Source organism: Notamacropus eugenii, chromosome 5 (genome assembly GCF_028372415.1).
Source record: "Notamacropus eugenii isolate mMacEug1 chromosome 5, mMacEug1.pri_v2, whole genome shotgun sequence".
In the NCBI taxonomy this organism is placed as follows: domain Eukaryota; kingdom Metazoa; phylum Chordata; class Mammalia; order Diprotodontia; family Macropodidae; genus Notamacropus; species Notamacropus eugenii.
This window is the reverse complement of record NC_092876.1, coordinates 89,149,534-89,221,622: the sequence shown is the minus strand read 5'-3', so window position 1 is coordinate 89,221,622 and position 72,089 is coordinate 89,149,534. Positions and strand designations below refer to the sequence as shown.

General features: G+C 43.1%; 2 protein-coding genes across 10 annotated transcripts; one reads left to right on the top strand and one right to left on the bottom strand.

Moving 5' to 3' along the window:
• The first annotated feature begins 26,284 nt into the window (after positions 1–26,284).
• Positions 26,285–32,837, top strand: SMPD1 (sphingomyelin phosphodiesterase 1). Its single transcript, XM_072610147.1, has 6 exons — positions 26,285–27,035; positions 28,069–28,841; positions 29,960–30,131; positions 30,525–30,601; positions 31,621–31,766; positions 31,913–32,837. The coding sequence occupies exons 1-6, from the start codon at positions 26,736–26,738 to the stop codon at positions 32,320–32,322; spliced, it is 1,878 nt and encodes a 625-aa protein (XP_072466248.1). The 5' UTR covers positions 26,285–26,735; the 3' UTR covers positions 32,323–32,837.
• Positions 32,838–33,261: 424 nt separating this feature from the next.
• Positions 33,262–63,047, bottom strand: APBB1 (amyloid beta precursor protein binding family B member 1). Of its 9 annotated transcripts, none has more exons than XM_072610138.1 (15): positions 53,485–53,653; positions 51,622–51,685; positions 47,631–48,381; positions 42,631–42,806; positions 42,074–42,130; positions 41,880–41,965; positions 41,615–41,675; positions 41,235–41,384; positions 40,797–40,924; positions 40,272–40,386; positions 40,017–40,101; positions 39,450–39,533; positions 35,949–36,064; positions 34,100–34,276; positions 33,262–33,934 (listed from the first exon to the last, which is right to left on the bottom strand). In XM_072610138.1, the coding sequence occupies exons 3-15, from the start codon at positions 48,361–48,363 to the stop codon at positions 33,767–33,769; spliced, it is 2,136 nt and encodes a 711-aa protein (XP_072466239.1). In that variant the 5' UTR covers positions 48,364–48,381; positions 51,622–51,685; positions 53,485–53,653; the 3' UTR covers positions 33,262–33,766. The 9 variants fall into 9 exon arrangements, with proteins under 9 accessions (XP_072466239.1, XP_072466240.1, XP_072466241.1 ...); XM_072610139.1 differs by having other exon boundaries at positions 53,481–53,636; XM_072610140.1 differs by lacking the exon at positions 53,485–53,653 and adding an exon at positions 52,997–53,015.
• Positions 63,048–72,089: the final 9,042 nt, after the last annotated feature.

Genomic DNA, 72,089 nt, shown 5'->3' with positions numbered 1-72,089 from the left:
GAAATAAGCAGAACCAAAATGATTTATCCAATGACTGGAACACTGTAAGGAAGATCATTTAGAAAGGCATAAAAATTCTGATCAATGCAATGACCAATGAGAAAAATAACAGTGAATCATGTTTTCTACCTCTTAGAAGAGAGGAGATGAACTCGAGATGCAGGAGGAAGCAGAGTTTCAGATACAACCAGAGCTTAGATTTATTTTGTTTGACTATGGTTATTTCTGGCTATTTTTTTTACAAGAGAGAGCTTTGGTGGGGGGAGAGGTAGAATTATGAGAGTGTGGGAAGTAGCAACGATGCCCAAAAAAAGAAGAAAAGGAAAAAAAGAATGTCAATAAAACATTTTAAAAATACACAGAAGGAAGCAGAAGGAAGTTCAGAAGAGGACACAGTCAAGCAGGGCAGGGTTAGAACTACCCTATTTAATGTGAAAGAGTAAGTTGTACATAACAGAAACTCATGGTTTCTTACACATTTCTTTTTTTCTGTTATTTACATGTGGTAGTGCTCTTGTTTGTTGATATTTACCAAATTAATAATCAAGAAATTAAATTTGAAATAAGAAAATATGTTTATTTTTTCAACAAAATGCTTGTTGCAATTGACCATGGAGAGAGCATTGCCTCAGGAGCCAAAATTCCACTGCCCATATTAACTACCTGTACAACTTTGGGCAAATCTCCTAACCTCCTAAGGCCTCAGTTTCCTGATCTATTTAGATGGCCCCTGAGATCTCTTCCAATGCTAAATCTATGATCCTATTGTAAGGGAGAAGTGTTTGTTTCCCCAATCTCCATCTTCCCCCTCCCCAAGCCATGCTGATGTCCCAAGGTCCCTGTCTCCTATAATGAACTAAGGGTACTTTTGATATCTCTTGACCAAAGTATTAAAAAATGACTAATTTTAGATCAAATCATTATACTCTTGAAGCACCACAAGGGATCAGCTAACTGGAATCTTCGGGACTCTACTCTGCCACCAAAAGAAAGCTGACCCTTCAATCCAATCTTGGGTCCCAATTCTCCACTTTTCAAAATCTTTTCCTTTGTCTTATACTGTCATTTGTGAGTCTCATTAAGCAACTAGCATAACAACAACACTCTCATCCCTTTAACACTTTACAGATTGTTATAATCAAAACAGCCCCCTGGGCCCAGTATTGAGAGTATCATCATCCCTGTATTACATATGAGGAAATAGGCTCAGAAAGATTAAGTGACTTGCTCATGGTCACACAATTAGCAGATGCCAGAGGCAGGATTTAAGCCCAGGTATCTTCTGATTTCAGATCCAGGGCTTTTTAGTCTACACTATATAAACCCCTCCAGGATACAATGCACTGAAAAATTTTTCTCTCTTTTATGATTGTAGCAATGCTCCTTGGTATTGGGAATGTGTTTTTTTTCTTGGCAACAAAACTGTATAATGCTGCTTGGCTTCAGTGCCTAGGAATGGTGAAGATGGCCTGGGACAGTATGTAGCTTGACATGAACCCTTATATAGATTTTAGAAATTATCTTGCATGAAAGGGTCGACACCAGTGTAGAAGCACCTAATCTTAAATGTTTTATTCTACCTGAAAACAAATTTCATTATGACAAATGTTTCCAGTTTTTGAAAAAAAAGCTGCACATAATTAAATTCAGTATTGTTTTTCTGATCTCCATATGCAAGCGTTTGTGTTTGTTGCTATTTTTCAAATTCAGAAAAAGGAAATTTTTTTAATTCTAAAAATGAAGCATTCCAATTTTTCAAAAGGAATTAGGCAAAAAAAAAATCCTTAGGAGAATAGGCCCTTTCTCCTAACATGTTTGAGATTTGAGTGGACACTGAATAAATGCTTGTTGATTGAGTGATTACTTGATTAAGAATATGGAATTTGAGAGTAGGATTTAAATTTCTGGCTAGGGAGGAAGTGCATCTAAAGGACAATCACTTAACATCCCTGTGACTCAATTTCCTGATCTGTAAAAGGAAATGATTGTACTGTGTGAGTTCAAGTCACTTCCCTGATTTGCATTTCAGCTTTGATACTTACCTTTCTGACCTCACACAATTGACTTCTTGTATCTTTTTCCTCATTGGAAGATGAAAAGTTTGGATTGCATGGTCTCTGAAGTCCCTTACTTTGCAAGATTATGATCCCATGATTCAATGCTCTTATAAAAGGGGACAACCAATTATAGTATGATATACATTCTCTATTTTGAAATAACTGATTTCAGAATTCAAAGGAAGGATAAGGGATAGTCTCAGTATTTGGGTATAGGTTAAGGAATATTATTTATGTTAAGAAGTTAATGTTAAGATATTGATGGAAGTATTTTGCAAGGTGAATGCAGGTGTCCAAATGAAAACAACGAGAAACCAAAGAGGAGGCAAACTCAGGCATCCAACCTAAATCAGCTGTACGTGTACTCTAATTCTTCTGGCATACCACATATGTCCATAATCTATGGACTTCCAGATCAAGTTTCCCTCTGACCTGTTATAGCCTAGTGTGAGAGTAAAACTCTAAACAATTATTTTGCCATAATCATGACTTGTCCAGGATTACACAACTAACAACTGTCAAATCCATGTCTTGTCAGTTCTTCTGACATCAATACGACTGTTCTCTACACTGTACTCTGCCATCTTTCTTTAAAAAAAAAAAAACAGTTATAGCGTCTAGAGTCAAAAAAGAGGGTCAGTTCACTTTTCTGGTCAGACAAAATCTGTTTAGTTCTGGGAACCAGATTCTTGGGAGGCCATTAACCACTTGGAGAGGGTCTAAAAGGAGGTGTATTAAAAGGACTGGAGGTCATGCCATGTATAGATGAGTTCAAGGAATTGGTGATGTTTGACCTGGATGAAAGACCAGAGATGACAAGATAGCACTTGAAAGATCATCATAGGAAAGAGATATTAGACTTGTTTGAATTACGTATTTAGAAAGGCCAGCCAAGGCCATCCTGTATAATTCTCTCATTATACAAATGCAAAAACTGAGGATTGGAGAGGTAGTGAGTTACCTGAGGCTGTAAAAATCTGTGACAGAGGGCAAAGCTAAGAGCTGTGTAAGTAAGTTAGAAATGGAAGAGACTTTGGCTAACTTGAGCAATTATGGTTATTCAAATGGACAATGAATTGCCTTAAGAGGCAAGAAATTACCCATCACTGGATGTCAGATAGAGCACCCCTTAGGCTTATTCAACTAACATCTACAAGAACTAGCATATTGGGTTCCCAGAGGGCAATGACTAATCCTCTTCCCAGGATTCTAGAGATAACCCTGAAGGATTATGACTTCTAATTCCATTTCTCATAAGTCCCTTCCAAAATGTTCCTCCTAGTGTCAATCAACTAGTTGGCATCAATTCATTTTTGAAAAGGGATATTTATTGAGTAGTTATAACAGTAAAGAAATTACAGAAATATTCACATACATACCCACGCCCCCAACCAGGAGGTGCACTCTCCGCTTGCACATACAAAGTCCCTGGGGAAAGTGGTGCCAATTTATATCAGAAAGGCATTGAGGCACATTTGTAGGGAACACATGAGGATAAGTAGCTTTCCACTTGTGGTCTTGTGAATCTTTTCCTCCCTTCACAGAGTACCCGCCCAGTTTGCTTTGGGATAAGGTACTCCCATGTTCAGCTAGGCTGGCTCTCAGTAGGATGAGGTATCTCAGCTAAGAGGCCAGTCCTTTCCTAGGCTGGGCCAGGTCATTTGAAGGCTGTGCCGTTCCTCATAGGACTCAGCTAATGCTGTCACTGGTGCTGGTCCTCTCTGCTACTGACTCGTTTCAGAGAGGACCTCCATGATGGCTCTCACAATCTTTTGAAGCTCACAGGGTTATAACTGGCTAATTTCCATGTTGAGACACTCAATCACTTAAGATCAGAAAAGAACAAACACAAAACATGTACACGCACACACACACACACACACACACACACACACACACACACACACACCCCTGAACCACCATGCATTCACAGACACATGACAGCTAAATAGGATATAGCGCTTGCTGACTCTCCTCCAACCCAGAAGCTCACAATAGCCTTTCCCACTCAAAAATTTCCAAGGAAGAAAGAACAAGATGTGCACTTTTAGAATGCACATTAAATTCCTATGTCATCAGTCCTAATTCATCAACCAATCAGAAGACTCTGTTACTCTACAATTCTAGCCCCAGTCACAATCATCCATAGCCAGAAGAAGGCTCACCCAGCCTCCATGTATTATATGAAAACCAAGCAGGGAATATTGTACATGCTATGTATAACCCACTAGGAAGGTCAAATCAACACATGTTCCATGGTCTGGACCTTCATTGTAGAGTATTCCCATTACACAAAATGGGATGAATATCTGTCAGGAATATAGTAGGGGAGAAACATTCCATCCAGGTTCAAGTTGGAATAAACAGCCTGGAAGTTCCCTCATTGGTAAATCATAAATCTGGTTAAAAACAACAATAACAATAATAGCCAGTTGTGTCATGGAACAACATTATCCTTAAAAAACAAATATGAAGAATTTTTAAAATATGAGGGGAAGCAAAGTGATACAGAGAAAGTAAAGTTGAATTAGAACAACAAACAGTGGACTACAATTAGGTTTTCTAAAAAGCAATTGCAAAAAAAATTTTTTAAGTGCACAGAAAAGGTGAGACAACAAGCGAATATTTTATTGATATAAAGTACACATATATTTATATCACTAATGTATGTGTATGTGTGTATAAAACAAATGGACTCCTGTGGTTTCCATGAAGTCTGGCTCTGGAATTTCTTGCTAATTTTTCAAGACATAGTGTGGCTATTTTGATTAATCAGTTACTCAAATTATGACGTGAGATTATATTGATAGATAATGTTCTCTATTGCCAGATCATGTAAGAGATATAAATACCATAGTAAAAGCATCTAATTAAGATTTTTAAAATGCAAAAAATAAGAAAGAATCAATCATTTGGGGCCACAAGCGTGTCTGGAATCCTTATTTCAAAAGGTCAGTTGCATGGAATTATCTTCATTGAGGGATATTGATTGCTTGGTACTCTGTGCCTACATGGGGTGATGAGAGTTAGAGAAAAAAGAAGTCTTCTGGCTTCCAGCCTTAAAAAAGGCCATCAGTCCCAGAATTTCTTCAGTTCTCTGAAGGGAAAGAAAGATTCTGGGAAGAAGGCAACATCTTGAGAAGCCAGAAATCTCTATGATGTCCCTATCGCCAGCTTGCTACACTAAAGACTTCAGAGAAGTGGGTGACAGATCTGAGGCTCTCTCTCTTGGCTGAGGCTATCCCAGTACTGATGACAGACCTCATTCACTCTGTACTGTCTGTTATGTACTCTTATATATATGTATATATTCTTATGTCTAACAAATTCTCTGATTTGTTTTTCTATTGTCTTGAGTAAATGAATTTATTGTTAATTGCTGAACTGACATTTAATGAGAAAGGAATCAAGCATCAGATATATAACTTAGGGTACTCCTCCTCTGTTAAGGGATAATGATCAGGAATTCAGCTTGGCCCTAACAACAGTTTCTCCTAAACAAAAAATATTTAAAGGAGCAAATAGATGTAATCACAGCACAGAACCTTCTTCTGTGAGGAGAGCAATGGTCAGCCTGTGACCCCAAACTTTTGCTTCCACTTCTCTCAGGAATCAGTCTCCCTTGGAAAAAAGTTGAAGGGAGAGGAGACTCTAGAGATATCTATTCTTGCCTACCTTTGAGCTACATCTAGACAGCCCCTAGGGGACAAACTTAACCTAATAGGCAAAAAACTGCCCCCCTACACATGCTTCCTACTTGTGCAACCCCCTAACTCACAGGTAGTGGTGGTAGTATGATCTGATTACAACTATTTTCCCAAGTATAGCAAGAGATAAACTGTTTCAGAATTTATGACCCCAATAGTAAAAGCTAAGGGTCCAGTGTTATCTACCTCAGAGAGTTCTGGGAGAATCTCTCTGAGAAGGCTGGACACATATAGAACCTCTCATCTTAGCTGTGGGGACATCAATATCTTTCCAAGATTTCTAGGTTCTCTGTAGTTCCATGCAATTAGCCTTTTGAAATGAAGGTTCCAGATACACTTATGGAAGAAAATGATTAATCCCTTCTTGCTCTTTGCACTTTTCAAATCTTAATTAGATGCTTTTACTATGGTACCAATATTGCTTACATGGTCCGGTAGAATATTGTATTGATATAGTCAAAGGTCATAGATTGCATAATTAATTGGTCAAAATAGCTACACTATACACCTTGAAAAATTAACAAGGAGTTCCAGAGCCAGAATTCACAGAGACTACAGGAGTTTGTTTGTTTTATACACACATTAGTGCTCTTTACCAAATTAATATTAATAAAATATTGGCTTGTTGTATCTCACCTTTTCTATGTACTTTTAAATTTTTGTTTCTGTTGCTTTTTTTAAAAAAGCCTTGATAACCTTGATATCATGGCATCCTCCTACTCCAGCCCTAGTCCCCAAACTTGCTTTTCTAACTCACCACTGCTGTTCTGGCAGCCCTGCCTGTTTAAACCTTATACCTCTCCAAAAGCTCCCCAATCAGCTTTTGTTTGATAATGTCACCGTTCTGTGACTGGACAAAAGCCTTCTGAGAAATGTAATTCTGGGAATGTCTCACTATAAGCAATGTTCTCTGGGTTCCTGAGTATCTTAGGAAATGACTCTCTCTAGCAATTCCTCCTTCCTCATGCTTCACACACACACACACACACACACACACACACACACACACACACACACACACACACAGAGTACAGGTTGTTTGTGCATTTCACAGATATCCCAGATGATGCCTGAGGTATTTCGTAGCAACTTACACCAACTTGCGTCCTTCCTTCTGTAAGGGTACAGAATAACAGGTTATCACTTTACCATAAACCAGCAAGGGAGCATATTGATCATTTTACCCCCCAGGTGGTATGCTACTCTAGTCACCAGCCCAGCTGTTTGCAGTTATTAAAAAGACAGGCTCTCTTGTGACCTTAGAAGCCAAGCATGGTTAATACTTGAATGAAACTCCACCTGGGGATATTGGGGGGCTGCAGGCATTTGCTTTTCTGGTTTATGTTAAGGTTTATACCACCCCAGGCACCCTCACACATACCTACTTCCCCTCCCCCATCACTTATCCACTTCTGTCTGGGCAAAGGGAGCTTCAAGGTTAGAACTGGTACCTTGACCCATATGGGAACTAGGTGGTAGTGGATAGAGTGCTGGACCTTAAGTCAGGAAAACTCATCTTTCTGAGTTCAAATCTGGCCTCGGACACTTGCTAGCTCTATGACCCTGAGCAAGCCACTTAACCTTGTTTGCCTCAGTTTCCACATCTGTAAAATGGGCTGGAGAAGGAAATAGCAAACCATTCCAGTGTCTTTGCCAAGAAAAAGTCACAAAGAGTTGGACATAACTGAACAACAATAATAAACTTGACCCACATTATGACATTTGAAGAGGCAGCCTGGTAGAGTGGATAGGGCACTAGAATTGGAGTCAGAAAACCCTGAGTTCAAATCCTGCCTGAGACACTGAGTAGTTATGTGATCTGAGACAAGTTACTTAATCACTCTATTCCTCAACTTTTTCATCTGCACAATGAGGGTGGAGGGAAATGGAACTCAACCTCTAAAGTCCCTTCCAGCTCTAAATCACACCCCAGTTACACACAGAGATGCCTTACCCTTCATCTTGCCATCACCCACACATTTCACTCTATATTAGTGAACTCCCACAGTCCCTTATCTGATCATAATCTGTTCAGTTTCATAATCTGAACCAGTTCAACTCTATGCTGTCATCTTCTCTCAGGTCCCTTGGTACTTCTCCTGTCACCAACCACACCCTACCAAGCCTCAGCCTGGGATTACTCCTACCATGCTCCCACCTTTGCTCTTACTCACATATGACTAGGTGAAGATGGAGAAAATGATGAAACTGTGCTGATTATACTCTAAGGAGTATAAGTGAATAGGGAGGACATTCTAAGGATAGGGAAGAACTTGTACAAAGGCATGAAGGTGAGAGATGGGATGCTGTATATGGAGAATGGCAGATCAGCTTCCAGCAACAACCCAGGCCTCTCCAACCTCCAAGGCCCAACTCTCACATCCCAAGACATGATGGCATCAGAGGTCTCTTCAGCACCCAACATGAGGTGGGAGATCACAAAACTAAACCCTTTATCCTAGGCCCATGCCATTCCAATTATAGATTCTTCTCTCACTCCCAGGCTTATATCTCCTCCTGCCCCTGCTTACTTTAAGACTGACCTCTAAGACAAGACACAAAGCACCTCTTGCTGTCTTATTACCATCCTCCTTGATCCTACCCTTTAGAGTCCATAACTGACAAATTTCTTTTCATTTTAAATCACTTCCTTTCTCACTCTTTCTTTCTTCTGGCACTAAATGAGACTTAGTTCTCTCCTTATGACGCTGCATCCCTAGTTACCCTCTCCAGCAATGCCAACTCTTTCTCCGACCCGCTCCCTACCTCCAACTCATTGGTTCAGGTGGAGGAGTCAGAATGTTTCTCACTCCTCTCCGCTCCTTCCACACTCTCCCTCTACCACGATCCTTTAGTAACATCTCCTCCTTTGCTGTTTGAGCTCTCAATTTATCATACAACCCAGATCCTATTGGCTGTTATCTACTGACCCCTAGAGTCAGTAGTGTTCAGCGTAAGACTTCAACTTTATCTCTCTACCCTAATTCCTGCCCTCAAGCAAAGGGTGCCAACATACATTTGTCCTCATTCTCGTCTGTTCCTATTATCTATTCCTATACTCCCCTTATGAGATGATCATATTGGTCTAGACATCACCCACAAATGTTCACTTCTATGTTCATGAACTTCCAAATTCCTTTATCTGACAATATTTTATCATTCTCCCTTTCTCTGGGATCTCATAACACTCAAAACTGTTCTACAACCTTATCATGGCTCCAAATCTGTCCATCCCCCAATGTTTTTCTAGGTCATTGCATCCATAATAAGCACACTCTCCTCCCTTACTAGTCTTGGGCTCTTGGTAAACCTGTTCAACACTACATTATTCTGTATCACGGAATCCCTTGCTTCAATTACACCTTGTCAAACCCCAGTACTGGGCTAGTCCCAGCATTTTTCTCCTCATGTCCTAGAGGAAGTTACAAAACCATGCTGACTAGGTTTACCACAATTTTGTTATCTAATCTCAACTGGGCTCTGACTACAAGGTCATCTTTTTACTCCTCCCTAAATGGTTCCCTATCCCACTCACTACAAAGGCTATCCCAAATCCTGTCTCCACTCAGCCATTTCATGGCATCAGTTTCCTATTCTCTATCCCCCCCATTCCCACTTACCTCAGTATCTTGCTTCATATTTCACAGAAAAAAAAAATTAATGCCATTTGCTGAGAGCTCCCTCTTCTCTCTTCATCTCACATCTCTCAAATTGCTTCTCTCACAATTGTGTCCTTTACTTCTGTCTCTCACAGAATTGGCCCTTCTCCTTGCTAAGCCCAAGTTCTTTATATGCTTTATATGCCATCCTCTCCTGTCTTCTTCAATACTTTTCTCTCATTGATACTCTTTAGCTAATCTTCAATCTTTCCCCAGCTGTCTATAAACACACCAGCAACTCCCTCATCCTTAAAGAAAACTCACTAGTTCCTACTGTCTCCAAAAACCTTTGTCTTGCACAGGGGCGGGGAACCTATGACCTCAAAGTCACTCTAGGTCCTCAGGTGCAGCCACTTGACTGAATTCAAACTTCACAGAACTAATCCCCTTAATAAAAGGATTTGTTCTGTAAAACTTGGACTCAGTCAAAAGGCTGAACCCAAGGATCTAGAAGGTCACATGTGGTCTCAAGGTCACAGGTTCCCCATCCCTGGTCTAGCGTCTCTCCTCTTCTTCTCAGCTGAACTTCTTGAAAAAACCAACTACATTGAATGCTTCTACTTCCTTTCCTCTCATTCTCTTCTAAGCCCTCTGCATTCTGGCTCCCAACTTCATCATTTAACTAAAACTACTTTCTCCAAAGTTGCTGGTGATCTCTTAGTAGTCATTTCTAATGAACTTTTCTCAATCCTCATCCTTGACCTCTCTGAAGTCTTGACACTGGTCTTTTCCTTTTGGATACTTTCTCCACTCTGGATTTTTTTTGTTTGTTAAATAGTATTTTATTTTTTTCAATTACAGGTAAAGACAATTTTTACAATTCATTTTTAAAGATTTTGAGTTCCAAATTTTTCTCCCCTCCTCCCTACCCAAAGACAGCAAGCAATTTAATATAGGTTATACATGTATAATATATTGCATATATATGCATGTACTATATATAGTATAACATATATATTATATATAGTAAAAAATATATGGTTGGTTGGTTGGTTGTCGTCCATGTTCAAAGAGGACCAAAATGGCATCACCATGATAAAGTGAAGTTTCAGTGTGACCCACTGTGGCTGATCAGACCAATATGAGCTCAGAATGCTCTACTACAGGTTGGGCACAAATAGTCCAAGTAAATATTTGGGGTGGATACTCCACATTTGCACATCCTACGTTTACTTTGTGCTGTCTCAATTCTGCTCTGCTCATAGAGCACAGTACCCCTTGAGCAGTCCTGTACCAGTGTCTCTCATGTTGCACAGTCAAATCCAAAGTTCTTGAGAGAGACCTTGAGAGTGTCCACCATGTCATTGCCTGCCCCATGTGACTTCTCCATAAAATAGTCCTTTTGTCAAGTATATATTTCCATTTGAACAACATGGCCAACCCATTGGAGTTGCACTCTCTGAAGCATAGTTTGAATGCTTGGTAGTTCAGGAGCAAGGACTTCAGTGTGTCTGGTACCTTATCCTGCCAGGCGATCCTCAGAATCCTCCTAAGACAGCTCAGATGGAAGTGATTCAGTTTCCTGGCACGCCACTGGTAGACTGTCCATGTTTCACAGGCATACAACAATGAGGTCAGCACAATGACTCTGCAGACCTTTAATTTGGTAATCAGTCTAATACCTCTTCTCTCCCAAACTTTTCTTTGGAGCCTCCCAAGCACTGAGCTAGCTCTGGAAATACATGCATCAACCTTACTGTCAATGTGCACCTCCCTGGAATGCAAGCGAATTTATTCACAGCATTCAAAACTTCTCCATTTGTTGTAACTGATGGTTTCATGTATGGATTGTGTGGTGGTGGCTGATGGAGAACCTGTGTTTTCTTGGTGTAATTATTAGACCAAAATTAGCACAGGCAGCAGAGAATAGATCCATACTTTGTTGCATCTCAACTTCAGAGGCTGCATTGAGTGCACAATCATCTGCAAACAGAAAATCATGCACCAACACTCCCTCCACTTTAGTCTTGGCTTGTAGCTTTTTCAAATTGAAGAACTTACCATCAGTATGGTAGTTGACCTTGATGGCATGTTCATCCTCATTGAAAGCATTTGTCAACATGACTGAAAACAACATGCTAAAAAGCATGGGAGCAAGCATACAGCCCTGTTTCTCTGCCTTGGTGAGGAAGGCATGAAAGCATTATCCACTATCCAGAATCTGGGCAAACATGCCATTATGAAATTGATGTACGATCCTGATGAACTTCTCTGGGCAACCAAATTTTGACATAATTTTCCATAAGCCCTCATGACTAACAGTGTCAAAGACCTTGGACAGACCTACAAGCATTGTGTGCAGACCTCTGTTCTGCTCCTGGTATTTCTCCAGGAGTTGTTGGGTAGCAAACACCATATCAGTGTTCCTCGGCCCTTTCTGAAGTCACTCTTGCTCTCAGGTATAGTGAAACAAGGATGGTAAATGAAGGCCAGCTTACTGAAGTTGGAGCTGGATACACATTTTTCTGGAGTTTGCACAGTGAAAGGGAATGCTATGAAGCTGGCATGGGTTTTACAATCAAAACTATTCTAATCAGTAAGCTGGTATGCCTGCCAAAAGGGGTGAATAACAGGCTCATGACAATGCTATTGCTACTCATAGGAAAACATCATGACACCATCATCAATACCTATGCTCCCATCATGACGAACCCTGATGAAGTCAAAGAAAAATTTTATGAAGACCTAAATGTGTGCCATCAATGTGCCAAAAGAGAAAAAGCTTATAATTCTGAGTGAGTTTTACGCTAGAGTAGGCTCAGACTAAGAGACTTGGCAAGGAGTCCTAGGGAGGAATGGAGTTAGAAACAGCGATAGCAATGGTCATTTACTGCTGAAGAAGAGGTTTTGAGGGCCATTAGGCTCCTTTCATGTGACAAAGCACCTGGTGCTGATTCTACTCCAGCTGAGATTTACAAGGTAGGGGGACCATTGATCATACAAAGCTGACAGAAATTTTCCAGGTTATATGACAAGAGAAGGTTATCCCCCAGGAGTTCAAGGATGCCTCTGTTGTCCATCTCTATAAAGGTAAAGGGGAATAGGCTATCCTTTGATAATCACAGGGGTGTCTCTCTTAGTCATTGCAGGCAAAATTCCTGCTAGAGTCTTCCTTAATACGCTGATCCTTCACCTGGAAGATACAACATATATATATGCATGTACAATATATACATTTACATTCAGTGTAAAACATTTCCACATTAGTCATTTTGTGAAAGAAGAAACAGAACAAAAGAATAAAACCACACACACACGCACGCAAAAACAAAGAAAGTGAAAATAGTATACTTCAATTTTCATTCAGACTCCATCAATTCTTTCTCTGGATGTAGACAGAATTTTCTAGCATCAGTCTTTTGGAATTGTCTTGGCTCATTATATTGCTGAGAAGAGCTAAATCAATCATAGTTGATTTTCACACAATATCACTGTTACTGTGTTCAATGTTCTCCTGGTCCTGCTCACTTCATTCAGCATCAGTTCATGTCAGTCTTTCTAGGTTTTTCTGAAGTCAGCCTTCTCATCATTTCTTATACCACAATAGTATTCCATTACATTCATATACCACAATTTGTTCAGCCATTCCCCATTTGATGGGTATCCCCTCAGTTTTCAATTCTTTGTCACCACAAAAAGAACTGCTATAAATATGAATGTGTATATATGTATGTATGTAAGTATATGGATATATATGTTGTCCACTAGATGGTGCTATACTCAAGTCACCAACCAATCGGTTTCATCAGTCTACTGTCAGCCTCTACCACAGCTTCCTGGGCCTCCTCTGTAATGTGCATGAATGAAACATCCTAAAGGCTTCAGTCTTCTCTGTCCATCAGAGGGGTATTCAGACTACAAATTCTTAGACTGTTTCCACTATGACAGCTCCTTGTGGCATTGTCAGCTACTGGTCCTAGCCCCAAATCAATACTGATCCAAGTACAGTATATGAAAGGGGTAGGTAGGTGGCTCAGAGTATAGAATGATGAGCCTGAAATCAGGAAGACATCTTCCTGAGTTCAAATCTGGTCTCAGATACTAACTGGGTGACCTTAGGCAAGTCACTTACCTTGTTTACCTCAGTTTCCTCATCTGTAAAATGAGCTGGAGAAGATAACCCCTCCAGTATCTTTGACAAGAAAACCCCAGATGGAGTAAAAAGAGACAAACATGACTGAAAATGACTGAACAACCACATTAGCATATGAAATATGACTCAGGATTACTAAAAATGGAAATCTTTATGACTCTAACCAAACTCACCTTTGGAAATTTTCTTGCTTTCTGTTGACCCTCTAATGCTGATGAATCACAATCATTTTTTTTCCTGAGGTCACTTGGTTTAATACATTTGTTGTTGTTCAGTCATTTCAGTTGTGACCGACTCTGTGGTTTTCTTGGGGTTTCCTTGGCAAAGATACTAGAGGGATTTGCCATTTCCTTCTCCAGCTCATTTTACAGTTGAGAAAGCTGAGGCAAACAGGATTAAGTGACTTGACCAGGGTCACATTGTTAGTGTCTGAAGCTGGATTCAAACTCAGGCCCAGTGTTTTGTCTACTGCTTCCCCACCCCTGCCCCAGCTGCCCTTATTAAATATAAAAAAGTCAAATTGCAAAGAAAACACCAAGTGTTGCATTCTTGGGTAGCCCTGTACCCGCTTATCTCTCAAACTCCAACATACTCGGGCTGAGCACTCCCGGCTATCCAGGATTGGGAAAGGATTAATGAAAAGAGTTGCTATGGTGGGACCTCACTGTTTAAGCAAGAAAACAAGAACAATGCAGGGAAAAAAGCTTGTCTCCTTACCCCTTGCCGCTGACTCCTCCTGTGTACAGCTGAAAGTCCTTGGAAACTTTAATTTGCTTTGGTAATGATACTCTCTGCAACCTTGGCCCACAGCCAGCAGCTTGCATTTTCACTCCAGGTCTGTATGTACTCCAAGGCGCCTGCGACAATCAATTATTCAACAAGTCTTTGTTAAGCTTCTCCTGTTGCTAGATATAACACCAGGCAATAGGAATAAAGGGTAAAAATGAAATATTCTCTACCCTCAAGGAATTTACAGCCAAGTCAGATGAGACAACTTGAACATGTATTGGGATTTACAAAATAGTTTCAAATAATTGGAAGGAGTTTGGGAAGGGGGAAGCTCTGGTAGTGGGATGATGAAAAAAATTAATGTAGAAGGGAATGCCAGAGTTGAATTTTGAAGGAAACCAGTGAGTTTATGAGGTAATGTACCTATAAGGAGGGGATGCATTTGGAGAGTGACAGTTGTTGTGTTTGTCCTTCATTTTTGAAGAGGACCATGACATCAGGAAAATGATGACATATCTTGCAGTTGACTTTGATTTAAGTGAGGGAGGGCTGTGCAAGCTCACCAGACTCACTTTCTCCTCCAGAGTCATCTGGACCCAATGACCAGGTTGACTAGAGATGGCCCAGGATGCAACAGGAGATCCTGGCTCTTTTAGGCTAAGGCCTTTTCAGGTACTCAGAGTAAGATAACACCCTTTCAGTGAATAGTCCCCTTTAAGAAATGAGTCAAGGGATGGCCTTTTTAATTAGAAAGAAAAAAGAAAAAATATCAGGCTGGGAGGGGAAGACCCTCAGGTTTGCTGTTCCAAAGAGATGCAGTTATCATAGACATTCACAGACAGAAGGAAGGAAGGAAGGAAGGAAGGAAGGAAGGAAGGAAGGAAGGAAGGAAGGAAGGAAGGAAGGAAAACAAAGAAAAAGGAAAGAAAAAGGAAAGGAAAGAAAAGAAAAGAAATCTAGTCAGTAAACCCCAAGTTGATTGGGCAGCTTCTGGCTATCAAAAGTTACCTTCCTCTGGAGAAGAGTAGAGGGAGACTGAGGGACAGTGAATGAAAGGGCATGGAAATAGGAGATGTAGTGCTGTGAATGAGGAACAGTACAAGGGCCTAGGTGAAATGTGTCTATCTAATCTCCAATGATCCCATTCACCATCCCTGTATAGCCATCCATGACCACCACAGCCATCACTTGTGTGGGCCTGGTGGTACTCTGAAGGACAACCTTATGATGCTGCATCAGAAAATCACATAGGGAGATGTGATTCCCAGTAGACTGAGGGACTGCTAGAGGAGAGCATAGAAGGAGAGATGGGGAGGAGGATCCAAGTATGGACTTTGAATGATTATTGGAAGATCATTTGGAGCTAAAGGCATGTGAACAAAAGTCAACATCCCAGAATATCTCTTGATTCCCAATCTCCTCCATCCTCAAAGAATGCTAAGAGCAGGTTCTTTGGGTAAATGCTTTCTCTACCCAACTGAGCTGAGATTTCACTTTGCTTTTAGGTTGCAGGGCCCTTGACTTTTGTATATTCTATCATCTAAACAAATCTGTACTATTTCCCCTATGAATTTTTTACTGATTGCTTTGATATCCACGATTGTCTTTTGCATAATAAGTATTTGGTGGGAAGGGGAAGTTAAAAACCAGCTGAGATTAAGTTAGCTATTTCCTTCCAAATCCAGGGAAGAATTGCTTCTCTCTGCCCAACAGACAGACAAAATGACTTTTATCCTGAACCCCAATAACAATCACAACCCTAGACTTCAAATACCTGATTGCAATAGATAGATAGAATTCTGAGCTCAACAATCCTCCTAAAGATAGTAGCACAAGGAAGTAATTGCTTGGCGGTTGCCATCCTCCTAATCCTTACAAAGGTAGAAATTTAATCTCTTCAAGAAGTGGGACAGGACATCTCCATATAGGTACACATATGTGCACACATGCATATGACATACTCAAATACAATCATATACACATATTACATTCAGGCCATCCATTCTTTGTTACACATTTCAATTTATTATTCCCCTGACCAATTGTGCTCTTCCCACACTTCTACTGGGCTATAAGCATTGTTTCTTCCATTAGCATATTAATTCCCTGAAGGCAGGGTTTGCCAGTGCTTTTGTATTTGTATCCCAACTACTTAGGGTAGAGTTAGACATAGGTTAATAGGTGCTCTTTCATTCATCTATTCGTGTATCTGAAGTTAGATTCAAACCAAGGTCTTCTTGAATATGGAATTGAGCATTGAGTCTACCCTTATGCCACACTGCCTCAATAAAAAGCCATTCTAATAATCCTGGCAAGAGGTGATGGGGACCTGAACTAAGGTGGTAACTCTGAGTGGACATAAAAGGATGAATGCAACAGATATTGTAGAAGTACTCAAGGAATTGGCTCCCAAAGTTCACTGTGGTTTGTCTAAATGGCAGTCTATGAACTCAAAAGGTTGACTCCCAGAGGCAGTCAGCAGCTCTTCATGATGTTCAGAGAATCTCAGGTCCATCTGCCCCAGCTAACCACCCTCTTGTTCTCACTACCTGAATGAAAGTAGTTTCTTCCAAGAGCAAAGTGGAAAAAAGCTGTAAAGGGAAAGCAAACTTCCCTATTGTAATAACAGCTAGCATCTATATAAAAGGTTTATAATACACTTTTATAAATGTTATCTTATTTTATCCTCACAATAACCCTGAGAATTAGGCGCTATTATTATCCCTATTTATAGTTGAGGAAACTGAGGCAATAAGAGGTTAAGTAACTTGCCCAGAGTTACACAGTTATTAACTGATTTAGGATTTAGACTCACCTAATTCAGCACTCTAGCCATTGCACCACTTAGGTGCATAGCATTTGTTCAATTTGCTAGCACTGTGCACAGATCTTGTCCCAACTGTGTTCTCTTACTGGACTTTGTGCTCATGACCTGGAGTGTTCTCTCTATAAGGCCTCAAATAAGGGGAGACATGCTTTCTAAAGACAATGTGATCACCAGAAATGCACTACTATCCCTTCCTCTGTTTCCGAACAGCCTTTGTACAAATGACAATCCAGCACTGATAAAAGGACATGCAGTGGTCATTATGGAATAGATATCAGTTACATATTGAAGGCATAAGTTTGGATTACTAGAATTGTGACATTTTTACCACTGAAACTAAACCACAGTGGCATGCTCTGTCAGCAGACTTTGAAAAAAAATAGGGAGTTTCCAGAGTTTATCTGCTATAAAATTCAAAATGAAATTTAGATGGCTGGCATCTGGGAGTTATAGTGAGAATAAGTTTGTTGTCTTGATACAACTGACTCCATTTTGTATTGAGCCACCATTTGTGATGAAGTGTTCTGATATTTGTTGTTCATAACATGTTTTTCAGTGTTAAGACAAGCATTAGAGGTTGGTAAACAACATGTGTGTTTGTAAATAACTGGTAGATAAAAGCATGAGATCCCTAGACAGGACAGACCACCAAAGGGAAAATTTGGTAAACAACCTCATCATTATTTTATGTTGTCAGGAACCAATCAAATTAATTGGTTTAAAAAAAAAAATCTAGATTGCCAACCACCAATCAGAATTTAGTATAGCCAGCTAATACTCATATCTGGAAGTATAAGAAACTCACTGCCCCCACATGCCTTCCCCCAGCCTTCAGGCTGATCTTAGGTTGTGAACAGGTTTGGCTCCTGCATTCCTATGTGTTCCATTTGAGTCCCAACTGAAACCCAAACCCCAGAGCCCATTGGTATGGGGTTCTCTTTTCACTGGTGGAGATAAAGGCCCCTTTGCCTGTGTGAGGGATAGGGTAGAGTTGGCAAGAGCAAGGGATTCCAACTTTGAGAGAAAAGCCGGCCATTCCAACCTCTCTTCAGATCACTTTAGGGAGAGAATAATTCCAGGAACAAGCCAACATGTAGAACTTCAGTCATGTGCCCATTCACACCTTGCTACACTAAAGACTTCAGGAAATTTTCTCCTATGAGTGAAATCTGGGACTCTCTCTTTGGTTGAGCTGAGATATCTTGCTCCCAACAGGAGAGTTCTTTCAATCTATATTATCTGGTATATGTCCTCATATGTATGCTTTTTCTGATTTTTGTTTTGCTATCACCTTGGATAAACGGACTTTTTTGTCATTTCAAGGGGTTAACAATCACTTTAATCAAACACATGTATATCATTCCTTTAACAAAGTACATTTATCATTCAGTTAATTCAGGGAGTCATTACCCTGAATTTCAAAGAAAATATAGAGAAATCAAAAGATTAACAGATATGGCTCCCTCTGCCTGACCATAATTCAACAGATAGGTACAACTGTCTGACCATCACTATCAGAAAGGGAAGCACAATATTTGGGTTCTCAAAGCCAGAGGGGGCTCCTTAGCAGCTTCCCAGAGTCCTCACCTGGCAATCAAACTTTACCAAAAACTAAGTCCCAAAGTAAAATCTCAACTCAGAGTATTTATACACTTTTTTTTTTTTTTTTTTTTTTTTTTTTACAGTCAGAGGGCATCACAACCCTTGAGAACCAGTGCCTCATTAACAAAAGGCTTAATCCTTCCCACAGGGGTGTAGGGTGTATTCAGTGAGGATCAGTACCTTTGGTGTGATGGCTGCCAAGCCCTTTTCGGGGCTCTTTTTACCTTTGGCGTCCACTTGTTCCACCCAACTCTCACCTGTGGCTCCAAGGAGCTGCAGCATGGGCAGCGGCTACACCCTGGTAAACCCTTTTGGCAGATGGGTCAAACCAGGTTGAGGGTAATCAAGAGGTCTCAGACCCATTGATGTATTAAGGGGATGTCTATCTCAAGCACATGAAGACTTCGCCTGGTGGAATAAGTAAATGAGAACAATTTGTTCCAACAGCCATGTATGATCGTAAGGAGAAGAGACAGATAAGATGTGAGAGTGACAAAGGCAATGTGTGGTCCAGAGTGCTGGACTGATCATAGACTTATCCTTTTCAAGCTAAATATTTGCATTCATGAAAAGTACTAACCCCAAGGCAAAATGACTACCAGAAGAATTAGTGTCAACAAATTAGATTTCTTCTTTGAGCATGAACAGTTTGTTGCTAACTTGGAGGGAAAGTTGAACCAACACACAGTTGGCAACAGTGGAGCAGAAAATGAACAGGCAACTTTCAGAGATTTGGTGTACAGCACTACATTTGCTCATCTGAGTCAGAACACTTGCAAACACTAAGACAGGTTTGATGAAAATAACGGGGAAATTCAGAAGCTGATAAACAAAAAATGAAAACTCCCCAGGATTTACCAGCAAGATAGTTCATCCACCTCTAAGAAGGCAGCATTTAATTCCTTCAAAAGCAAAGTACAAGCAAAGCTTAGAGAGATGCAGGATTTCTGGCTCAGTAAGAAGGCAGATGAAATTCAATTTTAAGCTGACAGTAACAATCCAAAGTGCTTTTATGATTCCCTGAAAGCTATTTATGGACCAAAAATCTATGGTGCATCACAATTACTCAATGTTGATGGAACTAGATTGATTAGTGATAAGGAAATGATCCTAGAGAGATGGGCTGAACACTTCTATAGTGTTCTCAACAGCCCATCATCAATCAAAGTTGAGACCATTGACCATTTGCCTCAGGTTGAAGTCAATCTCTCCTTGGCTAAACTTCCAACTGAAGAAGAGGTTCTGAGGGCCATTAGGCTCCTTTCATGTCGCAAAGTACCTGGTATTGATTCTATTCCAGTTGAGATTTACAAGGTAGGGGGATCATTGCTCATACAAAAGTTAACTGAAATTTTCCAAGTTATATGGCAAGAGGTGGTTATTTCCCAGGAGTTCCAGGATGCCTCCATTGTCCATTTCTATAAAGGTAAAGGGAATAGATTATCCTTTGACAATCACAGAGGGGTCTCTCTCTTTGTTATTGCTGACAAAATTGTTGCTTGAGTCTTCCTTCATAGGCTGATCCTTCACCTGGAAGATGACCATCTACCTGAGAGCCAGTGTGCCTTCAGAAAGGTTGGAGTAACAGTCAGTATGGTGTTTGCTGCCTGACAACACCAGGCAACATGCCCCGAGCAGAACAGACATCTGTACACAACATTTGTAGATCTGACCAAGGCCTTTGACAATGTTACTCATGAAGGCTTATAGAAAATTATGTCAAAATTTGGTTGCCCAGAGAAGTTCATGAGGATTGTACATTAATTTCATGATGGCATGTTTGTCCAGATTCTGGATAGTGGATAATGCTTTCATGCCTTCCTCACCAAGGCAGTGAAACAGGGCTGTATGCTTGCTCCCATGCTTTTTAGCATGTTGTTTTCAGTCATGTTGACAAATGCTTTCAATGAGGATGAACATGCCATCAAGGTCAACTACTGTACTGATGGTAAGTTCTTCAATTTGAAAAAGCTACAAGCCAGGACCAAAGTGGAGGGAGAGTTGGTGCATGATTTTCTGTTTGCAGATGATTGTGCACTCAATGCAGCCTCTGAAGTTGAGATGCAACAAAGTATGGATCTATTCTCTGCTGCCTGTGCTAATTTTGGTCTAATAATTACACCAAGAAAATACAAGTTCTCCCTCAGCCACCACCACACCATCCATACGTGGAACCATCAGTTACAACAAATGCAGAAGTTTTGAATGCGTGGATAAGATCACTTACCTTGGCAGTGTACTTTCCAGGGATATACACACTGACAATGAGGTTGATGCATGCATTGCCAGAGCTAGCTCAGTGTTTGGGAGGCTCCAAAGAAAAGTTTGGGAGAGAAGAGGTATTAGACTAACTACCAAATTGAAGCTCTATAGAACTATTGTGCTGACCTCATTATTGTATGCCTGTGAAACATGGACAGTCTACCAGTGGCATGCAAGGAAACTGAATCACTTCCATGTGAGCTGTCTTAGGAAGATTCTGAAGATCACCTGGCAGGATAAGATACCAGACACTGAAGTCCTTGCTCCTGAACTACCAAGCATTTAAACTATGCTTCAGAGAGTGCAACTCCAATGGTCTGGCCATGTTGTTCAAATGCAAAATGTACACTTGCCAAAAGGACTATTTTATGGAGAACTCACACGGGGCAGGCAATGACATGGTGGACAGAAGTGATGCAAGGATACTCTCAAGGTCTCTTTCAAGAACTTTGGATTTGACTGTGCCACATGGGAGACACTGACACAGGACTGCTCAGCATGGCATGCCCACATCAGAAAAGGTGTTGTGCTCTATGAGCAAAGCAGAATTGAGACAGCACAAAGTAAACGTAGGATGCACAAATCTGGAGTAACCTAACCACCACAAATATTCACACGGACTATCTGTGCCCAACCTGTGGTAGAGCATTCTGAGCTCATATTCTTCTGATCAGCCATAGTTGGACACACTGAAACTTCACTTTATCATGGTGATGTCATTTTGGTCCTCTTCAAGAATGAAGGACATCAACCAAAGAGGTCCTTCCCACAAATCTTCCCTAATCAAACTTCCTTTAATGGTCAGGTCCATCAATGGGTGGGAAAGATCATTAATCACATTAAAATAACTAACTACAAATCATACACTGTTTCTAGTTAAAGAAAGTCTTATTTCTGTACTTTACTCCTTGTAAATACTCTTGATTGATAAAGGCAAGATTCAATCAGAGGCACTTGATTATACTACAACAAAAAACAGCAAAAGATTCTATTTTGATTGCCATCACACCCTCCCAGCAGGAATTAAAGTCTCCCTTGAGGAAGGGTAGGGGAAAAGACACCAGAGATATCTAGTCTTATCTGTCAGACACACATATATACACTACACAACATCTCTTGCATCCTGCATTTCACTTGAGGGCAATGCTTATTGACTAAGATTACTGACATCCTGGGCAACCACTTTGGAGGGTGACACGTGGCTTCCAGGTGGGTGGAGATGGAAATTCATCTTTGAGTATCAGTAAGAGACATGCTTATTGGGAAATTCTAGGTAATCAAGTTGGTGGTTTGTTCCTAAGTGGGATTGACATTTGTATTGTCTAATAGATGACATAAACTAATGTTACATGCATTTGACTAATAAATTTGATTGCTAGCATTGAGAAGCGTAAGTGTAATTAATTTTTCTATTTTACTGGTTACCATAAGTAATGGCAAGTTAGTTCTGGTGTGGGCTTAAGCCCCTTGAAGATAGCTGTGACTCTGATTCTACCTCATCAGCCAGAAATTCTTCTTGGGGCCAAGAAGGAGGGATACTGTAATAAAAGTGTTCTTATCTCTTTGGTACTTGCCTTTCTTTTGTTTCTATTTGTCTCTTGCAACATTTAGAGTAAGCTTTTGAAGATAGGCAATATTGTAAGTTACAAAGCATCTATATTGGTTTAGGTTCCTTGATACAACATAACATGTTCCTATCAGTGGTGTCTGCTCAGATTGTCTTGACGAGGCTGTTAACTAAGCTCTAATCCTGATTCTAGGCAGCCTGCAGCTCCCAGTATCAGATCAGATCCCAGGTCACTCTATGGGGCTCCCCAGCACAGTGATCCAAAGCTACTGCAGAATTCCTGCCCTTCTCTCCAATCATTGTCTTTCCTAGACTCTACTATTTCCCATTACCCAATCTTGGTTGAAAACGTCTTTAGGGAATAGTAGGTCTAGACAAATGGCAAAAACTAGAGTCATGGAAAGTATAGGGGAAAAAAGTCACATAAAGGAAACATGCAAACTAAGGGTGGGATTGGAGGGGAGAGACAATATGGGAGAAATCCCCCAATTTGGGTTTGATAATGGGGGGAAAGAGACATTATATCTTCCATCATTCAATTCAGCTCAACAAACATCTATTAAGCACCTACTACATGCTAAGTACTGGGATATAACAATAAAAACAACATAGGCTTACACTCTGCGATCTTAGAATACAGTGGGAAGCATGTACACAAATAACTATGACACAAAACAGCATAAGGAGTACAAGAGAGAGGTCTATAAAACATATAAGGAAAAATGTGCATCATTTTAGGAGCCATCTCCTCTCCTGAAGGAATATAGGATCAGCAAACTAGAGCTGAAACGGAACTTAAAGACCATTAAAGACTCAAGTCCATTCCTAGAAAGGTGCCAAGAGGTTGAGTGTCTTGGCCAAGGTCACAATAGTGACAGGACCAGGGTTTGAACATGGGTCCTCTGATTCCAAATCTTGCCTATTCTTTCCTGTTTTTCCCTGCTCCCATATTCAGCATCTCTGTATGAGCTGGTTTTCCTCCAGCTGAGTGTCCAATCTTGCTTGCTTATATTTATGACCTGCACGATGCAGGGAACATAGTACATACTTAGTAAATACTTTGTTATCCATCTATTTATCTGTCTGTCTGTCTGTCTGTATCTTCCTACCTACTTAACTACCTTGGAAAATTGCCTCCTTCTGCATCCAGATGCACCAACCCTGCTCCAAGTTCCTGGCAAAGTTCTGGCTTGGGGTGATAGAATCAGGCCCTGATTCTATCTTCATGATGTCCGCAGGAGCCCCAAGTGAGGTTCTTAATCTCCCTTGGTCCCAAGAGGCTTTAGCTTTTATTCCTATCACATGGATTCCTGCCCGTATCTTGCCACCACATACTTTGTTTGGTTATTGGTGGGGGGGGGTTTGTTGGTGGTGGTCTTTGTTTTATTTCAGTGGTGTTCAATTCTTCCTGATCCCATTTAAGGCTTTCTTGGAAAAGATAATGGAGTTATTTGCCACTTCCTTCTCTTGCCACCTTCTCCCTTCCTCTCCCCGCACAGTTGCTTTGAGGAACAGCTTTTGTTCAGTTGTTTTTTAGTCATATCACCCCATTTGGGGCTTTACTGGCAAAGATACTGAAACTGACATTTCCTTCTCCATTTTCTAGATGAGGAAACTGAGACATAATAGGATTAAGAGATGTGCCTATGGTCACCCAGCTAGTAAGTGTCTGAGGCCAGATTTGAACTCAGGAAGATGAATCGTCCTGACTTCAGGCCTCACACACTATCCACCAGGACCCCTAGCTGCCCCTACTTCCCGTACAAGAACAGTTACTTATACACTAAGCTCCATACAGAATATTCTGTGACATTTATGTGATTTCCTAAGATACCTTGAAAATACAAGTAATTGAGATGGGGAGAGGATGGACTTTTCTCCACTCAAAGAAAGATGAGGAATAAGGTTCATCTATAAAGAAGGAGCAGAGCAGAACAGTGACAGGAGCTCAAAAGAAGGAAAAAGCATTGAGGATTAAACTTAGAATGACTTATAAGAAGTGTGCTCATAAAATGTTAATAACCAGCCCTCCAGAAACACAACAATTTTTCAGTTTAATCCACATTATTGTTGTATTCCCAGCATTTTCTTAAGTTTAGACAATTAACAAAACAATTAATCAAGCCTTGATTGGTAGTATTTGCTGATCTCCAAGTGTAAATGCTCACACTGAACAATTTAGCAGAGCTGCCTCCAGTATATCCCTTTAAGCATCTCAGCAAAAAAAAAATTGATGTTCACAATATGTCCTCCTTTAAAATATTAAAAAGACACTGATGGATTCTTCAGTTCCACAGCAGTCCAGATCCAACCAAATCATCCTGCAGGATTCAATCAATCATGTTCCCTGAATGGTGACTAAATGGTGTTAGTCACCAAGTACTCAGTCATCAAGGGATCATCAGTCATCAGACATAAAGTGCTGTTAAAGGACCACTCTTTCCTAAAGAGAAGTCTTTAAAGTTCAAACAAAGGTCTTATCTTATAATCTCAACATTCCAGGATAAGACCCTTCCTGATGCCTTCTATGTATTTATTCAAAATATTTGTCACATGCAATGTATTTTTTGTAATATGAATTGGCTTTAATTTCCTATGTTTTTCTTAAAAATTTCCCTGAACCCAGACATGATTACCTGCCACTCATTGAGAGCACAGATTACTGGGAACTTTTGAAGTTTCAGAGGAGAAAATCAGTAATTTAGAAAGATTAGTTGACACTGGTACATAGATGGATTAGAAGAAGAGGGAGTTCTGAGTCAGGGAGACATTAGTCCTGGCCTGAGATGTTGTGAAACTGAATTAGAGTGGGGGGTCAGAGAAATGGGATGATTAGGAAAGCTGTGTGATATTTCAGAGAATGATAATTGGTCTTGGAGTGAGGTGTGGGGTGGGGATAATTAAAGCTAGATGACATGATGTAGTTTGGGGAAAGTAATGGAATGGGAAGTAAGATTGTGAGGTTTTAGATATAGCTACAGGAACTTGGAAAGTGACTTCGCCTTTCTGGGCCTTTATTTCTTCATCTTTAATAGAACATTGGATTTTATGGTCTATGAACTCCATTTCAGGATAGCTAGGTGGCACAATGGATTGAATTCTGAGCCTGAAGTCAGGAAGACCTGAGTTCAAATCCTGACCTCAGACACTTAACAGCAGTGTGACCCTGAACAAATCACCTGTTTGCCTCAGTTTCCTCATCTGTAAAGTGAGGTAGAGAAGGAAATGACCAATGTCTCCAGTATCTTTGCCCAGAAAATCCAAACGGTGTCAGAAACAACTGAACAAGAACTCCATTTCAGTTCTTGACACTGAGTCAAAAATGACCTTGACAGATCAAAATTGGAAGAATGTATAGCTACTGAGGAATTCTCCAGAGGGAGCCAATCTTGCTCAGAGACTCTTGCCGCTGATCATCAGGGAGAAGGATGATAATATCTCCCTTCTGGCCTCGTAGATCTTAGTACTATGTCTATTGGCAGCAACTCCTTCTAGAGCTTGTCTCAAGTTCACCGAGGGGGTTGGGGAGAGGAGGGTCTTGGAGATGGCTTCATTCTCTAGCTTCTTTCCCAGCATTGGCAAGAGAAGCTGCTGAACTCTTTCATCACACACTTTCCCTTCTCGTGCAAAACAAGTTGGCAGGACTAAATTCTCAAAGCAGTGAAAGCAGTGCAAACTAATTAGAACGCAAGGGCTTATACCTAATTCAGAATCATGAGAACTTAGGTTGCTACTGAACTACAACTCCCATAATCCTCTTCACTGCCACCCTCAATTAAACAGTGCCATTCCCTTCTATTTTAGGTTATTCCCCATCTTAGTTCCCCTTTCTTGGCGGTGTACTAAGAAAGAGGAAGGAGGTTGAAGATAAGGTTGGGGGTAGATAAAAAGAAGACTTAAATCCTATTTCCTCCCCCTGCAGCCCAGGGACAGGGATCCCAGGGACCCCACCCGATCAAGAAGAGCTGGCCCAGCCCAGTCAGCTGACTTTGAGGGACTAGGAGGAAGAGGTGGAGCTGCCTGGCCGGCTTGTCAGCTGAGAAGCCCCGGCGCCTGCAGACAGACCTAGTAAGAAGAGGACATTTAAGCCTCGACAGAGGCCTGGGCATCTGAGGCACCTAGACTCAGGAAAGAAGAGAAACAAGCCAGCCCGCTGAACTGGAGGGACCTGGGTCACAGGGTGCCCAACTGGGCAGGAAACTTGGCCACCATCCTGCCTAGGACATAAAGAAATGCAGCCACACTGGGGCTTTTGTGACTGGATCTTGTGTGATCCCCCAGGGGAGCAGGCCAGGGGTCGGAGACCTCTGAGAATGAGAAAAACCAGACCTCTGGGGAGCATTTGGATTGGCTTGGCCCTGGGTAGCTTCCTGGCTCTCTACTGCTTGGCTGAGGCGAGACCAGAGCCTGGCAGAGGGAACCCCCAATGGCTACGGCAAATCCTCTCTGGGCTCGGTGTTGAATTTGGCTTGCAGAACATCAGCTGCTCTGTCTGCAGGGCCCTGTTCACTGCCATTGACATTGGGCTGAAGGTGAGCTCCAAAAAGGGTCCTCCAAGGGTGGAGCAAGGCCTCCTTGATAACAGGGAAAAACAAGGATTTAGAAAGACTTAGAAAGTCACAAGAGGGTTCCCTGAAGAACTAAAGTAGAAACTTTGTACAGTGAGGGTCTGTGGTACAGTGGTACAGGGAAGGAGGGGAGAAGGGAACAGACGTTAATTAAGCACTTACTATGCGTCAGGCATTGTGCTAAGTGTTTTACAAATATTATCTCATTTGATCTTCATAACCATCCTGGGAGGTAGGTGTTATTACTATCTCCAGTAATAGGAAACTGAGGCAGAGGTTAAGTGACTTGCCCAGAGTCACACAACTAGTAAGTGTTTAAGGCCTGCTTTGAACTCAGGAGACCTCAGTGAGATGAAGCAGGCATGCAGCTAGATCAGACATACTCCAGTGAAAAGCATCTCTTTAAGATGGGAAATCCCAAATGAGAAAAATTTGAAAAGTAGTGCTGATAGGGAGAGTCCTCATAGTGAAGCCGCTCTCTGGACTCTGCCCTTGGGTATGGGAACGCAAGAGATATGCACATTCAGATCTTAATCACTCACCTAGTCCGTCACTGGCAGATATTTGGCAGATATTAAACAAAGCTTCTATTGGCCATCGGGATGGGGTGGAGGTTGTTTAATTCATGGTGTTCAGTGAGGGTGTTGTTTCCGTCCCACACCATTAAGCTGAAGTGGCCCTGAGCCAAATAACAAGCTCGGGCATAGCTTCTGCCCTCTAGAGGTGGTACCATACTGACCACAGGTAGCCTAGAAAAGTAAGTATTTTCCACAGGATGCACGCCAGGGTTAAAGCATAAAATGGGCTTCTGTTGGGATAGAGTCCTGTAAATCTTTATGGTCTGGGTAAAGGTGGAATAAGTCATTACCTCCTTATCATGTGTAGTAGTTTCCTGGTCCTAGGGTGAGATGAGGCCAGGTACCTATGCCTGGGTGGGTATCATTATGTAAATCTGAGTGTAGTATCTTGTCTCTGACCTGTATCTGTCTCCTTGCAGCTGGAACCCAGTGTGGCCCGAGTGGGGCTGGTGGCCACTGCTGTGTGTAAAGAGCTGAACTTGGCACCACCTAACGTGTGCCAGTCTATTATCAAGCTTTATGAGAATGATATGGTGGAGATATGGACACAATCTGTGCTGAGCCCATCTGAAGCCTGTGGGCTACTTCTAGGTTCTTCCTGTGGACATTGGGATATCTTCTCAGCCTGGAATATCTCCTTGCCTGCTGTGCCCAAACCCCCATACCATCCTCCTGCTCCCCCAGCACCTGGTGCCCCCGTCAGCCGTGTGCTATTTCTCACAGACCTACACTGGGATCATGACTACATGGAGGGTGCAGATCCTGCCTGTCCCGACCCCCTGTGTTGCCGAAAAGGTTCAGGTTTGCCACCTTCCTCCCGACCTGGTGCTGGATACTGGGGTGAATATAGCAAGTGTGACCTGCCACTGAGGACCTTAGAGAGCCTGCTAGCAGGGATAGGCCCTGCTGGCCCCTTTGACATGGTCTACTGGACAGGAGATATCCCTGCCCATGATGTCTGGAGTCAGACTCGCCGTGACCAATTGAGAGCACTGACTACCATCACTAACCTTGTAAAGAAGTACCTGGGGCCTGTGCCTGTCTATCCAGCTGTGGGCAATCATGAGAGTGCCCCAGTCAACAGCTTCCCTCCCCCCTATGTGCATGGGAACCACTCATCCAGCTGGCTTTATGAAGCTATGGCCACAGCCTGGGAATCTTGGCTCCCTCGAAAAGCCCTCCACACTCTCAGGTAACTAGAGGCAGGAAAGGGTGGGCAGGAGGTGGAGGTGGGGAGAGAACTGAGTGAAAAGAGAGGATGATAAATGGTAGCTTGGGAAAACATTCCTGGTATCATTGTGGACAGCAAGCAGTTTTCAAAAGGTGGCCCAGGGACCCCTGGTGGCCCCCAAAACCCTTTCCTCAAGGGCAAAGTTATTTTATAATCATACTATGTTTTAAATGCTAACACAGTCTACATTGATAAGTATAACCCACATTAATAAAAAGTTCAATGATTTTTAAGGAGGTCCTGAGACCTTCTAATTTGAGAACTGCTGATGTATAAGATGGGGGAGGGAGGTGCTAGCCACTTTGCTCTTTAATCATCTAGGCTGAACCTTTCTTCCTTTGAATCATTTCATTTCTATCCCCAGCACCTAGCTCAGTGCTTGACACATAGTAGGCACTTTAAAAAATGTTGTTTGATTCATCGTCATCCTAAGTCAGGCCTCTATAACTTCTTGACTGGCCTATTGTTAATAGCCTCCTAGCTGACCTTCTTTCTTCTGTCCAGTCCTTCTCCACACAGTTAATAAATGCTGACAAAAAATACCACTTTCAGAATATTACTCCCCTGCTCATAAATGTTCCATATAACCTACTCTGGTATAACGTCTAAACTGCCCGGTCCAGCTTTCAAGGCCCTCCCAATCTAATTGCAGTTTGTTTGTATGTGCCTCGTCTCCCACTCCTACCCTAAACACATGGTCTGATTTCAAACACCTCACCTTGACTCACCCAGATCCCCTGCCTATAAAGCCCTCCTTGTTCTCTGCAGTAATTCAAATCTTGCCCATCCATCAAGGAGTAGCTGAAGCCTTTCCCAGGCACTCCAGCTAGGGTTCCTATAGCATTAACTCCTTTTGACCTTAGGAGGTGTTTTGTTGCTTTGTTTGACATATCATTATCTGATTGTCCGAGCTGAGTGAGTTTTCTCTACTGGAACTGTAAACCCAGGAAGGGTGGGGCCCACCCTATCTTTGTACTGCTTTCGCATCCCCCACAGGCAGGCCTTCCTCTGATCACTTGGTAACCTTCTATAGATGGTGTTTGCCTTGAATTGACCCAGCACTCTCCCCCATGTTTCAGGACTGGGGGGTTCTATGCCCTCTCACTAAGGCCAGGCCTCCGACTAATCTCTCTCAACATGAACTTTTGTGCACGGGAAAACTTCTGGCTGCTGATTAATTCCACAGACCCTGCAGGGCAGCTGCAGTGGCTGGTGGAAGAACTGCAGGCTGCTGAGGACCAAGGAGAGAAGGTGAGGACGTAGAGCTGGGAGAAGATAGAAGCGGAGGTCTTTGGGGGGCAGGGATAGCAAAGGTGAACACAGGTCAGACCACCTTCCCTGGCCCACTGTTTGAAGGTACAGCCTCGTTTCATCACTCTCGTTGTACTTGGGGGAGATGGTGTGGCTTTCAAGGCTTCTGGCCCTTTAGTAGGCAACTGCTGAGAATGTATTTACATCATCCCACTTCTGTCCCAAAATTCATGGTCTCTGAACAAAGATGGAGCTCCATACCCAATATGTCACACCATGTCTCCTTTATCCAGGGGACATTCATACCCCAAGTCAAAGGGTGCTTTCTGCTTTTAGAGGGCCAGGTAATTCCAATTCCCTATAGCCCCTGTGATGCCACTCCTGTCCCCTCAGGTTCATATCATTGGTCACATTCCCCCTGGGCACTGTCTGAAGAGCTGGAGCTGGAATTACTACCGAATTGTGGGCAGGTAAGAGGAAAGACGGCATTGTGGGGTAGTAGGTAAAGGACTAGTCTACTTGGCTCAGTTCAAGAAGACTTACATTCAAATCCTGCCGCTAATACATGTTAGTGACCAAGGACAAATCACTAAACCTCTCAGTGTACCCACACTACTTTCCAATACTGTTAAATTATAGATGAACTGCTGATCTACATCTGTGGAAGGAGTTTCCACAAAGGGAGTTCCCCAGACCTATACAAGTATATGAGGAAGGTGAGATCTAAGGAGAGAAACAGAGCATAATTTGGGATAGGAAAGTGTTACAGCTAATTTATAGCACTTAAGCTTACAAGAAAGGCAGGTAGGTGATGTGCTGGAATTGGAGTCAGGAAGACACATGTTCCTGAGTTCAAATCTGGCCTCAGACACTTATTATCTGTGTGACCCTGGGCAAGTCACTTCACCCCATTTGCCCCACTTCCTCATCTATAAAATAACCTGGAGAAGGAAATGGCAAATCACTCCAGTATCTCTGCCAAGAAAACCCCAAATGGGGTTAATGGAGAGTTGGACAGGACTGAAACAACTGAATGACAGTAATAGTTTACAAAGCCTTTTCCATAACTTTTCCCATTTACTCCCACAATAACTCTGCTAGATATAATAGGTACCTAACGATGACACCTCTTTTCACTTCAAAGATGAAGAAACTGATAAGGTGAGAAGCTAAGTGACTTACCCCACATTCACCTCGGCCTAAAGAAATGAGTTATTGTAATGATATAGATGGGCACTGTAAATTAAGAGCACTGCGCTAGGGAAGAGGATCTGTTTGAAGTGTGTCTCTGCCACTTATTCCCTACATGACCCACAGCAGGTTGATTCACCTTTCTTTGAATTAGCTTGCTCCTCTATAAAAATACACAGGTTAGGCTTTGATCCCTAAAACATTTTCTAGTTATAAAGCAACAGTCCTATGAATTACCAGGATGCCCCGTCCTCATTGCTCCTTAGAATGAACCAACGAATGTCTTTCCCTTTACTAGGTATGAAAACACCATAGCTGCTCAGTTCTTTGGACACACCCATGTGGATGAATTTGAGATTTTCTATGATGAAGAGACCCTGAGCCGACCTTTGGCTGTGGCCTTCTTGGCCCCAAGTGCCACCACCTATGTGAACCTTAACCCGGGTGAGTAGGACAGAAGGACACCTGCTTAGCTAACTGGGTAAGGGGTGGGTGGTGGGCTATATAACCATCTGTACCTGCCTCAACCCTTGTGGGCTGTTAGTTCCTCTGGATTGTACCTCTGACCCCTTTCCTGTCCTCCCTTGTAGGTTATCGAGTCTACCTAATTGATGGCAACTACCCAGAGAGTTCCCATGTGGTCCTGGACCATGAAACCTACATTCTGAACCTGACATTGGCCAATGCTCCTGGGGCCACCCCCAGCTGGGAGTTTTTGTATCGGGCCCGAGAAACCTATGGACTTCCTAATGCCCTACCAGCTGCCTGGCATGACCTAGTGTACCGCATGAGGGGGAATGAAAGACTTTTTCAGATCTTCTGGTACCTGTACCACAAGGGCCACCCTCCTGTAGAACCCTGTGAGGGGCCTTGTCGCCTTGCTACCCTCTGTGCCTTGCTCTCTGCCCGCTCAGATAGTCCTGCTCTCTGTCGCCACTTGGTACCAGACCTGCCTTTACCCCACACTGGAAGTCTTTGGCAGAGGCTTGCATTCTGCTAGCAAAGGACAGCTCAGATAGACTGCAGGGATCAGGAAGGAGGAGGAGGCCCTGTGCATTGCTGAAGGGAGGATTGCAAGATCTCTATCTCCATCAAGCATTACACAGGAGGAGGAGGGTTACATAATCTAGTTGTGCCTTCGAATTCGGTGAGCCAGGATGGTTGATTTCTATTTCCCTGAGAGCACCTGAGAGACCTGTTTGGCTGGACAGGAAGGAGGAAACAGCTAGCTCTTAGGACACAGCTGAGGGCCTAAAATTGAAGCTTCTATGTAAGCAACACCCCTTAAGACTATATAGCTCCTACTTCCCTCAGGACCACACACAGGTAAAAACAGGACCTGGACCTTAGCAGCAACCCCTTCCCTTGCCCTCAAACTGACACCAGTTGCTTCAGATATCAGAACTGAATGGGCAGAGATGAAGGGCTAGTGCCTCCCTTTGCCCGCTGGACAGGAGCTCCCCATCCAAGGTCACCTAATGCCCAGGAACAGTTACAATAAATGTGTATGACTCAGTGGCCTCCTTTCCTCATTGCACTGTCCTTCCTGGCACAAACACAGACCCAGCAAGCCCTTCATCATTGTTTCTAATCAACAGTTCCATACCCTCTACTACAGACTGAGGAAGGTCTTGTGCCAGGGTCCTTAGATCAGGGATCATAAAGGGGCACCAAATGAGTCACTGACAGCTTTTACTCAAAAGACAAGGGAGATTTAGATCTTCCTCACAGAAATTCTGGGATGAAGTAATTGTTGACCTCCTGGATTGCTTCAACAATGGAAGGCAGAGGGAAGATGGAAGGGAGTCGTGTGTGGCCAGCGCTAGCATGCAGCCTAGGGGAACAACTTCATGGCCTTATTACAAGGTGCCCAACTTTTCCCTTCCTGAGGGGGTGGCTCTGGGGTAGAGAGGCAACAAAGCCCACAGTTAGGCAGGCATCAGGATGGGCGCACAGACAGGCTTTATTAGTGAACACAAATAGCCAGTGCCCACAGAACAGGAGGAGGGGTGTTCCCCTACTCCCACCCTCACTGCCCTTGGGCTACAGGCCCAGCCAGTAAAGGGAAAGTCAGGCCAAAGGCCTATCTTTTCTACCCAGACTGACTGATACACATGGCAAAGACACAGGAACCCTTGGGCTGGGATAGCATCAGTGTCCCAGGACAGGGGCCCCATTGCGGAGTCTGGCCATGAGGCCCATTTGTTCTACCTTCATGCTTCAGTCTCCTCCTTCCCTGTGGGCCTGCAGTCCCACCTTCCTCCCCACCCCCCAGGCAGGGAGCCACTGTGGAAGCAGTGCCAGATGGCCCTGGCCCAGAGCAGCATCAGGAGGGGCCTGAAAAGCTGCCCTGGGCCCCTCCCCACCCCATATCTTAGAGTTCCCCAGGGCCCCAGGGCAGGTTAGGGGATGGTCTGGACCCAATGCAGACCCTGCAAGGCTTTTCAGGGTGTATGGGTTCCTAGCCTTTTAGGTTTGAGTGTGCCCAGAAGAGACTGTACCCCTTTTCGGACAGTACAGCCCACACGACGAGCAACCGAATCCGCAGGGGGTGCCGGGAGACAAGAGCTGGAAGCCTGGGGACGGGCATCCAGGCACTTCTGGTACCGAAGCTAGAGGGAAAGGAGACAGGCAATCAGGTACAGTCTTCAGCTCCAGCCTGCCTATTCAGTCTGGGAACCCCCACTCCATACCCTTGCTCCCTGTAAAGCCCTATCTTCCCTCCCATCCCATCCTAGCAGGCAGCCCCCTTTATTTTTCCCCAGCCCACAACTTACCATGCAGGCAGCCTGTACAGCCTCAGAGAGGCTAGCTGCATTGGGCTCACACCAAAACATGTGGCAGTAGAAAGTGGAAGGACCGGCAGCCATGATGAAGGCGAAAGTGTGGACATCTCTGCCCACCGCCAGGAAAGACAGGAACCGTACCCTGCATTCTCCCAGAACTGCCTCCGTCTGGGAAGATAATTAGGAAAGGCAATTATTACAGATCCACACCCCTTCTGACAGGGACAAAAGGCCCCTACATAGATCTCAATGGTCCTGTCACTGCTTCTCTCTGAAGCATGAGTTCTTAATCTGTGATCTGTGAACCTATAGGGTTGTTTTAAAATTATTTTGATAAGTTATATTTCAATGTAATTACTTTCCTTGGTAATCCTGTGTATTTTATTCATTTAAAAATATTCTGAGAAGGCCATGACATAACAAAAATGAAGAACTAAAAGGGATAGACGCCCTCGTATTTTTTTAGCACAAAAAAACCCATCAAGGTTTAGTGGACCACAGTCTCAACAGGGCTACACACTTCAGTTTACATTAATAGAAGTAGAGTGTTCCAAGTAAGGGAGGAGACAGCCTCATCAACCCCTGTCTTAGTCAGACTAGGTCTGAAACAATGTCCCATTCGGGGGCAGGGGGGCGGGGGGGGGGGTCCCTGACAAACCAAGAACAGTCCTAGGAAGATGAGCAGATTAGTGAAAGGATTGAAAATCTCATCATAGTAAGCTCAAGGATGTTTATTTAGTCTGGAGAAAATTGGGAGGGGGCAGGGAGAGATAAATGGATCATAGGTTTAAGACATCATTTGTCCAGTCCTCTTATTCTACAGATGAGGAATCCAAGGTCCACATGGATTAAACAACTTGCCCAAGATGGCACAGAGTAAGTGGCAGAGTTAGGATTTGAACTTGGGTCTTCCGACTCCAAAGCCAGGGCTCCTTCCACTATACCACACTGCTTTGTGACATTGATCTGTCAAGATCTGAAGGGCTGGCCTTGGCTCTTCTTGGCCCCAGACAGGAAAACTCAAGAGCAAGAGGATTTCAGCTCAATACAAGGAAAAAGTTTCTAACAATATGAGCTGTCCAGGAGGAGAAGGGGCAGCACTGAGTGTACTAATGAGCTTCCTATCGTGGAGGCAGCGAGGGGGCACATTAGGAAGGGCACTAGGTCTGGAGTCAGGAAGATTCGAGTTCAAGTCCTACTTCAAACACTTCTTAGGTGTGTGGCCCCTGGCAAGTCACTTGTTGTATTTATCTCAGTTTCCTCAACTGTAAAATGGGGATAATAATAACACTTATTTTGGAAAATAGGGATGGTTGTGAAAAGCAAGTAAAACAATCTTCATAAATTTCTTACTTGGCAGTGTCTAACACGAAGTAGGTGCTCAATAAATACTTGTTTTCCTCCCCACCCCAATTTTCATAGACCCTTAAGCAGAGACTAGACCTGTTAAGGATGGTATAAAATGACTCATCATGCTAACAGGGACTGAACTATAAATGGTCTTTGAGCTCCCTTCAGTAGGTCTGATATTCTATGATTCAAATTTGAGGAGAATGAGACAGCCCCATTACCTACCTACACTGATGTAGCACTGTTTCTTAGAGGGAAATGGGAGGAGGCCACTAGTGAACTACATCCACTAAGTGCCTACTGTGTGCAGCATGTTCTTCATATGGAGAGGTGCTAGGAGCATCCATTTTTAAATTTTTACTAACTCACCCATGGTTGTCACACAGTCAATCACCCTTCCCTCCCCCCATGGCAATCGGCCTACAGCAGAAGACACCAGAGCTTGGCATCATTAGCCACCTCCCTTCTTCCCTCCTTGCCATGGTCTCACCTGCTGGTGCAAGATGGTGAGTGTAGCAGGAGCCACACTGACATGACTAGGAGTCCACTGCTCCCTGCTGCTGGTGGCCAGAACTGACTCCAAGGCGCCATTGATCACATCCACACCTGAAGACCCAAAGAGATAGCACATGTGCACGCACGTGCACACACACACACACACACACACACCAACACACTGTGAGGAGTCATACCACCAGGACAGTATCCACCATTATCAATAATAACTGGTATTTGTGTCATATATGTCAGTTACACCCTATGTAGTAAGAGGCAGTGGGGTGGGCTGGTCTCAGAGCCAGGAAGCCCTGGGTTCGGGTCCTGCTTCTGATATATCCTGCCTATGTGGTGCCAGATAAATCGCTTGCCCTCTCAGTGCTGTAGGAAAAGATTAAGAATAAGTTGCTGAGAAGGGACCAATCTACTTGCATAGAGGGAGCTCCCTATAACAATAAAAGGCCCAGTTCCTGTCCCAATTTATACAGCACTTTAAATTTTGTCAAGCACTTTATGTACGTTATCTTCACAGCTAACTTCTGGGCAACAGGCACTACAGGTTTTATGGATGAAGCCACCAAGATCCAAGAAGTGAAGAACTCTGCCCACAGTCACTCACTGGTCACTGCCCATAAATGTCAGAAGCAAGATCTGAACCCAGGCCTACCTGATTCCAAATTCAGCATTCTTAATTAACCTCCACACTATGATGTCAAAATACATACACACTACTGCAGGGACAGACACATACAACTTACCTTCTCAAGACACCCCTTACCAGACCACAGGGCCTCTTCTCCTTCCTCACTGCTACCTCCCCCCTTCTCTGTGACACGTGGCACTGCTCTGTCACCCTGAAGCTGTCCTTCCTTGGCTTCTAAGATCATTGTTCTTTCATCTCTGACCTCTTCTGTCTCCTTCCCAGGCTCCTCCTCTCACCCCAATCCTTCACTGTGATTGCGCCTCAAGACTGAGAATTGTTCCAAATTCTCTCCCCTAGAGAGCTCATCTGCTGCCTGTCCTGGCTTCCTTTCTCATCTCTTAACAGACAACTCCCAAATCTACATCTAGCCAACTGTCAAATAAGAACACAAGACCTGGGTTCTAGCTCCAGCAAAGCTATGTGATCTAAGAGAAGGCATTTAGAACCACAGAAACTTGGAGCTGGAAGGGAACTCATAAGTGTCAGTTTATATGCTTTCTTCTTCATAGGAGGAATCTCAGGCCTAGGGAGGAAGTGACTTCAATTTATGATCCACTAGTAGGCTGTCAGCTCCTCAACTGAAGGGATGTTAGTTTTCATCTTTGTGGCCCGTAGGCTCAGGGTCCTGCACATAGTAGGGAATCAGCAAATGTTTGCTGAATGTCAAGGCTAAATTGGCCAAGGTCACATAACAAGCTGTTTGCAGAGTGAACTTTGGGATCCAGATCCCCCAACTTTACACTTCAGGAATCAGTAGACCCCAGTCATGTCAGAGTGGTTCCTGCTACACCCATCATCTTGTACTTAAGCTCTCTGGGTCTGTGTAAAGTGGGGGTATATGGGAAAAAGGATCTCTAAGAGCTAGACGGCACAAAGGCTATAGAGTACTAGGCTTGGATTCAAGAAGACCTGAATTCAAATTGAGCCTCAGAAACTCTCTAGCTGTATGATCCTTGGCAAGTCACTTAACCTTTATCTGCCTCAGTTTTCTCAACTATAAAATGAAGATAATAATAGCACCTACCTCCCATATTGTCATGAGGACCAAATAAGATGATATTTGTAAAGCACTTAGAACAGGGTTAGTGCTATATAAATGCCTTTCCTTCCACACCACTATTTGGCATAGTGCATAAAGTTGGGATCAAGAAAATCAGAGTTCAAATCCTGACTCAAACCACTTTTTTCTAGTTGTGTGACCCTGAACAAGCCACTTAACCTCTCTGTGCTCAGTTTCCTCCTTCACAAAAGGAGTTTAGACTAAATGGCATCCAAGGTTTCCTCTAGTTTGAAGTCTATAGTCTGATGCTTCCATGACCTTACCACTCTCCCAGGTTCCAAATTTTTGGATCCCCTTCAATTAAAAGGGAGGGAAGATGGGCTCACTCACCAAATTCTGTTAATTCTACCACACAACTTCATGTCTGTAGCCTTCTCATCATCGCCCACTGCCACCACCCTCATCTAAGCCCTCATACTCATGTCTAGATTAAGAAGCAGTACTGATAATGAGTGCTACAGGAAGTCAAGGGAGTAAGAGTTCTGTTTTTAACAATATTGCTGGGAAACAGGGAAAGTGTGATTTGATCCAGGCCTTGAAAGATGGGAAGGACTGAGGCAGGGAGAGTGTTGGGTGGTACAAAGAGAGGGAAAGCAGAAGAGAGAATTGTTAAGTAATGTTTGCGAACTCAAACTAAGTTCAACCAGCCGGGCTGGAGAGAGCCCAATTGTTGTGGAGTCAAAGGGCACAGCAAAAAAGACAGAGAGGGGTCCAGTGACAGCGGTACTTGGCAAGCTGGGCAGAGGAGACTAGCTAGACTTTACTCCATAGGAAAGTACTGAAATTCTTAAGTAAGAAAAGTGTCATCCAGTAGCAGGTGAAGATGCATGAGAAATGTAGTGCTAGACATAGAAATTTGAGAATCAGGCAATATGACGTTCTAATAAAAGAAGGAATGGGATTAGTTCAACTGTAACATCAAAGAGAAGCTGATGCTGGCTATCAAAGGGAGGAAAAAAATAGAATGGTACGTAGTGGGGAACATAAGGTGGCAGTAAAACTGAGAGATGGGAAAGCCTGTGTATGTGAGGGCAGAGGAGCCAGCAGAGAAGGCATGGGGGCAGGGAAGGTGGGGTGGAGGAAGAATTAATTGTGCGTGAGACCCTCAGCAGGTGTTAGTGGAAAATCCACACAGACAGGGTTCAGGAGAGTGTTCTCACCTCTGTGCTCGTTCCTGTCTCTGAAATGAACTCAAGACTAAATCTGCCTCCTACCAGCTTCCCCCTATTGCTTCTAGTTCTGCCCTCTAGGACCCTGGGGATACAGCTACATGTGACAGCCCTGCAGACACTGGATGACAGATAATCTGTCCCGATTTCTAAGTCTCTTCCTCAGACCAAACTTTCCCAATCCCTTTAACTAGGCATTGTCTGTAATGATGTCAAGATCCAGGATGGAGATACTCCAAGAAAGCTAACTGATCTGATCTCTGTTCCTCCTTCCCCACCCCCACACCCACACAAGTGAAAAGGACAGAGAGGGAATAATGGCAGAATTGTAGAGATCGTGTCAGGGCAACCATCCAGTGGCTGAACGTGGGCGGTGGAAGGTCCTAGTGGTGGGCTGAATTCTGTGTGTCCAGAGAATGACAGCAAGGGAAATGAGAGGGCCTCAAAAAATATCACCCCTCACTTAAAGAAGGGGTGAAGGTTTGCTGAACTGAGGTCAGTGGAGAGGTATTGGGGATGGCAAGGTGGGGGCAACAGAGCTAGAGAAGACAACAACATACATACCCACTGGCTTAGCAACAGGCACATTCCCTAGGTAATAGACTTGGAACTTCTGTACCAGCTCATTCTTCGGGGCTGGGAATTCCACTGGGGGAAGGGAAGGGAAGGGAAGGGAAGGAAAGCATGGGTCTGACATGTTAATTTTGGCCCCCAGCCCACTCCACCAGATAAGAAATAGTTTGCAGCCCAGTGACAAGATCCCAGCTCACAATCCCAGGGCCTAGACCTTCTGATCCTCTGCTTTCCCCAGATCATCCTCCAGCTTCACTCCCTCCAAATCCAAATCCCTTCAATGATACGATGGGTTGATTTTGATTATCAATCTTCCCAAGTGATTTGTGTACAGCTGGAGCAAGCTGTGTGTACTATGTTTCTAACCTACATTTTCTACAGAAAATACATGGATACTCCCTCTGCCCCATCACAACTGGCTCCCAAGGATGGGAGTTGCAGTTCCTCCTTCCTCAAGGTCTCTCACATAACCCAACTAGGACTCTGCACACTAGGAGGCCCCGTACCAGGGGCCATCTGCCTGCATGGATGAATGTGGGGTTTGGAGAAGGCCCTGACCTTGGAAAGGAACATCCACCATTTTGGAGTGATCCAAGGACAGGCCATTCACTAAGCAGCGGGCACTTCGGCGTTCAGCCATGATCTGTGGGAACGAAACATTGTTACCTGGTCTTCCTATGCCTTTGATTCCCTCATCCCACAGGTGGCCTCCCAGTGATTCCCTTGGCAGGAGTCAAGTTCAGTAGAAAACCCATATCCCATGCAGGTCTCCCAGTCCCCTCTGGGAATCAGGGACCAGGGCAAGGGGCATGCCTTAGAGCAGATCTCATGCAGACTGGTGGCTATATTCTTGGCAGGTGCTTCGCAGCGAAACACGTGGCACTTGAGCATCTGGGTCAGCTTGTCCCGGGCCACGTAAGCAAAGTCCCTGTGGGGAAGACAGGTCAGTCAGCATCTCCCCATTCTGCCAGACTCCAAATCTCCAGTGGGGTGACAGTTGGTGAAAAAGGATTATCCAAACCTAGTATCTTGGGGGCTGTGGGCACTAACCCCTAGCTTATGGGTAATGGGCATGCTGCAGATGAGGGATGGAAGGACAGGGACAGCAGATAGGATGGGGGATGGGAAAATGCTAGGAGCTTAGTAGGCACTGCTGGGGCCTCAGAGCAAGCTAAGGCATAGGGTATAGGGGAGCACAATACCTCTCTCTGGGTCCGGCAGCAGAAATGAGGCAAAGAGCATGATTAGAGAAGAGGGGCCCTACCCTGGTAGCTGGGTGGGCCCCTTGCCCCAGGCAGAGCCCATCCAACCCCCCACCAGGAACCCCTGAGCCCACACCTTCCACTGTCCCGCCCGACGCCCCACACCCGGATGCTGATGATGGGCTGTGAATGCAACACTGTCTGTCCATGGGGTTCCACCAGCTTTAGTGTTTCGTCTTCCAGCTGCAGCAGCATGTCCTTTCCCTGAGGGTGGAGGTAGGGAGAAGCACAGAGCACCTGTCAGAGCAGGCCTGGGCGGGGTGGGAAGGTGGAGATAACACCTGGTACAGTGGTCTTGGATGGGGAGGGGCATACTAGACAACTGTCACAGCAGACCTGCTGGGGGTGAAGCAGCAGACAGGGAAGGCTTACTGCACAAATTTCTGGTTCTCCCCTGGCTCTGACACACTTCTGATCCATACCCACCTTGCAGGCCCAGGCCCTTTGGGCAGGCTCACTCACACACAGCCTCCCCCATTAGTGGGTTCAGGAGCAGACTTCTCCCCCTGCTCACCTCCCCCCAGCCTCCCTGGGCTGGGTCATGCAGGTTGTGTTTGTGGTAGGAGAGCTGGCGGATGCAGTTGTTGACAGCCACACTGCTGCGTCCAGGGGCTAGCTCCTCTTCAGTCATCTCCACCCAGCCCAGAGAGCGCACGGCAAAGCACTACCATTGGGGGAAGGGAAGGGAGGAACACGGAGAAGGTGCATGTATGTGGGAGCCCTGGGCAGTGTAGGGTGGGGCAATCTTGGCCTGCCACAGAGTATGTGGAGGACCAAGAGGACCCTAGCTAGGTACAGTGAAGGGTCCCAGCCTCCAGTCACCCCCTACCCAAGGACTTCTCCCCATTCTCTCTAGTCACATACGGTCATCCCCAGCCAACTCAGCCAACCAACCTTGGCCCCCAGATTGGTGTTTAGAAGAGGTGACTTCTCCTGCTCTTGGGGCAAGCCAGTGCTACAGGAGGAGAGAAAAGAATTACCCATCTGTGACAGAAAAGACACCCCTCCCATTGGAGACAAGCCCAGTGTCCTAGAATGCAGCTAGGCCCAAGGCGTCACCCCACCAGCACCAGAAGGACCCCAAGCTCCATACTTTATATTCAGTGATTTATCTTCTACTGTCTCAAGTCCCTGACCCTTTCCCCTTTCCTCCCCTCACCCAATATTCAGAGCTTGGAAGGATAGGGCCCCATCTTCAGAGTCCTTTCTTTCTGGCTCCATGGGGGGCTCTTCACTGGCCACATCCTAAGGAGAAATGATAGTAATAGGAAAGGGGCCAACACAGCTCCTCTTACTCCCAGGATTCCCTGCCCATCATCCGAGGGGCTCTTGCTCTGGAGTCTTCTCACATACCTTCCAGAACTCGCCATCCTCAAAGGTCTCTCCATGGCCAAAACCAGTCCAGGTGAGCTGAGGGAAGAAGGCATGGAGAGCTGGGATGTAGTAGTACATGCCTCTAACCTGATACCCCACTCCTAAAACATTTATTCAAGGGCCCAGCCCCTAGCCACCTACCCAACTGGACCCAAAGAGAGTCATAAAAGCTGTTCAGGTTAGGTATTGCTTTAGTCCAGGAACAGAGGGAGTAGACAGTGCAAGAATTAAGAGTTAGGAAGACCTGGATTCAAATCTTGTCTCTGATACTTAATGACAGTTAATTGACCATGTACAAGTCACTTAACCTTGCTAATTCTTCATCTGTAAAATGGGAATAATAACCAATATACCTGTCTTACAGGTTTTGGAGGTTCAAATGAAGTAATGTGTGGAAAGACCCTGAAAACCTTAAAGCACTGTATGTAAGTGCCAGTTATCATGGAGGGTAAGGACGGGAGAGCAGAGTTAGGGGTGAGTCTTCCCTTTCCCTCAGGAAACTGACAGGTGGCTCTAAGTGGGAAGACATGCTTCACCTGAGGCTCATCAGTGGGGCTGCTCCCCTGTGAGGGTGGGGCCCGGCCAGGGGGCTCCCACTGGGTGGTTCCAGTTGGGATGTGCCAATAATAGGTTCCTGAGGTGTCCTGAACCCTCATCCATCCGGAAGGCAGATCTGAATCCGTCTCGAATGAATTCCGGTTCCAGAAGGAGTCTGCCATGAGATGGATTTATTATGAGATTACCTTTCCACAGTCAGGATAAACTGCCATCTTCCCCACCTCTTGCCAGGGTGGTCTCATAGACTCCCATCCTATACCTCCCAGCTGGTCTCCCTGTACCCAGGGGGAGCACCAATATGAGCTATTAGGGGCTTAAGATCTGGGCCCAGGGTTACAGGTGACAGGCTAGGAGGTGGATCCAAGGTGGGCATCCTAGTCTGACCTCTCACAAGGAGACAGGGATCCAGGGATACTGAAGTGACCAGGCTTTCCAAGAGCATTAGGTAGCAGCACCTGAAGAATCTAGGATTGTACTGTTCACTCTACAGCGTCCAGTTCATGTTCCCAGCACTGGGGACTCTTTTGTGAGCATGTGAGTATATGTATGTGTGCACATATTTAAGCATGTATACCAGTGTTTTAGTAATGAGAACATGCACACATCATACCACCAAACACACTCATACCATCATTCATGCTTAAACCACACACATACATGCATGCATACATATGCTACATATTAATAATGAATCATGTTAAAAAAAAAGAGCGGCCCCAGGTACAGGGCATGACAGACAAGGAGTTAGGGACCATACAGAACTCAGGAATAACTAGCCTGGATCTACTTATACACATACACATGTATATACGTGCCCCACATATGTACACAAATATCCATTTGTGCAAATATCATATACCCAGTAACTCCCTCCAAGACACCACACATACTGTGGACACACTCATGCCAAGATACATTATGCAAATATAACATATACAAACACATACCCCAAAAAACCTCATACAGTATACATGTCCCATACCCCACACACACATATTACAAACACATCTCCTCCAGGCTGTGCACATACCATACACATATTCTAAATCCACCACACACCGAGCAACCCCCCCATAACAGCCATCAGTGCACACGTATGCCATGCATCTGTGCTGCTCACAAGCACATGCCATATACATGCATGTACACATAACTGCAAATGCACACAATATCCTTTGCCCTTTTATTCCCTCTGACCCAGATGTTGTAAGGTGAGTGATACTCTCAGCCCCTCCCTTACCCGATTCTCCCACCCCTAGCACCCTGCCTACTGCTCCCACCTTAAACAGTCTGCCTAGGAGCTCTCCTTGGCTCAATCTTTGCCCTCACCTGGGCTGCTGTCCTGCAGGATGATGGCCAGGAAGAAATCTTGAGAGAACATGCTGCTTGACTGGGGCCCCTCCCACCCTCAGGCCCTGGCTCCAGCCTGGGGCCCCCACTGTCCTCTTCCTTTGCCCTGCTGGGCTTCAGCACAGTGCTACGTGCTGGTACTGGGCTCAGGAGAACAGCTGCTCCCCTCCCCCTCCCTCTCCCACTCCAGCTCCCTTTTCCTCTCCCCACCAGGGCAGAGCCATCTGCCAGGCTTCTTCCTCCCCTCTAAGCCAAGAGGAGGAGGAGCCCAGCACACCTCCCCTCCCCACCCCACCTTCACCCCCACTCACCTCTAGGGGCAGGAGGCTGCGATGGCAGAGGTTAACACTCAGAGCTGGAGGGGCAGCCTAGCTGGCAGTAACGGGGACCCTGCCTTCACTACAATGCAGCTCCAGCCCTTCACGGCTCCCACCTCCACCCAAAATCCCCCCTCCCCATCCCGAGCCTGAGCTATTTCCATCATTTCCCTACGTCAAGCATTCACAGCTCCACACACACACACACACACACACACACACACACACACACACACACACACACACACACACACACACACACACACACACACACATAGCCAAGGAGACAGGATACCCTAAACCACCTCCCCCTTCCTCACTGAGGAGCCCTGCAGAAACTACAGCTCCCAGCATGCAATAGAACATGGCCTAGAGGTCTCAGGGGACCCCCTGGCTCCCATTAACCATGGGAATTGCAGGGCCCCTCCTTCACCCATGAGCTAGGAGATACCCTCCCCATCACAATACTTCAAATCTTACCCTTGGGGCTGGCAGTGGAAAAGGGATATGAGCTCATGTGCATATGAGCATTGCCTGTCATGAAGGTTCAAACCAAGAGGAAAGGGGTGTCATTCATCCCTCCTCTGGCTAGGCTGCCCCAAAGGCACCCATCTCTCACACTCACCTGCCACAGCCCAGATGGGCTGCTGCGTTTCCCCAGCAACAGGAGCCCCAGGACCAACTGGGCACACCCAGACCAGTGACGCAAGCTCTGGTTGCTGGGGAAACCGGGAATCCTGGCAGGTACTGAGGCAAGACAGTCACTGCTGAGAGGCAAACATGGTCCCAGAGCTGAGCCAGGGCTCCAAGGCAACCACACAGTGTTGTGTGCCCAAGGAGGAAAGGAGGTGAGCAAAGCTTGGAGATTCACCAAACCTTATTCTCTCCTACAATACTAAGGATGGAGAGATGGAGTCTAGGGCTTAAGGATGGGGAACTAGGGCTCCTTTATTGTCAGTCCCCCTTAAGGCTATCACCTTAGGATGGGCACTCAGTTCTCCATAGACTTCTCTGTGCTCTTCACTATCTCCTGGGACAGACTTCTGCTTGGGGATGAGAGGGATATACCTGTACAATGGGCATGCAGACCTAGGTTGGAAACGGGATGGGAGCAAGAAGGAAGGGGAAAGCCAAGACCCTGAGTCACATTGCTAGGAAAGGAACAACTGTCTACTATCCCTAAGGAAGAGTAGTGAAGCCTGAAGGCTGCTCAAGAAGTCTTCTCCCATTCTTAAGTAGCAAGGAAGGATCATTGATCAGACCCACCCTCCCATTTATTCCCAATGTCTACTGATAGACCCCAAAAGGAATCCACTTTCCAATCCTTTTCTGGAACATGTATTATCAGTGGCCAGTGCTCTTTTTCAGGAAGATGAGTCTTAGCAATATGAAGGAAGCTGTCCTACACACACACAGACACACAGACACACACCACACACACACACACACACACATACATATACTCACACATACCATGTACACACATACTCACACACACACACACACACACATACATACCCACACACATTTCTGAGAGGAGGGCAGCAGGGCTACAATCTCTAGTATTTGGGACCATATCCATATCCCCCCATCTTCCCACTGACTTTTTGATTTCTAGGCTTCAGCTGAGTCCCCTTAACCATCTTCATCTTTGGAGCTGCCCACCTCTATCTTCTTCATTCCCATTCTCTCATTCTTGAACTACATCCCTCGACTGACACACTTTTGGCAAAGGCAAGAGGAGCATTTGTATGAATAAATAAGAAAATATTTTCTGTTGTGTTTTAAATTTCCTCCCTGACAATGTCTGACCTCCTGGACTGTGCTTTGCTTTGGCTGAAGCAAGAGAATGGGTCCATGTCTTTGGGGAACATGGCCAGCCATGTCCTTTAGGCTTTTTTTTTTTTTTTGGCTTTACTTCACAAAACTCCCCAATCAAGACCCTACAGTAAGGGATGTCTTCTGTCTTTCTTAAGAGTTCACCAGTATCTGATGCCCATCTTCTATCTCTGCAGCACTAGCCATCCTATTCCTGTTGTCTGAATTCTTTTTCTTCCATTTTTCCTTATATATGACAACTAGGTGGCACAGTGGATCAGTGGATAGAGCACTGAGCCTACAGTCAGTAAGATTTGAGTTGAAATCCAGCCTCAGACATTTTGTAGCTGTGTGATCCTAGACATGTCACTTAACTGCTTTTTACCTCAGTTTCCTCATCTGTAAAATGAGGATAATAACACCTGCCAGGGTTGTTGTGAGTATTAAGGGAGATAGTAATTACAAACACTTGGCACAGTGCCTGGCACATAGTAAGGGCTATATAAATGTTAGCTATTGTTACTACTACTATTATTATTAACCAGATTTTATGTGCTGTCGTCTTGGATGCAGTTCATGAGCCACTTTGTTCAAGAGGCCTTTCTTGACCAACATGGGCCACACTGAGCTCTACTGAACATTTATAGACACAACTATACAACTTAGCACTACTTTGTACTACTTTGTATAAAAGTAGACCACAGGTGACCCCCCCCCCCCAAGTATCTGAGAGTAGCTTATAGTTTTCTTTTCTTCTATCCCCCACAGTGCTAGCATATAGTGGGCTTCAAGGTAATTTATGATGATTGACTGGACTTCCCCCTAAAATATTAGCTCCTTGAGGGCAAGGATTACTTTGACCTTTCTTTATATCCTCAGAACTTAGCACTGTGCCTGGTTCATAAGCTTAATGCTTACTGACTGGCTGGCTGAGTGGTGGTCTGTATAATTCACATTGAAATACATTTCCTTGTACTCTCCCAACATTCAAACTTAGCTGCCACTTTTCTCCCTATTTCCAGAGTTTTGGCAGATCTCCTTCTAGGTATCCCCACTGGTTTGGCATCTCATCAACTTCAAGAGGTTAGTGTCTCCTGCAACTCTGGAGAAGATGTCACTGGGTACACCTTCTGAATCACTTATAAGAATAGTCAAAAATGATTCCTGGGTATCCCAATGCTTAGAATTCTCTATTCAAAGAAGTATCCATTTATCACTACCTTTTGTTTCCTGTCTCTCAGCCATTCTGAACTGACTATTCCTGATACTGACCTCAAAAGATTAGGGATATGTCCCCTCCATCCCAAGCTTCCCTTACTGTTTTTTCCTTCTTGAATTCATTTTATAGTCTTGGCCACCTTGGGTAATGAAGGAACCCAGCCCAAGGAGGAGCCTGGATGAGGCCCAAGAAGGTAGTGCTCATATCTGACTACCTCTCCTGCCACCTTGCTTAAATCCTTATTACCTTGCCCCTCCCCATGCCAAGCAAGTACCTGTTTCCTCTGGGGAGCCATAGGAGGGGCTGCCCTGTGACAGGGTGGCCCAGCTTGAGTCTTCATCACTGGCTGCACTGTTCCTCATGCCAAACAGGAGACTAGCACTCTTGCTGTGATCCCGAGGACCATCTGGTTGGGTCCGCTGAGCAGGGTTACCCTCACTGCCTTCCAGAGGCTCACAAGGCCCAGGGGGAGAGGACAAGTCCTCTTCTTCATCCTCATCCTCTTCTTCTTCCTCTTCTTCCTCCTCTTCCCCAGCTGCCTTCTCTTCTCCGTCTTCTTCCTCTTGGCTACAGGGCAGGGCCTGGGGCTCAGGTGGGCCAAGGTCAATAAGCAGGCCAGAACCTAAGTGCCCACAGTTGGCAGCATTTCGGGCAGAGATCTCTAATTCTGAATAGAGATGCAGCAAGCCTTTGGCACTGGAAGCCACAGTAGGTGCTGGTTCTCCACCCAGGGTCATGTTCCGGTTCTGGTCTTGGTGGGCCGTGGCTGCCCGTCGTAGCTGGTTCTGACCCTCCTTCACCCACTTGGCATTAGCTGGACCTGATTCAGCCCCACCACCCTCTCCCATGGCGCTGCGGAGGCCCTTGGGGGCTGCTGCCACACTTTGTAGCTTGGCGTTCAAGAGCTGGTTGTGGGCAGCCTGTAGGGGCAGTGCCAGGCTCAGCACTGGGCCCACACGGCTGTTGTCATTCACCACATCAGGCTGAGGGCTCAACGATGCAGACATGGCCCACGGTAGGTCCTCCTGGCAAGGAAATGGAGGACAGACCATCATTAACTGAGGGACAGTGAAGTAGTGTGGAAATAACATGGGCTTGAAGTCAGAAGACACCAGAGATTGAATCCTGGTTCTGATAACTTCATTAATAACAATAATAACAGAGACTGAACTTTAATATTGATTTACATAACATTTCCTAACAACAAGTAGTACAAGCATTCTGCCCTAAAATGGGCCTATAAAATGATAACATTATGCCCTAAAATGCCTCTCTAAAATTAGAGGAGAAAACTGATGCTCAGAGAGGCTAAAGAACTTCCTCAGCATCACAGATCTAATTTTAGACCCTATCTTGATCACAGCACATAGATGAAGAGCTGGAAGGGATCTCAGAGATCATTAAGTTCAACCCTCCTCCTCATTTTACAGATGAGGAAACAGAGCTCAAGAGGGTCACAAAGGAAGTAGGTCACAGAATGCGGATTTGAATCTAGGTCCTACAATTCCAAACCCAGCCCTTTATCCAACATACCATGCTCCCTCTTGCCTAACACCTAGGTCTAGCCTACTCTCAATTACATCATTTTGCCTCACATTAACTAGCTGAGTAACTGTGAGAGAAGCTGAGTTTCTCTCTTTGAGCTCCAACTTCTTTCTTTGAAATGAGCACAATACTTGAAGTGCTTACTTTACGGGTTTCTATGAAGAAAACACTGTAAAACTTAAAAGCATTCTAGAAATGGGCATGACAATGATGAGGATGATGAAGATAAAGCTCCTCCCTCACCTTTCTAGATAGGATACTGGGTTCTCTGGGACTCACCAGAGAGCTATAGTAGACTAAGGGTAGTGATTTGTCTACAGGATTCCAGTGAGGACAAAAGGAAAGAGAGCACCTATGAGGGTTGAGGGGAAGGCTATATTAGTCTTCAACCCCTTCCCTTAATCTCCTTGAAAGTCTAGTCTCCTTGCTCCAGGAGCCTTCACCTCCACCACCCAGCTGGCACAGAATCAGTGGATCCAACCCCTACACCTGCTGCTGTTCTCTCTGGAAGGGCTAGGCTCAGAGAACAACACAGTTATTTCCTTCTTAAGACACAGAGACTTCTCTGGAGAAATGCTCCCCCACCCCATTCCCTGCCCACAGTTGCAGGCAGCTGAGCACCCACACAATGACCTCTCTGTCAGAGCCTGGGTTACTCTAACAAAACCTTCACAATCAACCCTCGGCCCTTGTCCTGCCTGAACTCAATGTACAAAGAATGGTGCTAGGGGTGAAGTAGAGGCAACGAGGCATGAAAACTTTGATATACATTTTAGAGAACGTGGCAGATAGGTAATATGGCCCCATACCGCTATCCCTAGTACTGAGCAAGGCCCTGATCATTTCCACGCCTAATCCTTCCTGACCGTGGGGCTCAATACCATCTCTAGTTGTTGTTCAGTTGTTTTGGTCAAGTCCAACTTTTCATGACCCCTTAGGGTTTTCTTTGCAAAGATACTGGAGTGTTTTACCATTTCCTTCTCCAGTTCATTTTACAGATGAGGAAACTGAGGCAAACAGTTAAGTGACTTACCCAGGGTCATCCAGCTAGTAAGTGTCTAAGGCCAGATTTGAACTCCAGAAGATGAGTCATCCTGATTCCAAGCCCTATCTACCGAGCCACCAAGCTTCTCTTAGCCACCCAGCCTTCCCCTCAGTTCCCAGCCCTCCACTTCCTTTGACCTTCTCCTTCTCCTTATACTCTACACTAAACATTTCCTCTTCTCCTTGTGGACCTAAGAGCTTCTCCCCCTCATCCATTCCTAGCTTTTGCCAATCTATTAGTCTCTATGTGTCCATCTGACTCCCTAGCATCAACATCAGATACTTACCAATCACTTAACATGGGCAGGGTGCTGAACCTAGGTCTGGGGATGTACAAGGGGATTATACTTGGTTTCTTATTTCAAGGAGCAAGAACGTAAAGATTTATATCTTCTGACATATACATGAAATGCGGAATAGCAATACAGGGCACTATGTATCAGGAGTCAAATGATTTAAGAGGGTTGGGAAGGACTTTTAGAAGTCACCTGAACCATCTCTTAAAGAGAAGTGGTATAGAAATCAGAGGAGAAATCAGTGTGAGTGGGGGAAGTCAGGGCAGGTTCCACAGAAAAAGGTGGGACTAGATATGGGCATCCATCTACAGCATTCATGGCCATCAGGGACAAAATCCTCTGTATATTTCTTTCCAAGGAGGTCTATCATATGGTAATGGAAAGAGCTCTGGATGTGGAGTCAGAGGACCTAGGTCTGAATCCCAACTATGCCCTTTTTACCTATGTGACCTTGGAGAAATAACAACCTCTCTGGGTCTCATTTTTCTCACTGCAAAATGAGGTGGTCAAGTTAGATTACTGAGGCCCCTTAAAGTTTTAAATTCCATGATCCTAATATCTCTGCCCCCTCTTCTCTAACCCTACTACCACCAGCCTAATTCAAATCCTCACCAACTCTTACCTCGTACATAATTTTGCAAGCACCTCTTGCAAAAGTCTCTTTACTTTTGGTCCCTCCCTACCTCCAATCTTTCCTACAGAAGGGCTGACATTCTGATTACCCTAAAATGAGTACCTACTTTCATCATGTTACAATTTGGCTCAAGAATTTTTGGTAACTACCATAGACAAGAAAAAGTTCAAATTGCTTAACCTAGTATTCAAGGCCCTTCTATCATTTGTCTCTAGCCTACTCTTCTGCTGTAGGTTTTCTCTCCTGCCATTTAGTAAGATAATACCCCCCACCCCATCCCACTTCAACTGGGAGAGTCTCTTCACTCCCCTAGCCACCTCTCTACCTTTGGCGACTAGTACATTTCTCCCTAACCTAGAATGCCATTCTTACAACCTTCTTTTCTACTTACTAAATCCTATTTAGCCTTCAAGACCCAGTCCATGAAGCCATCTTCATCTAACCCCAATCTACCCTAAAAACCTGTCCCTTCTCTAAATATGGTTTATTCCATTCATTTGACACTTGGCATCAGAAGATTAAGGATCTAGGATAGTGATGCAAAGAATCTTGGAGACCATGTAGTTCAACTACTCCATTTTACAGACGAGAAACATGAGGCCTAGAGGAGTAAGCAGCATGTGTAGGGTCAAGGAGGTATTAGAGTCAGGATCTGAAATCAAGATTCCCAAGTCCAAATCCAGTGCCTTTCATTAGACTCTTTTCTTACATAGTTTCTCCAACAAAAGTATAGGAAGTATAGGTACCTTGGGGACAGGAACGTATTTCAACTTAATTCAATTCTCCAAATCCACAGCACTGATCTAGGGCCTGAGGAGATATAGATATCAGATAAAATGACTTTTTTACCCCTGATTTTCAATTTTAATAATAACTTAGAGATATTTCATTACTAGCATCCCTTGCATCAAGACAGCCTGCAATCTTCTTTCTACTTCTGTACAAAGCTTAGCACTTAGTAAGAGTTCATTAAATGCAGCTATTAATTAATAGCTATTAAAGCTTGAAACTGTCCTAAGAATTTCGGAACCCCCAATATGGTTGAATGTATCTGTGTTTATTTCTGTTCTCCGAAATGATAAGAAGACACACAGAAGGATTTAGAAGGAGCAGGAGTAAGAGTGACTTGGGTTACCTGGACTTGAAAGAATTATGAAGACATCTAGATACAAGGAAATTTATCCTCCCCACCCACCCCACCACTGCCCCCAAAGGCAGATAAACAAAGGGGAGTGAGGAATGAACTTGACAAAATGGCCCCTGGGAAGGGAATGATGGAGAAGAGGGGTCACTGAGTCCAGAAATGAAAAGGCTAAATCAACCGTTTATTTCCTAAACTTTAACAAGGTTCTATTAAAAAAAAGTAAGAAAGTTAAAAGGCTAGATTAATTAAGGATAGAGAACTAGTTTAGAGACAAGATACAAGGTAGGGTCAAGATAGTGATGAGCAAGTGTATCTGAATTAACTCTTCCTCATTCATTCATTCATTCATTCATTCATTCATTCAACTTATTAAGTGCCTTTTATGTGCAAGGTCCCATAGAGTACAAAGAGCAGGGCTGCTTAAAAATATCTTCTATGACTGAAATGAGATGACATCCCATTCTTCGGATCATGAAGAAGGGCATAGTGAAACTCCAAGTTTTCTGATGACATCAAACTCTCCTGACTATTGAAAAGCCAGGGATGCATAGACAGACGATCTCCATAGGTCTTACAGGTCTGAACAAGAGGGTAGCAGCTAAATTTTATGATGGGAAACATATTTAGGGTTATATCCAAAGTATATAAATTATGTGAAGGCCTCAGATCTATCTATCACAACCCAAGATGGATCCCTGAGGAGGCAGGCCCAATGTCCTGCTACAGCCCCAAAGGTCAACAAAATGTAGGCAGTATGTCCATAGGGCTAATTTCATGTATGTGCGCACACACACACACACGCACACACGCGCACACACCTCTCCCCCTGACCTCCTCCTCCCTCTCCCCTCCCCCCACCCCCCACTGGCCTGTGTTCAGGGTCTCCTTCTGAACTGTCCTCCATCCCCATCTCCCTGCCACCTTCCTCCTCATCTCCCTCCCCCTCCCCTTCCCCACCCCTCTCTCCCTTCCCATACCTCCCTCTTGGATCACCTTCCTCTTCGTCCACCACCCGCAGGCTCAGATTCAGGGTACAGGGGGTGGGGTGGGGGTGGGGTGGGTGCTGAGGGGCGGGCCGAGGAGAAGGCAGATTATTAAAGGGACAAAACGGAAGGGCGGAGGAGGGGGCGCTGGGCAGTTCGGGCCCCGCTGGAGGGGCAGCTCCCCAGGGAGGGGAGCGGGGGAAGGGAGCCTGGAAAGCAGGGGGCTGGGCACCCAGCGGGGCAGGCCGGGGGGATGGATGGATGGGCGAGGCTGTGGGTGGGGTGGAGAGTGGAGTAGGGGAACCAGAGGGCCGGGGAAGGGCACAGCAGGGGGGGCTGTCAGTCTAGGGACGAGGCGGGGGGCACTCGCAGCACTTGCAGCCTCGCGGATAATCGAGTCATTGAGATGGGGGGGGCGTGGGCCGGGGTGGGGGGGGCGCAGAGGGGGGATGGGGGGCGCCGAGGGGAAGGGGGGTACCTGCCTCGCGAGGGGCCCCGGGCTGCGGGTGCTCGGAAGGCTCGGGCTCAGGTTCGGGCTCGGGCTGCCGGGCGGTTCTAGGCAGAGGCGGCGGCGGGGCTGGAGATCGGCCGCTTCTCCATCACAACATCCCCCAGCGCAGGAGCGCGCGTGCCCGAAGCGGGACCGCGCCTAGACCCGCGGGGGCGCGCCGGGAGGGGGAGGGGGGCCGCGGCGCCATCTTGGGCCGTGCGCGAGCCTGTGAAGTGTGGCCCGCAGGGGCCTGGGCTCTGGGGGTGGGGCACGATCGAGGAAACTACCCCCTGGACGCCTTGGATCGTCCGGGCCCCCGCCCCCAGATCCCTGCCCCCTAACATTTGGCCTCCAGCTCCTTACACCTGTAATGCCACCCCCCCAGTCTAGACAGTCCATGCCCCCAATGGCCAGACCCTCACACCCCAACAACTGTGAGCCTATGCTCCCCGCCCCCAACATCCAGTTCTCCACATCCCATACTTAGGGTTCCGTACCCCCAACATCTGAATTCCAATCTCTGCATAGGGCTTCTGGCCTTGACCTTCAATCCCCAACATCAGGCCCCTCGCACAGGATCCTTTCTACTCATACATCCCAACACCGCTTGTGTGTACCCCGTTACTCTCCATTCTCTCATCCTGCGACGGAGGACCTCATCTCATCCCCCCGTTCCTCTCTCTCTCTCTCTCTCTCTCTCTCTCTCTCTCTCTCTCTCTCTCTCTCTCTCTCTCTCTCTCTCTCTCTCTCTCTCTCTCTCTCTCTCTGTCTGTCTTCTCTCTCTCTCTCTCGCCCCTAATCACCCTTTTTATCCCAACCCTGATGCCCTTCTTTCAGCTCTCTCCACATTCCTTACCTCCTATCACTCTGGAATCCATCGTGATTACTATTTGAGAATTCCTTCCCCCAAGCTCCCATCCTTCAACACCATGGTCTTCCAAACCCTATAAAACCCCAACGTCAGAATCACCCTTCCAATACCCAAGCTAGGAGATCCTCACACCTTTGAAGTCAGTGCCCCACAACCAAGGAAACATCTGGCTTCACTTAGGTCTTGCTGAACCACTTCAGCTCCTCGGGTTGAAAGATTCCTGGAGACCTTTACCTTTGACTACAATCCTCTCACTTTTCATTGACTTCTAAATCTCCTGGACATCTAAATAGTATCTAAATACAATCCACAGGAATTTCGGATCTTCCTGGTCTCTGGGCTGTCCTCCTGGGCTGAGAGATTGGAAGCATTAAATTCTCTAATAAACACTCCCTTACCACGATCTCCCAATGACCAATTTGATCACTGACTCCTCTTTTTTTTCCTTTTTCTTACAGTCACCATGACCAAGACTACAAAAGTACTTTTGAAAATAAACTTTCTTCATGAGAAAAAATTTTTTAAAAATAATACTGCATGGAAAAGTAATTACAAGTCTGTAACAACAAAATCTTCCCAGTCCAGACTAGGACTGCTTATAGCTCTTATACCAAGAACTAAAGTGCTTAAGCTCTTATACCAAACCCTAGGTTTTCCTTGCCACAAAACATATCCAAACCTTTTTTTTGGTACTCCACAGTGGATCAAGCTAACTCTCCCATTTTACATTCATTGTCTCTGTTTCCAGCAAATGTTCCCATAATAAAAACTATTCCTGATAAATTTGAACATTAAAAGAATGATTCACGGATGGCATTAACATGTGTCGACCTGAAAGTTTGGTTAAAAGAGGCAGACTAGGTGATATATAAATTCATATTGTTTATTCCCTTAAAGTTAGCAGATACATGCTTGCACAGAGGAAAAACATAAGTTCTGACTGTCTGATAAAAGAATGAACAGCCTTAAATACATTTCAGGACAATCACAAGTCAGGATGTTTGTGTCCCTCAGATTTATGGTCTCCATATGTGTTTAACTGTGCCACGAGAAATGAAGTTTCTTAGTTGAATAAGTTGTAAATACAAATTGACAAGACAATTGACAAAGTATTGCCAGTTGGAAATTATGATCCTAGGAATTCTGCGTTTCTCTTGTATAACATACATCCCTAGGATACCAAGATAAGAGAAGTCCTACTATTCTGGTTGTAGGCATCCTATCCTTAGTGGTTACAAACAGGAAGAATACTCCTTGTCAACCTTATTTGATCTTTGAAACTGCTGACACAGGAAAGGGCATTTTTAGAGCAAAGCAAAGTAGTCTGGTTGATTAGTTCAGGCTTTAGCCATTATTGGGGTTCAAATGATCTGAAATGATTATCATATGTAATATAATCATCAAGAAAAAGTTATACTGGACCCGCTTGATTGCCTGTTATAATAGAGCTGCTAAGACCAGGGAAGTGCCATTGACATGGCATACACATACACACACACACACACACACACACACACTCACAAACACACACGCATGCATATTTTGGCAATGAATTTTCTTAAGTCTCTCATGATATACAAGTATGGTGCTGTTCAATTGTTTTTCAGTCATGTCCAACTCTTCATGACCCCATTTGGAGTTTTCTTGGTGAAGACAGTGGAGTGGTTTTCCATTTCCTTGTCCAAAAAAGGATTACAAGTATACTTTTGTTGTTTTTTAAAGATGATTATTTTTATTGTTCTTGTTTCATTTTAAAATGATTTGACTAAACTTGAGAGAGCAGGTGTGGTATATATGTTACAGTAGATAGAAAGTCAGTGACAAAGACAGGAAAGCCTGTGTTGGAGTCTGCCTCTGATGTAATGCTAGCTATGTGACTAGGCAAATCTCTCTGTTCTATGCAATTCTACAAAGATTAGAAAGATTAGAAAGTTGACGAGCTTGGTGAGAGTTCCTCTACACTATATTTTTTGGTATATATGTGTGGAGAGACCTCATATGTAGTAACATGTGATAACTGAGGGGTGACTCAGAGGGAGGTAGAGTAGCTTCTCTAGCTCTACTCACCCCACTCTTCACTAAGGGAGACTGGTTTCTGCCAAGGAAGCAGGAAGTTAGGGACAAAAGATTGGTCACTCTGGGCTCCTTAACCCAATATGGCTAACCTTTAATAAACTTTGTTTTACTTTGGCTAGAAAAAACAAACAAAAAAAAGCTTGGTCACTCTGCTCTCCACAGAAAGAAGGGACAACAGACAAGAATTATATCTATTTTCTCTTTTAAATATTATAAGTTTAGGAGATGTAAGTTTTCAGTTCAATCTAATTTCCCATTGACATTGGGGGGAAGTGGAACCTCAAGCTTTATCAAAGATGACTGTGAGAGAGACAACACACAGAGAGAGATAGAGACAGACAGAGACAGAGACAGAGAAATAGAGGGGCTTCAGGACAGAGCTTTGTGATACACCCATGCATAGATCAATGGGACGTGATGATTCTTGTGAAAGAAAATTTAGGCTCAAGCCTTCCAGAAATAGTTTTATTTAATTTAGCATTAATCTAATAATATTCAAGCATTTCTAACTTGGAAAGAGATGTCCAAACTGGTATTTCCTCATGCCCTCCAACATGCCCCAAGATCACATAAAAAATCTTGAGCAAGAAAAATATACATGTAAAAATATAGTTTAATATTCAAGAATTGTAAAGTAATCAAGTTGACATTCCCTTCCCTCCTGGACCACTCCCTTCTCTCTGATTTAAATAAAAGAATTTTTTCTATTCCAAGATAGCTTAATCCTTTCAAAATGGAGAAAGTCAAGTCTAGAGCCCACTTCAGGTGGGTAGGGAGGCAGTAACTAAAACCACAAGATTTAAGTAACTTAATCCATTTGCCTTTTTGTCTTTGACTTGTCACCCCCCTTTCCAAGGGGTATTTCCCAGGAATCTGAAAAGGACTTTAGGGGAAAATATTTCTTAATATTTTTAGTTTTACTAAACAGGAGGCTTTTAATAGGCTTCCATATCCCACAAAAGTGAGATAAGAGGTTTGGTCCACCAGATAGGAAGATAACCAAAGAGAAAAAGATAACATGAAAACTCCATAAGAGAGGAGAAAGAGGAAGTGAACAGCAATGCCAGACTGCAGAGAGATCTAGAAGAATGAGAACTAACAAAAGACTAATGAGTTGAGCAATAAAAAGGTCATTGAAGATCTTATAGAAAGACTGTCAGATAAATGGTAAGGATGGTAGCCAGTCTGTAAGAAGCTGAGAAGGAGGTGGGGATGAAGAAGTCTATGAAGAAATATGAAGAATGAGTGAAGAAAACTTTTTCCAATTGGATATAAGAGGAAGGAAAACATAGGAAGATAAGTTGACGGGATGATAAAGTCAAAGGTTGTTTTTTTCCCTAACAAAAGGAGAATTCTGGAAACATTTGAAGAAAACAGGGAAGAAGCCACTGGAAAAGGAGAGGTTAAAAGTTAAGGAGAGGAGATAATTGAAGGGATAAGCTCCCTGAGAATGGGTTAGACTTTGGGATCAAAGACAAATGAAGGGGTTGGAATTGGCAAGGAAAAGGACTACTTTATTCTCAGACTGGGGCAAAGGAAGAGGGTGGAGAATACTTCTGGAGTGACATGAGGTTGCATGTGTCATCTGATCTACTATCTATTTCCTTCTAGTACCAGAGAGTTTTGATGAGGATCACTTTATAATGTTTTGAACACTAGAAGTATATGTTCTCCATCAATTTTTCTTTAAAATGTCTTCACTGGATCCATGTGGGTACTCTCTCCAGCAATAAAGCTAGTAACCCATGTTGACTTTCTCATCCTGACCATATTCTCCCACAGATCTTCCCTTGAGAAATCAGTCTGTGCAGGGCCTGCCTGTTGGTATTTTAATATTTCTTGGGTACTGAATAAATGCTGGTTGATTAAATGTACAGTCCAGCACTCAGGTTAGAGATTCTTGAAGGGACCTAAGAGACCATTTAATCTAACCTGTTCATTTTCCAGTCAAGGGAACTCAAGTCTATGAAAGTTAAATGACTTACAGGGAGTAAGTGATAGAAGTAATATTTGAATTCAGAACTTCTGAAGCACCAAATTCAGAGTGCTTTCTACTATACTATGCTACCTCTATAAACAGCCCACCTCCTTTTAAATAATACATTTCCCAAATGATATCCTACATATGGTATAATATAGTACATAGAGAGCTGAATTTGGAGCCCTGAAGAATGAGATTTAAACTCTCCTCTGACATGCACTAGTTTTTACCCCCAAGAAAGCCATTAAGCCTTTCAATACTGTAGGCAGCTCTCTAAGACTTTCAAGAGAAGTGCCAACCTAAACTGGGAGGGGTAGTTTCCTTATCTGGAAGTTTCCTACGCCATTGAAATTAGTCTCTATTGCTATCCTTTCTGTATGCCACTTCCTACATATACCATCAATAGTAATATACCATAGCCTATTAGTTTATTATATCTCTCCATTGTCCGTTAGATCACCCATAATTTAGATTCATCAGAGACTGTGGAATTCTAAGCTTCAAAGCCATTTAGCATTAATTAGGAATTTTTCTTAATGGGCCTATAAACTATACTGGTATATGGAACTCTCCATGAGAAACTTCCCATACAATGTGATTAGCACATACTCTGAAACTTTTAGTCTTAGAGTGTTACCTAGGGACAGTGAGAAGCTAAGTTATTAGTCACATAGTCTGCATGTATGAGAAGCAGGACTGAATGCTAGATCTCTCTATCTACTTGCCACATTTCCTCTGCCTAGAGAGTTAGTGCTAAAAGAATAAAAAAGGAGGGGGGACAGTCCTTAGGATCATAGGATCATTAAATTAGAACTGAAAGAGATCTCAAGAAGTCATCTAGTCCAACCCTCCCATTTTCTAAATGAGAAAATTGAGACCTAGAAGGGTTAAGGAATTCACTGAAGGTCACACAGGTATAAGCATTAAGAGGCTCTGACTACAGAGTAAATGTCTTTTCTGTTGTGTCAAGGATCAACTTGGGATCACTGAACCTATTATTCTATTTCCCAAATATAATCCAGCCTGCTCTCTTTCTCCATTCAATTCTGGACTGACTTCATTCATCTACAATGTCTGTAAATGACATAGGCACTTATGGAGCACCTCAAAGGACTTTTCATTCAATTACGCTTCATAATCTGGAGAACATGCATTCTTCAATATCTACTTCCCTCTTATCTCTGTCTCACAGAATTTCTTTCTTCCTTTAAGATGCAGATTAGGCACGTCTTCTAAATATAGTCTTTCCTGATCCCCCAACTCCTAGTGTCCTTTCTCCCAAACTACGTATTTAACTTGTGTGTGTGTGTGTGTGTACATGTGTATGTATTTAAATATTTGTTGGTTGATTCATTCATTCATTAATTCATTTAGTTTTCATTTTGCCTATATAGATTCTCATGTGCCACCTCTTCTAAGAAGCCTTCCCTTGACCCCCCCAAAATATAAATATTTCTCTTCAAATCCTCTCTCTCTGACCTCCCTGGTTTCCAGCTACATTACTCTGGGTTTTTAGTTTTACTCTTCCTGGCCAAGTCTCAAGTCATACCTCCCTTGAATGTTAGTCACTCGCTGCTAGCCAAACCTTTGGTGGCTCTGTTCCTAGTCTCCAGTCACTGACTGCGTCTTGGCCTGATCTCAAGTTAATCCACTCTTTTTCTACCCAGCCTTTTATATCTTCCATTAAAAATGGGGCTTGCTAAAAGCCACTCAGCTTGCACACAGGCTTCTGGGAGATATGGTTCCCAAAAATAAAGCAAGGCATCTGTCCCATGGGTTGAACCCTCTACATTCTTTTCCCCTCAAAAAATCGCACTAGATACATGGATACATCTGAGTATATAGCATAAGTATTAATTAATTGGTAAATAACACAGTCACAGGTAATCATCCCAAATATACAGGCTATATGTGGGTACATAGTATGAAACATACATTTTAGAATTATATAGGATGGTCTAGTCATATAATTTACATGCAGAAATACAACATATAGAACTACATGTGGCATAGAGTATCAAACATTAAGACTACATACAGATTGCATGTAACATACGCTTCATCATCAGTCATCTTCTGAATACAGTAAACCAAAGATGGAAGTTCCTGGTAAAAGTGTGGACAGGACAATGCCTGACACACGGTAACTGTTTAAGAAATGCTAGTTGACTGTTGGGGAAGGGGATGCCTTGGAATCATGAACAACTGAGGATGGTATTGCTTTTGCCAGTCATTCTCTCGTATTCGCTCATAGTCTCTCTTGGTCTCTTACCAGGAAAGCTTTAAATAATCATCAGCTCCTGGACAGCAGTAAATAAATTTAATAGTAATTTCTGAACAGTCCCATCACAGTTACATCTTTTGGGAAACTGGCATGATTGACAATATCAAGCAGTTTCTATAATGCTGCTACAGCTCCTTTGTCACATATTGAGTTTTCCCTGAGATTCCTCCCAAGTAACTACATATTGCATGTGTAAAGCCGCATCATTTGTATTATCATCACAGTTAAGGAGGAATTCCTTGAACCAACAGTCTCCATTCAAGGTCCAGAGCTATTATCATACATCACTTTTCCAATAAACCAATTAGCCAATTATTTAACCCAGTGTCCTGATAGGAAAGGCACATTATACAATTATTTCCATGTTTATATTCATTGGCATATTGTCTTCCTAGATCTTCTTATTTCACTCTACATCAATTGATATTTTCTAATGCTTTTCTGAATTTTTCATATTATTATTATTTCTTTTAGCTTAGTATTCCATGACATTTATGTACCACAATATGTTTAGCCATTCCTTAATTTATGGCCATCCGTTTTGTTCTAGTCCTTTGCTATCACCAAAAAAAAAAAAAAAGAAATGTTGCTCTGAATATTTCGGTTTATGTGGTACTTTCTTTCAATACTTGACCTCCTTAGGGTTTATGCCTAGCAGAGGATCTCTGGGTCAAAGGACATTCTAGTCACTTTTTGTTCCCTTGCATAATTGCCCCTAGTTAGAGCAGCTAGATGGTGCAGTGGATAGAGCACTGGACCTGGAGTTAGGAAGACCTAAGTTCAGGAAGCCCCAGACACTTAACTAACTGTGTGGCCCTGGGCAAGTCACTTAACCTCTGTTGGCCTTAGTTTCCTTATTTGTAAAATGGAGATAATAATATTGTGAGATAATAATAATAATATGGAGATAATAATATCTCAAATGAGATAATTGTAAAGCACTTAGCACAGTACCTGGCATATAGTAAATGCTATAGAAATGTTAGCTATTTATCATCATCATCATCATCATTATTTTTATTTCCCAAATGCTTTCCGGAGTGGTTGAACCAATTCACAGCTCCAACAGTATATCAATGTACTTGTCTTTCCTTCATCCTTCTAACATTGGACATTCACATTTTTTTTTATCATATTGGCAAATTTGCTCATTGTAAATCCAGCAACTCTGGATAGAGCCTCAGTTGTTTTGATTTATTTGCATTTTAATTATGACTGGTGATTCAGAGCAATCTATTATATGGTTGCTGATATTTTGCAGTTCTCCTGAAAATTGTTCAAATTCTTTGATTATATAGCCATTGAGGAATGACTCTTAACCTTATGTATTAGTCTGTATATATTCTGTGTGTGTGAATATATATAGAGAGACATATATATATGCATATGCATTGCAGACCTTTGTCAGATATTTGATGCAAAGATTTTTCCTCAGTTGACAGTCTCCATCTTTATCCTAGTTGTACTGATTTTGCTCATAAAAAACTATTCAACTTCATATAATCAAAAGTATCGATTTGATCTTTTTATTTAATTAAGAGCTGTTCCCCAGTTATAGCTATAAAAGGTATCTGATCTCATTCTCTTCTTTTTTGCATGTGTTGCAATCTTTAATATTCATGTCACATATCCATTTTGAGCTTATTATAGTATATGGTGTAATGCATTGGTCTAAACCTAATTTCTTCCAACAATAACAATTCAATGATATCCCTCCAGCAAATAGCAACTTCAATATGGCAATATAATTATTTTAAATCAATGGTTTGGCTTAGAAAAGTCACATCAAAAAAACGTTGCTGTCTGTTCACAGCATGGTAGGAAGGGAGGAAGAGAATTACAAAAAGAAAAATCTTTAATTTATCCTTATAATGCTACAGCATCCCAAACCCATAGGAGATCATCTCGCATATATTCAAATCCCTGGGATCTTTTTCTATAGTGTGGCCCCTTCTCCACTTCCTTCCACCCATTCCCCAGGCCTATGATATGCTTTCTCTAATCATTACAAGCCTTGTTAAGGTTATAGTCTATTTAATCCTAAAACTAAAAAAGCCCCACTGATGTTTGTTTGTTTTGTTTTTTTAACTAAATCAAATCTTACGACTGCAAATTCAAAGTCAAAGCACTTAATGAAATAGCGATAATGTGGAATTAAATCAGATATTAAACTCCCCAGCAGTCATTGCTAAATGGCTGTGATCCCCATTCTTCCACAAGTATTACTTAAGGGATCAATAATCATACTCACAATTAACCCTCCAGTCTCCTCAGCACAGTTGGAGGGTGATACTGCCTGAAAGTCAGTATTGACGAGTACAATCAGGTCACCCCACAAGCATACTTCTCATTAGAGTACTTGACTCTCTCTTAGTCCCTTAGTGGCTTCCATTCTTGCCACTGTGTCAGGTCTCACTGATCCACATTTCTGGTTGGTCGTTCTTGTCTTGGTTTCCAGTTGCTTCATCCATAAGATTCCTATTAACTGTTTAAAACCAGACTTACTAGAGCTGCTCATCTAGCACACAGGCTTTCAGGGAATGTAATTCCCCAAATTAAGATATGATTCCTATTTCCTGGGCTCACCTCTTTGCAGCATTATCATAATACTTATCTTTATCCATTTCCTATTTTTCATTATCAATAGCTTGTTTGAATAGGAACTATTGTAATGAATAATTTGTACTGTTGTAATTATAATGAAAGCTAAAATTTATATAGCACTTTAAGGTTTGCAAAGTACTTTACAAACATTATTTCATTTTATCCTCACAAAACTTTGAGAAGTGAAGATATTATCCCTATTTTACAGATGAAAAGCCTGAGGTTAACAGAGATTTAAGTGACTACTTGCCCAAGGTCACATAGCTAGTAAGTAGTTAAAGCCAAATTTGAATTCAGGTATTGCTGACTCCAAGTCCAGTACTGTATCTACTTATGCTATCTAGCTACCTCTTATCCATGTAATACTTTCTATAAGTCTTCATTTTATCATTTGTTGAGTGATGGTGATTCCTTTTATTTGTGTGTCAGATGGGATATGATGGTTCTCTTCCAACATTCACATGGAGGAGGGATTGAACTTCCTGTCTGGCCCCAGAGGTTAGAACCAGAAGCAATGGGCTGAAGTTAAGAAGAAGCCACTTTAGGTCTGATACCAAGAAAACTTCCTACCAGTTAGAGCTGACCCAAAGTGGAGTGGGCTGTCTAGAAAGGCAGTGAATTCTCATTCCTGGGGAGGTCTTTATACAGAGATTGGAAGACAACATATTGAGTATGTTATAATAAGGTATTCTTTTGGTATGTGGATTAGACTAGGTTACCTCTCAAATTCTGTTCAGGCCCTCATTATCTCTAGACTGGTCTACTGTGGTAGTTTCCTAACTGGTTTTCCACTCACTCTTCTCTCTAACATAACCTTCACAAAAGTGCTAAAATAATCTTCCTATTCCTTTTCTTTTTAGCTTTTGAGTTCCTGGCCTCCCCCCCACCCCCCACCATAGCCTATACTATACAGTACAACCACCTTAACCTGATGTTCAAGTTTCTCTGCAGTGTAACTCCAACCTGCTTTTCCAGGTCTTATGTCATACTACTCCAATTCACATAACCTGTGGTACAGCCCAACTGGAGTACTTTCTTTCTCTCTCTCTTTCTCTCTCTCTCTCTCTCTCTCTCTCTCTCTCTCTCTCTCTCTCTCTCTCCCTCCCTCCTCTCTCCCATCTCAGTGTTTTTTCCTGGAAGGGACTGTTTCCCCAGCTCCGTCTATTAAAGTCAACCCCTTTCTTTGAGTCTCAATTCATGAAATCTCCTTCATGAAACATTCTTTGATTCTCACTCCCACGCCAGAATATACAATAATCTCTCTCTCTCCTTAAGTTTCTCATAATACTTTGCCTGGATAGCTTTTTTACACATATCACTTTATCTCTGTTATCACTAAGTTATATGTACATTTATCCTTCACCCCACTACATCTGTAAGGTCCTTCAGAGTAGGGTCTATAGAATGGAAACAGCCCTGACTTTGGAGACAGAGGACTTTTCAAATCCTGTCTGCCTTTCAAATCTGTGTGACTTAGGGTAAATGACTTAAATTCTCTGGGCCTCAGTCCTATAAAATGAAGGGGCTGGACAAGATGCCTCTGAAGTCTCTTCCAACTCTTCATCTATGATCCTATGAAAGAAGAGAAGAGTAAAGAAAGGGGAGGGGAATAAACATTTATTAATTGCCTACTATGTGCCAGGCGATATGCTAAGCACTGTCCAGATACTGTCACTGAAAGGGTCTTTGTCACAGCTATCTTTGTATCCCCAGCATCAAACATATATTAGGTGCTTAAAACAATGTTTGTTAATTTTAATGGAATGAAATTGAGAGTACTAGAGTTAAGTTGGCACTTAGATAAGTGACAGAGTGCCAAGAACCTAGACTCCTCAGGGACTGGTGAATTTTTTAATGGTCTGGAGGAGGGAGTGCACAGCAAGTTATGTGGATACCAGGCATGAAAAATTTTTTTTTTACATATGAAGTAATGCAAAGCATATTTCTACATTAATCATGTTGCAAAAGAAAACACATGTGCACATGCATGCGTACACACACAAGAATAAATTGAAAAAAGTATGCTTGAATCTGCACTCAGAGTTTATTAGTTCTCTTTCTGGAGGTGGATAGCATTTTTCCTCATGGATCCTTTGGATTGTCTTGGATCAGTCTTGATCAGAGTAGCTAAGTCTTTGACAGTTGATCACCATTATAATATTGTTATTACTGTATACAATGTTCTCCTGATTCTGCTCACTTCACTCTGCCTCAGTTCGTATAAATCTTCACAGGTTTTTCTGAAACCATTCCCATGGGCATTTCTTATAGCACAAGAGTAGTTTCACCCCAATCAATTAACCACAGTCTGTTCAGTCATTTCCCAACTGATGGGCATCCCTTCAATCTCCAGTCCTTTGCCACCACAAAAAGAGCTGCCCTAAATATTTTTGTACAAATAAGTCCTTTTCCCTTTCAGGCAAGAAGAATTTTTTTTAACACAATTGCAATGAACATTCTTAGTTCTCTAGCCAGAGCTGAGCAGGTTAGGAAAGAGGATGAGACTTGTATCTGGTCCTCCTTCCACTATCCTCTGTCCTTCACTACTAGGAAAGAAGGGTGCTAATATGACTGTTACTATGGAGTCTATAGAGGGAACAAGACTATGTTCAGGTATGGAAAGGAGAGCCAAGGAAAGGCAAATAGGAAAGTGAAATAGGAAAGTGTCTTCTGGGGATGATTTTTTTGAGGGAGAAATCTTTTTCAAAAGCAAGTTTGAGGGTGATTGAAGTTAAAAGAATACTGGACATTAGATATAAGGGCCTTCTACAGCGGTGTGGCCATGGAGAAATCTTTTCCACTGTTTAGGCCTCAGTTTCACTATCTATAAAATGTGGGCTTAACTGCTCTCTTATATCCTTGCCAGCTCTGATATTCTATGGTTCTGTGTTATATTGTCAAGAATTTTGGAAAGCTGCATCTCATCTCAACCTTCCTGTTTCTGTTAAGGGTGCCATCATTCTTCCAGTCATCCAAATTCATAATTTTAGAGTCATCCTCAACTCCCCAGTCTCCTCCACACTTTTTCTACCAGTTTCCAAGGCTTGTGGATTCTATAGGTACACCAGTATTTGTATTCACTTGCCTTCTCTGTTCATATAGCCACCATTCCAGTTCAGGCCTTCATCACCTCTCACTTAGACTATTACAACATTGGTCTTCCATCCAGAAGTCTCTCCCCTCTCCAGTGCATTCTCCATACAGCTGCCAAAGTGATTTTCTTAAAGCACAAGACTGAGCAAGTCACTATACTACTCAATGAACTCTGTTGTACTTAGTACAGTACTTGGCACATTTTAGGTAATTTATAGATATATCTTTATCTCTCTCTCTCTCTCTCTCCCTTTCCCTCGCTTCCTTTATTGCCCTTAGGATAAAACAAAAACTCCTTTGTCATTTAAAGTCTTTCTTAACCTGACTCCAACTTATCTTTCAAGTTTCATCACATATTACTTTCCTCCACGCAATCTATGATCCAGCCAAACTGGCCTCTCTGCTGTTCTTCACACTTGACATTCCCTATCCCATTTCCTTGTCTTTGCATAGATTGGCTTATTCCTTCCTCACTTCCACTTCTTAGAATTTCTATTTTCCTTCAAATTTATGCCCAAATACCAGCTTCTACATTAGGCTTTTCCTGTTTCTTCTAGCTACTGGAGCTTTCCCCAACCTCCTCCCAAAATAACCTTTAATTAATTTTGCATTTGTTTTATTTATACTTATGTGGCTTCATGTCTCTCCCACCCTGCCCCTGCCCAATAGAATGTAAGCTCCTTATTTCATTTTTGTTTTTTTGTCCCCAACTCCCAGCGCTATTTACTTGGCACATAGTAGATGCTTAATAAATGCTGATTGGTTGGTTGACAAGTCAAGTCAATAAGTATTTATTAACCTCTTATTATGTTCCAGGTACTGTTCTACAAACATACACACAAACAAAAGCAGTTCCTGTCCTCAAAAAGTTTACATTCTAATGGGGAAGACAGAATCTAAAAAGAAGCTGCAAAGGGAATGGAGAAAGAAAGGACTCAGGTCTCCCTAACTCCAGATAGATCAGGAAGCTAGATGGCTCAGGGGATAGAGCACTAGGCATGGAATTAGAAAAACTTGAGTTCAAATCTGGGCTCAGATACTTATTAGCTATGTGACCCTAGGCAAGTCACTTAATTTCTCTTTGCCTTAATCCACGGGAAAGAAATGGCAAACCACTTCATTATCTCTGCCAAGAAAACATCATGGACAGTAATAGTCCACAGGATCATGGAGAGTTGGATACAACTGAAAAACAGCTTCTGAATTGTATGCTATCTACTATATCACATAGCTTGCCCCTAGGAAAGAAGTGACGAGCAAAATCAGTTTCTCAGGCTCTCTCTTTGACCCAAAAGTCAGAGTACTGACCAGATCGGACCACATTGCACAGATGGCACCTAATAACTGTTCAGATGTTGATTTTATTATTGATTCACCTTTCTCTCATTTTTACCACAACCATAATAACTGGAACCTAATTCTGGCCTCTGATCTTCTTTTCCCTTTTCTCCCCTGCAGACTGAGGAGGTCATTTGGCAGGATGAAAAGAGGGTCAGACAGAATCTAAAGCCATAGACTCAGAGACTGGTGTTGTCATTTATGAGCTATGTCACTGGGGACACATTGGATCTGAGTTTAAATCTCACCTCTGATTTTGACTAGTGATGTGGCCGTAAGTAAGTCGCTCCACTACTTTACAGAACTAGAAAAAAATTAATAATGAAATCTATACAAAGACAAAAAGGGTCAAGAATCTTAAGGGAAATAATGGGAGCCGGGGGAGTGAGAAGGAAAGGGATCTAACAGTTCCAAACCTCAAATTGTAGTGCAAATCATTACTACAAAAGCAGTAATTATTCAGACAATTTGGTACTGGTTAAAAAATAGAAAGACCTATGAGTCCAACAGGTGAGGGACACAACCCACAAATGCAAAATGAACCTGCTGGTTTAGTGTTTGCTATATACAAAGACCCTGCCTACTGGGATAAGAAGTCCCTGTTTGGTAATAAATACCTCCAGGAAAATTGGACAGCAATATGGAAGACATTAGATTTAGACCAAAATCTCACACCTTAAATTCCAAATGGATATGTAACCTAGGTATGAAAGGTCACAAAATAAACAAATTAGAGAAATAAAGGAAAAAACGCCTGCCAAATCCATGGATAGAAGAAAGTTCAAGTCCAAAAAAAGATAGAATCATAGAAGATAAAATAAATAATTCTGATTACGTAAAATTTAAAAGTTTTTGCACAAATCCAATAAAGCTAAGATTAAAAGGGGAGAGAGAACAAGGGAAGGGAATAAAAATTTATTGAGATCTACTATGTGCCAGGCACTATGTTTCACACATATCTCATTTGATCCTAACATCAATCCTAGGAGGAAAGTGCTATTCTGATTCCCATTTTGCACTTGAGGAAAATGAGACAGAGGTTAAGTGACTTGCCCAGGACATCACAGCCAGTAAGTACGTAAGGCTGAATTTTAACTCAGGTCTTCCTGACTGCAGGCCCAGCACTCTATCCACTATACCATCTAGCTGCTTCCAAAAAAATCATTACTTAGGAGGGAAAATCTTTGGGACTTGATTGAGTTCTCTGAGGATTTATTTGAGGGTCTTTGGTGACTAGTCATTACATGGTATCATTGGTTATTTGGTTGCAACTACAAGAATGGCGCAGAATAAGAAAATCTTGCATTTGAGATCATGTCTTGACAAGGTGAAGTCCTCTATCAAAAACCCCTAATGAAATGCTTTCTTTGATATTAAGAAATGCAAGTGAGAATCTGAATTTATATTAGCTTAAGAAATCTACAGCTTTTTGTCCACCCCTATGTTTGTTGTTATGTCCTTCTGTGTGCTTTCAAGCATGTGCTTAAGCAGAGAGCCTAGCAGGATGGAGGTTGAAAACCTAGTTGACCAGGTAGGGAGGGGTAGGGAGGACAACGTTGCCAGTAAGCGTTTGTGTCTTTTTTGTCATATTACCTATGTTTAAAGTCAAACTAGCTTTTTCCTGAAGCCAACATCACACACCTTTGAATGTTTCCTGTTTGTTTGTCACTATCTCACAGCTGCCAGTATGTTTGTGTGTTTTTCTGTGCCTGTGTTTGTGTTTCTCTCAGAGTCTTTGTATGCAATTGTGTATACAAAGCCTAGAAGGAAAAACTTTGCTGGCAAATCTATTTCTCTGTGTCTTGTTAACCATTCTGGATAGCTTACTGAGTTTTCAAAAAGATCCTGCCTTTTCCTTTACTTTCCTGAACTGTGGCCAGGTTGGGATGTAAGGGTTGGATTAACATTCTTTAGAATTTGTTTTAATCTTATTAAGAGACAAGCAAGCTTGTAAGAAGTTTTAGAAAATCTAATTGAATACTTGGGAGTTTTACAAATTAAAGTGAAGTAGGAATCAATTTAGTAATAACTTTTGAATTGGTGTGTGTTTTGAACTTGGAAATTTTGCTGTAAATTATGCTACCCATTTTTATAATGGAGTATATATTTGAATGTTAAGAATTATCTTGCTTCTTACCATTACAAGAGAAACTTGTTTAATTTGAAAATGCTTTGTTTTACTTCTGGGGATAATATACTAGAATCCGTTATTTGAATAGATCAAGTTTTTGTAAGCTGTTAAAGTTTTTATAATTGCTAAGAACCTCTTAATTGGCTTTTGGTGGCTCCATCTTGTAAGGAATACCTAAATTGTAACAAATCAAGAGAAAAAATTATAGTGTGGGAGGTGGAGCCAAAATGGTAGAGTAAAAGCAGGGACTCACCTGAACTCTCCTCCAAACCCCTTGAATACCTTTTAAAAGATGCCTCTAAAAAAATTCTAGAGCAGCAGAATCCACAAAAAGATGGAGTAAAACAAATTCTCAGACTAAAACAACTTGGAAAGGATTGCAGGAAAGGACTGTTTCATCTGGGTGACAGTGGAGGACAGTTTAGCGAAGGCCACCAGCACAGACTGGGTCCCAGCAAACCTGGAGCAGGCCTCAGCATGACCGAGTCACTGGCCACAGTGACGGTTTCCAGTTCTCTCAGCTCACAAATGCCAAGGACAACTTGTTAGGTTGAGAGGAAAGGTCTGTCAGACCTGGGTTAGAGTGGAAGGCAGTCCCCTTCAGGCTGTGCCAACACAGCCCTGGCCCCAGCAAACTAGGAGCAGACCTTGGAAATGAAAGAATCAGCAGCAGCAGCAGCTACTTCCAGAGCTCTCAGCCCACAGATAGTAAAAGGGTCAACCAAGTGGTCAGAAGGAGATCACAGGGGTCTTTTTACTTGCACTGAGGCAGGACTTTGTTGCTTTTCCCATACTGTGATCCAAGTTCCAGTCCTAGGTGGCAGTCCCAGGGTGGGAGGAGGACTAGCATAGCACAGTTTCAGGCCATTTTGGAGCAGGGACCTTCTTCATAGTTGCAGGACAGAAAAGAGAGATTATGGTCGCTGATAGACCAGAGCACAGGTCAGGAGACTAGTAAATACCTCTCCTCAGATCATACCACCTTGGAAGAATTGAAAATTTACAGGTCTCCAGAAGTATTTCTGAAAACAGTTAAACAAAACCCCTGAAGCTTGGGACAATGTGCCCTCCACCTTGGAAGCAGAACCTTATTTTATCTATCTGTCTATCTATCTATCTGTCTGTCTATCTACCTATCTGTTTATCTATCTATCTGTCTATTTATCTGTCTGTCTGTCTGTCTGTTCGCTCATTCATTTGTTTATTTATTTATTTTTATTTACAACATTCAGTTGCACAAGCTTTGAAGTTTCACATTTTTTTCTCCCTCCCTCCCTTCCCCTCTCCCCAAGACAGCATGTAATCTGATATAAGCTCTACATATATATTCATATTAAACATATTTTCACATTAATCATGTTGCAAAGAAGAGTTATAACCTCTGGAATGAAACATGAGAAAGAAAAAACAAAACAAAACCCAAAAAAGAGAGAGAAAACAGTCTGCTTCGATCTGCATTCAGACTCCATAGTTCTTTCTCTGGATGTGGATAGTGTTTTCCATCATGAGTCTTTTTGAGTTGTCTTAGAACCTTGCATTGCTGAGACAAGCCAAGTCTATCAAAGTGAGTCATTGCAAAATGTGACTGTTACTATGTACAGTGTTCTCCTGGTTCTGTTCCCTTTACTCAGCATCAGTGCATATAAGTCTTTCCAGATTTTTCTGAAATATGCCTGCTCATTATTTCTTTTTTTAATTGTAAAGTAATTTACTAAGGTACTATTGTTTAAACATCAAACTAGTCATTTTGTTAACCATCATTATTTTAACATGACAAAATGATTCCAAGAGATATATGGATGGATAGTAAATCTTAAATCCACAGCCTCTCTACTTAACTAGATTGTATCCCCCAAAAGTTCAGCTACCCTAGGATTTAATACAATGATGCTGTATTTACCCAGTCACCTTGTGGGAAGCTTGTGCACATAATTTGTTCAGGAAATCTTTATTATTACTATTATCACATCAAATTTCAGCATTATAAAATGAGCTAGTACCAATAACAAAATATATGCAATTAAACATAATTACATGTGATTGTGACTTATTGCTTGCATCACAGAGCATGCTTTTTGTTGTCCTCCAAGTACAACACCCATTCCCCAAGACTTTATAACACAAAAGGAGGGTTAGCTCTTTTCTATTCACCACCAAGGGCCAAGAGGGAAGATCTACCATTGAGGTAGCAGCAACAACATTCATGCTTTAGAAAGGCT

Bases quoted from the DNA above. Each gene is read 5' to 3' on its own strand.
- APBB1 (XM_072610143.1), bottom strand. From the start codon at position 48,363: ATGTCTGCATCGTTGAGCCCTCAGCCTGATGTGGTGAATGACAACAGC. The intron at 42,807-47,630 runs GTACTTGCTTGG...ATCTCATGGCAG, and splicing joins TGGCTCCCCAGAGGAAACAG to ACTCCTTCTGGAACCGGAAT. The intron at 34,277-35,948 runs GTGAGACCATGG...TTATCTTCCCAG, and splicing joins TCACCATCTTGCACCAGCAG to ACGGAGGCAGTTCTGGGAGA.
- SMPD1 (XM_072610147.1), top strand. From the start codon at position 26,736: ATGCAGCCACACTGGGGCTTTTGTGACTGGATCTTGTGTGATCCCCCA. The intron at 27,036-28,068 runs GTGAGCTCCAAA...GTCTCCTTGCAG, and splicing joins CCATTGACATTGGGCTGAAG to CTGGAACCCAGTGTGGCCCG. The intron at 30,602-31,620 runs GTAAGAGGAAAG...TCCCTTTACTAG, and splicing joins TACTACCGAATTGTGGGCAG to GTATGAAAACACCATAGCTG.